Source organism: Clinocottus analis, unplaced genomic scaffold (assembly GCF_023055335.1).
Source record: "Clinocottus analis isolate CAN_PGR_092001 unplaced genomic scaffold, fCliAna1.0.p SCAF_5, whole genome shotgun sequence".
In the NCBI taxonomy this organism is placed as follows: Eukaryota; Metazoa; Chordata; class Actinopteri; order Perciformes; family Cottidae; genus Clinocottus; species Clinocottus analis.
Genome location: NW_027176207.1, coordinates 15,457,751 through 15,526,406, shown reverse-complemented (window position 1 = coordinate 15,526,406; position 68,656 = coordinate 15,457,751). Strand labels below are relative to the sequence as shown.

General features: G+C 40.9%; 1 protein-coding gene across 7 annotated transcripts; it reads left to right on the top strand.

Annotated features, from left to right (window-relative positions):
* Positions 1-15,528: 15,528 nt before the first annotated feature.
* gabra1 (gamma-aminobutyric acid type A receptor subunit alpha1) lies at positions 15,529-43,813 on the top strand. 7 transcript variants are annotated; one of them, XM_068601308.1, is made up of 11 exons: positions 15,573-15,657; positions 16,333-16,545; positions 18,019-18,127; positions 22,265-22,377; positions 23,443-23,510; positions 25,101-25,321; positions 26,786-26,868; positions 28,110-28,253; positions 29,194-29,346; positions 38,884-39,086; positions 39,697-43,813. In XM_068601308.1, the coding sequence occupies exons 3-11, from the start codon at positions 18,045-18,047 to the stop codon at positions 40,015-40,017; spliced, it is 1,389 nt and encodes a 462-aa protein (XP_068457409.1). In that variant the 5' UTR covers positions 15,573-15,657; positions 16,333-16,545; positions 18,019-18,044; the 3' UTR covers positions 40,018-43,813. The 7 variants fall into 7 exon arrangements, with proteins under 7 accessions (XP_068457416.1, XP_068457409.1, XP_068457411.1 ...); XM_068601309.1 differs by lacking the exon at positions 15,573-15,657 and adding an exon at positions 15,847-16,050; XM_068601315.1 differs by lacking the exon at positions 16,333-16,545 and having other exon boundaries at positions 15,529-15,657.
* Positions 43,814-68,656: the final 24,843 nt, after the last annotated feature.

Sequence of the window (68,656 nt, the reverse complement as noted above, 5' to 3'; positions counted from 1 at the left end):
GCGTCGCATGTAGAAGGGCTTTGAAATGGTGATTGGTGACAATTATGTAATAGTAAAAGACAAATAAGAACAAGTCGTGGAGCGACGGCAGATTACAACCAATCACCTTCTCATCAGAGCTAATGCTATGCTGCAGTCTGCCCTGTAACAGGTGGTGGAGGAGTGATGATGGACTCAGTGATGGCTCTGTAGAAGTGCACCACCATTGTCTTTGGCAGGTTGAACTTCGTCAGCTGCCTCATGAAGTTCATCTACCGCCCAGACGTTTTCGTGATGGAGCTGAGGTTCAGCTCCTGGATGATGATGGAGACTGGTGACTATTTGACTGCAGCTATTGGTGTCCAGGGAGAAGAGCAGCGTGGCGAGAACGCAGCCTTGGGGGGAACTGATGATCCGACAGTCAGAGACTTGTGTAATCTGTGATCCACGTGCAGCCTGTTAACGTCCCTCTGCAGAATACAGTCATTATTGTGGTGGCGGATGGGCTCGAGGAGGAAATGGTTGTACGGCATGGGCCCCGCTTAGCTGGGGGGGTGGGAGGGGGACCTGATGCTCTGGAGCTGGTGGATGCGGTCGTGAAGGATGGGACCAGGACGGTCCCATCGACTTTCAAAACGACAGGAAAACTGTTCAGGTCGTTTTCCAGGCGTCAGTCATTCATGGAGTGTGTAGGGGGAGGCTTTAGGTTTGTAGTTTCCCCAGGATCAATGTCACGTCGTTACACAACCCACTGTCGGTATAAAAACAGATTCATTCACCTTTCGACCTGCCGGAGAGCTCCGTGTCACGATTCACTCTGAACAGCTGGAAGCCTGCCAGGCGGAGCGGAGAGCGGTATGGGCTTGGGACTTAGTTTGTGCCAGGGAAACTTTTATTATTTGGTTCTGTTAAGTGTAGTTTCACATCCAGAGCAACTTATCCTCCAGGAAATGTTTGTTGACCTCAACCTCCAATTTGCTGTATCAGCAGCTAATGTGTCCACTTTTTCATTGAGTAAGACACTGCCCATTTTTAAAAAGTTCTGGATGATGAGAGCAGAATGTAAATCAATATGGGTAGCCACCTTTCCAATGATGTCATTTCAGAATATATACACCAAAATTACTGTTGGAAGTAGAAAAGATGAATTGCCTAGTTTAATGTTGTACCCGGTCGTTAGGATCCTCTGTTGTAAAACATTTCCCTGCTTGAAAGAATTGGAAACCAAATATTTCAGAGCAAATTATGATCACCATAAAGAGGTGCCTCAATACTGAGCATGAACTGGGAAGTTTAACTACAATCCCCATGTCCTGGAATTTACCACCCACGTTGACACAAGTGGCATCACCGTAAAGTGGATAGGTCATCTTAGCAGAGTGAATGGCTCCAGGTGTCCTACACAAATCTATTTCCTCTTCAGAGATTGATGTCTTGGCCCTGGAGGTCAGAAAAAGCATTAATATGACAATTCTAAATCATAGCTTGAGAAATGCCACAGGTGCTGGAAGCACATAGGACACAACTGGAGGATTACAGTGTTGCCTTCAGGCCCGCTGTGATATATGGTGAGTCAATCACCCTCTCCAAAGGCAATACACATTTTATTTTTGAAATGCCTTAATTTTCCTCAAATGTACAATATTCTTACCGAAAAAAAAACACAACCATTTTTATTTCAACAAGTATAACGCATCCCATAACTATTTTAGATTAGTCCCTCATTAAAAATTGGAAAATGTTTACAAAACAGAAAAAACTATATATATATATATATATATATATATATATATATATATATATATATATATATATATATATATATATTTATATATATATATATATATATATATATATATATATATATATATATATATATTTGAATATTTAACATCAATGCATTTCAACAGTGTTGCATTTAGTCAAACCATTAAAATAAACCAACCAATTATTCAAATTAATAGAGACAGAGCCCAACACGCTGAACCATGCCTGCGCCACAATATGCAACCAAGGGATGAAACACCAACAACATGCCTGTAGCTAGCTAAATATAATTTGAGCACTTCATCCCATATGGTCTGCTTCTCTCCTGCTGTTGTATGCAAATGTCTCAAATTCTTAACCCCCCCAAAAAGAAATAAAAGGCTCGCAGCAAGGATTCAAAAATGAAAGAACGTGAGATGGATGGAGGCGTACCGCACTATAAAGCCAAAAGTGTGTGCAAGTATTTTACGAAATGGGAGAGGATTAACCGTACTTAATGAAGAGTAGCATTGGTCAAAGTCATATCTTGGTAAAATATGCCGCACAGATTTTAATATATCACACGGAGGGAAGCGCTGTGAGCTGGGATGACAAATCTGCAAACATCCTGCCAATGACTGCATTTATAACCTAAAACCTTTCTCAGGCAGATCAAGTGAGCAAAGCTGAAAAAGTCAAAGCTCTGAGGTTCTGATGTTGACAGGTATGAACTATTCTCATACTGCATTCAAAGAAACAGCTACACCACAGTAATCATGCCAGGTAATGTTTCTATCTGTCACTAGAGGCAGCTTGAATGAGATGAAAAATACAACTCAAGGTTAATGTAATTTATTCACAACAATATACACAGAGTTTAATGTTCAATCTTTCTAACACGTTTCAATTCATCAGATCTGAATTTAAAGAATCGTTCTCATATATTCTCAAACAAGCCACCAGGTACAACGTCCTGCAGTTCCGAATCAGTGTAAGGTTTTAAGTAATGCCTTGAAACTGTTTGAGACTGTAAGACTGAGTGTCAGAGACATGAGCATCATGACGAGCAATGCTATCGACAATTGGCATCTCAAGCTTTTTCATATCCAGCCTGCCAGAAATGCCATTCATACAGTTTAATTTCCCTATATTTTGGGTATCTACCTTCTGGAATGGATGTTACCCTTGTATTGTGTGGTTATCTCTGCACACTTCAAAGATTTATGATGCGTGTTGGTATGCATGCATACAAATTGTATTTACTTCTAATATTTTAGGTGTGTACTATTTCATAAAGAAGTGCTCTCACACAACTGCACATACACACGCACATAAGTCCTTCTTTTGCTGAGTGTCATGTACTGCTGCAAAACACCCAAACCATTGAATGAAGCACACAATTCATTGAGTCTCATTCCTTCTAATCTCCTTGCTCAACCTCAACCTGAAAAGATGTGTCTCCCTGAACCACCAAATCACTTTAAATGCGTCATTTCATTTTCAACCAGACAGACACACTCATCCACAGAAGGTCAGTGACAAGTCTTAAATAAACACAATATTTCTGTTTTTGCTCTTTGAGACTTTCTAACCCCCCCGAAAAACAATATTTTTACGAAGCTGTGTTACTTAGCACATGGCTAAGTAACACAGCTGGTTCCGTGCCCCACAGCGTCTGACACCAATGCACATATAGCATGCAGTCGTGTTACTCACTTGTCACAAGAGTCATTAGTCAGTGAAGGTAACTGCAATCAAGCTCTTTTCCTAAACTAAACTAAGTGGTTTTGTTTCTGAAATCTAAACTTAAAGGTTGAATAAAAGGCTGATATAAAAGACACTGCATGGGAGTCTATAGACGCTCGCTATCACTGACGCACAAAACTGACACTAGAAGGTTTTATAGAGTATCATAGTTTTACGCTTAGGAACATAACATTGATCATGTTGCATTATTTGATGCATTGATGTGAGAATGTTTTGACGTCGCATTAAGATATTACCATAATTGGTGGCGGACTTATTCGACTGTGCAAACACAGCCTCCCTCTTTCATTCCTTCAACCACATGTTAAAAATGTGGTCCACGGGAAACTTGTCATAGACAAATTTAATGACACAAATACCCTACAGAAATATTAACATAGCCAGTTATCCAGAATGCATACGAAGAATGTCTTAGCGATTTGAATGGGCACATTTTTCAGCGAAGCCCATTAAAGCATCCTGTCATATATTTTAAATCGCTCTTCATTTTGAACAGGAAGAGCCAGGATTGTTTTCTTGTGCATTGAGAACCTGTCGAATAATCATTTTTCAGACATATGACTCCCCAACTGCCATACCCTAAACGTCGTTTCAGCCGGTGCGTTTTATCTAAAATGGGATTGATGAGAGAATGTGAGCCTACATTCTAGTGCATGTGCTACTAATACATTCACTGCAGCCATCGAAACCACAATCACACATTATTACCTCTGTGGGCTCCAGTGGTCACCTCTCCCTCACCATTGTGGGGTAGTGCCCGTCATCAATCATGGTCAACTAGCCATAGAGGCTGAATGGAGGATTGGTGGGGGTTAAAAAAAGAAATTGGGCTCAGCTAATGTAGTCTAAACACACAGTCTGTAAGCACTGTTTATATAGCTTCTGATTTTCTAGTTTATTTGTGATGTCCCTTGGGCTTTTTTTTTTAAATACATGCCTGTCTTTTATTCTCTTTTTTCTTTCTCTTGCCTGTTGACATATAAACACACAGCCGCACAGCCAGTGCTGTCAATCTAAGTTCCCATCACACCAACATCAATCTTCATTAAGCATTTGACCTTGGATGTGGCCGGCAAAGAATGGACAATATCATCTAGCACAAAGCTAGAGAGCCATTGTACGCTACCAGCTTTTTTTGTTCATTGGTTGTTCACTGTGCAGCACTGCTTTTTTATTATTATTTCTATTTTAGAGTCTAATTGTATTGTTGATGCCTCTCTGTAACTGGCAAAAGCACTTGTGAGAAGACTGGGTGTATTCTATGATTCTGTATGCCAACGACTTGGTCTGCACTCGCTGTCTAATAAATTCAAATTAGGGAGCAAAATCTCTTATTTATGTTCCAGGAATGGGTCTAACATCTCCAAACCTTATTAGAACTTTTACTTTACAGACCACATCTTTCACTGGTTACTGATCGGTCCACCGTTAGAGGTACTGCAGTGTACCTCATCAGTAGTACATCCTGTAAGCTGTTTATCCCAGAGACTCTTCGGTTTCCTGCTCATCAAAACAGTTGCAACTCTGGAGGTCATGGACGCAGGCAAATATTTCTGATACGAGGTCATGGTGCTAATGCTAATATTCAAGCATTTTGTCCATAGGGGCTTAGAGGGTCAGCCAAAATCAAAAGTCTAAGTCTGCTTTTCAAGCCCCTGTTTGTTATTGATTCGTTGATGGGGTCTGGTAGTGCTCTGAGATGTTTTATTAAGACTACTGCTTTTTCATTTGATTTGTTAGTGATTGGACACAACATTTTGTTAATGGTTTGGTGCATAATGGAGTCCATGGTAAGTGGGTTAAACATCCATTGAGACTTTTCTAATCACAAGAGGCTCCAGTCCGGTCTCCTCATTGACTTCATGATTCCAATTAGGACCCAGATTACTATTAAGAATCTGGGCCCTGAGGTCATTTTCTTGATTTTACATAATTTCTTAAATTCACCTTAGGCACTTGCATATAATATACATACCAATGTAGTTTTAATTGCATAACAATCACAACTCTCTCTATAATGAGGCACCATTGTAATAAGGCAACAGTGTAAAGAGTAAATATGACTCTAAAGCTGAAAAATGTAAGCTCGATTTTGGAAATAACTTTACTTATATGGTCAAATGGTGTTGGTGCTTGACATTGGTTTACCAAGATCAAAGGTTCACAAAAGCAGTGAAATATCTGCATAAAATGGTAGACACATGTAAATAAATGTCTAAAACTACATGTTTTATTATCCTTTTTTGAGTTTGTGTCATCTTTATTTCCATTCTAAACTTAGGTCCGAACCTAGAGGTCAACTCGACTGGGTCAACCAGATACACCTGCTCAACCAGAGTGCGTTCGGTCACACAGAGTTCATCTGTGAATACCGTAGCTGGAATTATATACTTATAAATTCTGTTGAGACCGCTCATAAGCTGCTATAATATGACATGCAATGTTATCACTCCTAACAGGTATATATAGGAGACATATATATAGCTGATTCATACACGTTAGCTGAACAGATGTTGCGAAAAAAGTTCTGTGCATGCGTTTCTGGTACGACAAAGTTTACAAGTAAACAGCTTCTGCATGTCACTGCCCAAATATGAGAGGGCTGCCCTACAGACAAACCAAGCAGCATATTTTTTCACTCTCCATTTCACCTAGTTTTAGCAACGAAACCAGGCAGATTGCCTTTAGCCGCTAGATGAGCGAAGCGACTGATTTAACGGGAAACAAATGGGTGTTAATTAAAATGGATTTGTACAACCCAAATACATGTTATAATCCTGTTATTTGTGACATATTATAACTTGTTTTTTTTTCTCTATTCACTTTACACTGTTTGCCCAATCTTAACCAACATGTAAGTAGGGCTGCTAAAGGCCAGCAGCTGTATTTGAAAACAGAGAAGCAGTGACACCAGCAGACACTTGTTTTGCTTTATTGTAAATATGACTTCCTCTTCATCTGTTTCTCTCTCAAACATATGCTGAGTGGCAGGGGCTTATGCTGAATGGTTACTAAAAGAGAGAAAAAAGACAAGCAGCCATCAGGTTCGTTCATGTATGTTCCTGCTAGACTCAGATCAAGGAGAGATACATGTCGGTATGTATCTATTTGATTTGTTCATACCAGCAACAATACACAAGTAATGAGGTCTGAAGTGTGTAGTATGGAAAAATAGAAGCCATATAATAGGACGTATGATTTTTTGTCTTGTGGTTATGTTGTTTAACTTGATCTTCCCCTCGTTAACCAGTTTATTAACCGTTCAACACACGACAATGATAACACAGACAAGTGTTCCTATTACAGTTGTATCATTATATTATTTGCTTTTCGGTTTTATGCCTTTGTAGACAGTTTTTGTATTTTTATTAAGTTGTCAGTTTTTAATAAAATACAGCATAAACAATGGATTTGATTTCACACAAAGTGAAAGCTAAATACATTTAAATGTATCAGCGATGTTAAACACATAAGATAATCTGTATAAGCTGTTTTTTCCCCTCTTCTTCGACAGAGACCTAATGGCAAGGGCAACTTCAAAGCACACTGCAGTGCACAACAGCAAAGGAACTGTCACTTTTCACACATTTTAACTTCAGAGTCAGTGAAGGTGGGAATATGTGAGCGTTCCAAAGCAATTCAGCACAGTAGAATGATCTTCAGAAGGACGAAGATTTATTGCAGAAATGTATGTTTTTGCATTGTCCGCCGTCTCCATTCCATATAAAAGTGTGTACCGCAGACTATTGTTCTGCAAAGCATTTGACACAGTGAGATATTCTGTGAACAGCTCTTAAGGCATTAATCACAATCATAATGGTCAGAAATAAATATCTTCAGTCTTCAGCTGCATGGTGAAAATTGAAGAGCAACTTTTTTTCTGTGTGGCTGCAACCCAGAATAGCACCTCCATAGAAATTCACAGTTTTGCTCAGTGACTGAATGATAGGCTCTAATGAGGTAGGAGATGTGTGAAAAGATATATTTTTTCCTCCATTCCCTCCATTTATTTCAGTTTTTTATTGTCACTTTCTTTCTTTCACATTTACACACACACAAACACACACACACACACACACACACACATACACACACAAATACATGCATGCACATTCTGACACCATCCGTTTCTCTCTCAATCACACAGGCACACACACACACACACACACACACACACACACACACACACACACACACACACACACACACACACATACACGCACACGCACGCACAAACTCCTACACCTCCAGAAATAGAGGCAGCAACAGTCTCACTGAATATCTCAGCCCACATGTTGATAATGTCACCTTTTCAGTGTTTCATTACCTTGTGCTAACAATCAGAGAACATCTTTAAATATATATATATATATATATGTATATATATATATATATACATATATATATATATATATATATATATATATATATATATATATATATATATATATATATATCTTTCTCTCTCTTTCTCTGGATCAGTAGGATGTTTGAGAGGAACTGTCATTCCATGTAATTGCCATCGTTACAAATTTATGGTGCTACACTGCAATTTCTCCATCACATCTGGAGAGGAATACGAGTTTATGATGCATTAATGTGCATATCCGTGAACTTGTAAACTGCACTCTGAGGAAATATCGGACGAATGGAGGACACTACGGAGGCGAGGTCCGCCGCAGAAGAGGTTGAGTCATGATTACAGATGTGGAGGGCTCCTCAACTATAACATTCAGTTGTCCTTTAAGGCACTACTGACCATTGACATGATCGCCAACAAGTTCTTATAAGATCACAACCCAATAGGGTTGCTGCAGAAGCGCTAACCTTGCTGTGACATTTGCACAGTTTGATTTCATGAACACGGATGTCTTCAGTCCACTTACGTTACAGAGAGACATAAAAGGGTAGATGCAATATAGGTTTACCCTTGACTGCATTCCTGTTCACAATTTCTCATAGACCTTGGGAAGACAAGTGGTCACTGAAGGCTCAGCTAATATTAGACAGAAGTGTACAGAAATGAACACTTCAAAGGTTGCTGCTGAAATAGTATTACTTTTCAAGATCTGCAGGTTCTGACTGGTTGTATACCAGAGCTGGGACTTTTCTTAAGGTGTGCTGCTAAGAAATATGCAGGGTAATAACCTGTCATAATTTAATACACATGTCCTGGTAAATTGAATGAATATGTAGATGGCCGTGTAATAAATTACTGCATTATAATAATGTTCATAGTTATGCAGTGTGGAAGTTGTGGAATTAAAATAACATATTAGCATGATTGAAATGAAACATCTGTGTTAACTACTGCTTCATTTTGTGATATAGGGATTTGAGAAAAAGTATTATAAAGTATGCTATATATAAACATAAATGAGGAGAAGACGGATCCATTACCGTGAAAAATGTGTCTTTCCTCACAAGCTCAAAAACCATTAGATACAAGAAGGAATATAAATAACATATACTAAACATAATGGCTCTAAAATAATACTAAAAAAAAGCTCTTTCTCATTCTCAATAAGCATATATGTGTATCAGCTCCTGACTAACTAGACTTACTTTGACATGAAAATGCTTGAATATAGTGATCTGTCTTTGGAGAAAATGTGGTTTCAATCTAAAGAACAATATATTAATACTTTGCATGGTTTGAGAGTAATATATTCATAACTTATTACTGGCGAAAGAAGATAAAATGTGTTTACGCAACTTTAAAAGATACAAACTTTATTTATTCAATATCCAAATAAAGCTGTCATACAACTGTTCTTTCTAATAATTGATTTGGATGTATCTTAATAATTATAGTTATATTTGGCAGAGTAACTTTTTCTTTAATTTTGAGAAAAACATTAATCTCATGCTCTCTGATGTTTGAGTGGCAGTAGCGTACAGTTTCAAGAGGTAGAATCAGTGCCCAGGAAAAGTATTTGAAGGAAATCAACTAAGCAGCGGAACAGATGGTCAGTGAGATTTTAATGCCCAGGCCAAACTAAACTGTTGCACGTCGCTTGGATAAATCTCAGGGTTATAATCAGTGTTATGTAAACTGACGAGTGAGAGTGCTGCTGCTGCTGTGCAGTCTGCCTCCGCGCAGTGGCCCTACTCGCTTGCATCCACAGCGCGCTGTGTGTGTGTGTGTGTGTGTGTGTGTGTGTGTGTTTAGAGTGTATTCAGGCAGTAGACACCAGTGTTTTCGAGTGGAAGGGAAGAGAAGACCCAGTATAGACATCGAGAAGAGAGAGAGAGGGAGAGAGAGAGAGAGAGAGAGAGAGAGAGAGAGAGAGAGAGAGAGAGAGAGAGAGAGAGAGAGAGAGAGAGAAGGAGGAGAAAAGAACAGCACTTTGGAATTCAAATACATTTTCCACATTATAGGCATTTTAATTATGCTGACAGTGTGAGTTCATCGTAGTACGACCACCAGAGCTGAATGCTGAAGCATATGCCGGGTGTCCAGAGAGGCACTTCCTCTAATGGCCACTAGAGGCTGGATCCAAGAAGCTGTATTGAAGTGACTAAGAAAAGCCCAACTTATCCACGAGAGCTTCACAACAGGACAATTCATAGATTCCTTCAACATGAAGGAATCTGAAGCCAACATCACTTTACGTACTCAAACGTATCGATGCATCAGGTTCTGGTGATAATAAAACAAACTGTATTCATAGTTGAACTTGTTATTCACTATAATAATTCAAATATTGTAATATTAAGTAATATCAAAACATTTTCTAACAGAACAAGACAACCAGAAAAACAAATTGACTTGTTGTCATTTTGTCACTTTGCTTCTCATTGTGTCTAATTCTGTCTCTTTGAAGGCATTGCGTGTATTTTGGTTGTCGTGTTGAGTCTCTGTGAGTTGTTTTTCCTCTCTTTGTAGTCATTTTGTTGTCTCACTTTGCGTCTCTGTGTGGACATTTTCTCCTTTTATCATTTACGACACACTCAGGACATTTTGCTTCTCTTTATATCGTTTTAAATCACTGTGTGGTCTTTTTTTTTTACTACTTGATGGTCATTTTGAGTCACGTTGTGATCGATTTGGATCTCTTTATCATGATTTAAATGACTTTTTAACAATAAATGATAACAGTCACTTCATATAGATGTTCAATCAATAATCCACTCATGATACTAATAAGCCAACTTCGTCTCTTGCCTCTGGGAGGAATAGATGCTACCAAGTTGGTACGGAGCTGAATATTGGTGCCGATTTAGACTGCTCTGTTTGAAAAATGTGTAATATATACATGTATTAATAGTAGAAGATTTGATCATGGGAGCTAATTAATTAAATCATGGCTTGAGTCCATTGAGTTGATCTGTTACTGTGAATGTCAATGACGTCACAGGACGCTGCCGAAGAGTTTCTAAACAGCGAGTGGGCAACTGCTGAATTGTATAACATGAAGAGGCAGTGAAACATTTAACCTTACTGAAACAGTACTGACTGTGTCACTGAATAAATTGAATTTTTAAAATAATCCATGCGCTTTGATGTCTGCTATTACTGTTGAAAAAGAGTTACTACTAAAGAGTTATACTGAGAAGTACAAGCTTATGATAAGTCAAAGAGTATTTACACCCGTATGTACAGGACAGGCCTGTACATACGGGTGTGTAAATCCACACCCACACAGTTCATTATGAATATATGAGTGTAAAATATCAACTGGTTACTTACTGTAGTTGCCAGCAGAGATTTACACACTATCTCTAGCTTTACTTTTGGATTTACTTCTTATTTTAGTCCCATATTGTGTTGAGCATGTCTATGTGTGTCTGTGTGTGGCTCTTGCATGCATGTCTGCTATTTTTTTGTATGTGCCTTTGCAAACACAACCTTTTGTAAAAATACTTAGTTCCATGCAGATTATATTCTTGAGTTTAATTTACATCTCTGTTGTGTAATTGAGATGTATATCACAGACTGCAGGGACGTTATTTGGACAGTTATATTTACATTTTACTTGTATTCCTTCTCCATCACTGAGGGGATTAAAAACTATTATTGATTATATTTAACTGTCATGTCCAGCTGTGAGTGTAACAGGAACCGGTGGATGCAGTGAAAGCATCAGTACAAGTGTAGAAAGAGCTTCTGTGTGTTTCCTGTCTAACTTTGTTAGCGTTGATTTAAGATCCATCCAAGATAAATTGCATGCTGCTTATTAGCAACCGCCCACAGTGACTGGAAAACACTAAAATCCAGAGTTACATTTTCTAAATGATGTGCAGGTACAGTACGGATGCAAATTGATTGGACAATTAGACAAAAAAAAACATATTTCCCAAATGCGGTTTGGCCAAAGGGTAAAGTTTAATCTGTTATGGAAGATATTCTACAAAATGTAATGATGTTCTCTGACCAAAGAGGGACAAAGTCACATAACAGAGGCGAGAAAGGATTATTGAAAATACAGTACTACACTCTGAATGAAATCTGTACAAGTCAGAAGGTAGAAAAAACAGAAGTTGCTTTTAATATGAGGTTTTAAAGAGAACAACCCAGCTGCCCACCACCACACTTTTAAACACTGCAACCTACTCACGTCTCGAAAATGATTGACAGGTCTTTTAATACACATGTAAACAGAACCCAGTTATGCTTTCCAGTGCAGTTAAATGTGTGTTTAAACCAGTAATGACTGTTTTCTCCAGCTTGCTGGTAGGTTGCAGTACAATACAACATATGGTAAATAATCAAACCATTTATAAGTAATTGGTAAACAAAATGTATAAAATATGCTAAGCTGAACAATAATGTTCTTTAATTCCATCAACGTGTTTTAAAAACTATTTGTTCAGTCTAACATGATACCAATCTTTTCTTGTCAGTAGCAATCACTTCACCTTGGCATAAACGGCTGTTAAATACTTTTTAATGTTAAAAAACTGGGCATTTTACAAAAATCAACTCTGTACATATAATATATGATTTTACTTCTAGCAGCTGAGCACACTTTGTCATCTGTGAACAAAAAAAGATTTTAGTTAGATCACTTAAACAGTCTGTATGTGTGTTTGTACAGTAAGCATACAAGAGTAGGTGTGCATTTAAATCTGTGTGTGTGCGTGTGTGTGTGTGCGTGTGTGTGTGTGTGCGTTTGTGTGCGTGCGATTGTGTCTCACACACTGGACCCAAAACAGGAAGTCAGAGGAAAGGCCAGTTTAGCTGATTGCAGAGAGCAGCTCACAGAGGGGACGCCCACTTTTGTCTTTTATAGCAGCCAGATTTATTCCTCAGGACGACTGATTGAGGCAAGTCACTCTTAATGCTCTGCAGAAAGAGAACTACAAGCTTCAACCAAAGTGGCTGTGTGTGTGTGTGTGTGTGTGTGTGTGTGTGTGTGTGTGTGTTCACCAGTCAAACTTTTAGAGCAGGTACCCAGCAATTTGGCGGAATCAACTTCTGACAGTACATTCTGGTGCCTGTACCTTCCTCCATCCCTATTCACTGTGAGTTCTTCTCCTCCTCTCCGTAACACACGCGTAACACCTAACTGGAAATGGATTCATCCGCACCTGTGGAAGGTCTCAATTAGCCTGCTGCATCTAAATTGGATGGCTGAGAGATAACAGATGAAACCAGGAGCTCAACAGGAGGGAAATGAGACACTGTTAAGCAGCGGGCTGCAAGTCCGGGTTCAAGAGCAAGAGCAGTAGCACAGTTTCCAACCCGCTGGCACTGTGAAATGCACAAGCCCAAGGGGCGAAAAAAAGGCGAGCACAAATCAAGCTTTACTGCAGTAATTGAACTGAAGTATGGCACTTGGGTTTATCTCTCTCTCTCTCTCTCTCCTGCAGCCTGAGTTGGAGGCCAGATGGGAGCCCTGCCTGCTGTGGCGTACGACCAGCGAGTGGTCTTGAGTGACTTCTTCACAAAGGAGCAGACCCGACCTGACCAAGGAATCTCCAATTCAGTCACATGCCCATTTAAGACATTCCTGGACGGTCAGTAGTGCTCTGGTCCAGTCCCAAAAAATAAATAGATGAATAAAACTGAAAAAAAAGCCCTCTCACACATCTCCTGTTTGTATTTTTCTGCACCTTACCGCCAGTAAACATTAAAAGAATGTGCAGGTGTTCTGGTTGTGAAAGAACCATTTAAAGGCAGGTGTTCGCTGAACAAAACAACCTCCACCCCCCCCCCAAAAAAAAACATCAGGGTCCAAAGTGTTCAAAGGGCCAAAAGTGAACAAAGCTGGTTCTTTATACTCTGGACAAAGGCTTCATAGGCTTACCTACCGGAGGAGTAAATGGTTGCACACGTGCATGTGTACACAATGACATCAAGGTGATAAGCTACAGTGTGAAGGACTTAACTTCTAAAGGTCAATTGGACAAATGCTAAAAAAAAACACATTAACAACACACACATGTGCACAGGTGCTGTATTAAGACACACTAGCGTGTTAACTTGCTGCCACGGATACCACACATTGCTCCTGCTATCAATTCACCACATGTCGTCACTTTAAGTTTGTGTGAGGCGAAACAAATGATCACCGCATGATGGATGCACAAACAGAGGAGGGAGGGGGGCGGTGTCCGTCAATATCCCTTCTTTTACCATTCAAAAGCACTGTTCCCAGCGAGCGATTATTTCTCCATAACCTGCACATCTCTCACCTAAATTACCGTCATCCATCTCTCTCCGTTTAGCCCTGCACACACGCTCGCGCACCTCACTCCGCTATCCGCTTCCCCATCACCCGCAGAGACGGAGCAGCGAGGAGGCGAGTCGCCTTTGCTTGTCCTTATTTGTTTGAGCGACGTCAGTGAACATTCGCCCTAATTGATCACTTGCAGTGTTTTGGAGGAGCTGCCTTCTGTTGCCCACGGAGAAATCCCTCCTCTTGCGTAGCGCGGAGGGTTTATTAAAACGTGAGGAGGCGGGAGGAGAGACGAGAGTCGTCTACTTTTTTTTTTTTTTTTTTTTTTTTTCTCTCTTCCCTCCTCTCCACACACAATCCGTCTCGGGCGTGCGCGTCAACGCAACGCGCACGCGGGCACGTGTTGGTTATGCGTGCCCGCACGTGCACGCGCACACACACACACGCACGCACACACACAGGCAACTCGAGTCACATGCAGCAGCGGTGGCGTCTGCTTTGAGAGAAGAGAAGCAGCTTGAAATGACACTCGCGTGCGTTACGATAGCGTTTACGTGTATACGGGAGGAGCTCGGTGGGGGTCCGTGGACGTTGTTTTTTTTAGTTGTTGTCTTTATTAAGATGTGAGCGTGCACCTGCAGCATCAGGTTACAGGGATGAATTATGAGTAGAGCACAAGATCATGGGGGAAGAAGTCCGTGTCAAATATTTTTGATTAATTTATTTTCATTGTTGCCATTATTTTAATTGTGTGTTCAGGCGGTTTGGAACTGGTATTCATGTAACGTTCATATCATAAAACGTCGAAAAATTATTTGATTGATTGATTGATTGATTGATTGACACATCTCTCATTGATTACATATACAGGCACAAGCCCATGATGTCCCTCATAACTAATCACGCGCATGCACTACTTTAACCACGCGTGAGAAGGCAACACACACACACACATACACACACACACACACACACACACGCACACACACACGCACACACACGCACACACACGCTCAAACACACAAACACGCACACTCTGAGGAGACGTTGCACTGCAGACCAGACTGACGTGACTACACTGACTGCCAGCTCACTCTGCCTGCTCTGATGAAAATAAACCCCCAGTCCAAACTAAAGGCGAAAAAAAAATGTGTGGCTCCTCTGACAAAAGCATTCCAAAATCAACAGCTGGGATTCATAGCAGGCTTATGCAACCATGAATTACACTGATGTGTTATAAACTGCCCATAAGAATGCCCTTGCTTCCCTCTTATGCCTCCTGCTGTAGTCCTTGGCAATGAAAATGTCTTCTGATTTGTAGTTTAACTTGAAATACGCAGATGACTACAAAAATATACGCTGGGTAGGCTATCATCAGCCCAATTTTTTTTTTCTTCCTCCCTTGCAGATGCACGCAGATCAGCGCTCCTCGCCGTTCAGAGCTCAGTCTGGAGTGGCGCGGCTGTAGCAGCAGAATATTTGGCTGTAAACAGAGACACAGTGCTGTTGTCTCGATGCGATACGCAGGCTTTTAGAGACGGTGAGTGATTCGAGGAGGATTTTTTATTGCAGAGAGCTCGTCGCATCAGTGCAAGCTGGTGAGGGAACGCGATTTTCTTACAATTTTGGAGGTGTCTTTCCCTCTTGCTTGTGTGCGCCCGTATCCGAGCCGTGCGATCCATTCGGTGTTTCATTCTCTCTCTCTCTCTCTCTCCCTCTCTCTCTTTTTTTTGTCGCTTCATCGTAAGTACTTACTGTCCGTTTTATGACTGCTACTCGTGTCCATAAGATGCCCTAGCTGTCTTGGTCGCGAGACGGTCGTTTGATGCATGTCAATTTTATCTCCTTGGAAATCATCACGCACAGTCGGAGTCAGGGAGCGAGACAGAGAACGCGCGATGGGGGGGAAAACCATGGGATCCTAGTTGAAAATGTAAGAGGATTTTTTATTTAGTAGCCACTGAAAAGAGATTAGGGCGACAGCAGTGGAAGTTAAATTGTGCTGCATGTAAAATGGGCGGGCTAGTCTTTATATTAGGTTGGTACAGCCTATTCCAAAATTAAATGGTCTGAGCTTGGACACTGTCTGTGCTCCATGCACTTTATATGCAGGCACGAGCGATGAACTACAACATGTATGTTGGATAAAGACCCCGGGCACATAGACCATATTTGTAAGTTTAGTAGATTTTTTTTTTGTTGTTGTTGCTGACAGACTAAGAGAGTTCAACTCGCTACAGCACCGCCAATGAACAGTGAGAGAGACCTGCGCATATCGTCAGCAGCCGCTTCTCCAGCCTCAAGCTAAAATTCGTCAGATCTGAGATCACAGAGGATTTTTCTCATTCAGTCCGGCAAGAAAAAGATATTCTCAAAAGTTTGAGGATATAGCCAGCGGACACCGAATATATACCCCGACTCATCTGCTGTAAGTGATTTTCTCCATGTTTTTCCCCCTCGCCTTTTCATCAGGGCAGAAGAAGGGAAGAAGGGAGCAACACTCGGATTTAGAAAGGAGATGGTTTGCGTTGCCGGACGCCGCTAGAATCGAAGACGAGTTTTATTGGGGGAGAAGGGGGGAGTTTGCCGTCGAAATCGGGACCGTTTAAGGGTTATTCTACGGAGCCAGTGCCGTTTGATGTGTTCTAATGGGAGACGCCTGGTTTCAGCACCACGGACAGCGCTCCGACTAAAACAGCATCAACGCACATTTGCTTAATTATTCCGCCACGCACGAATTGGATCGCCATGCATGTATTTAGACCAACCTTGCAGGGCTGCCAGTTGCATGCTAAATGTCTACCCGCGCTCAGATATATGTATGTATCGTAAGGGGAGAGGGTGACATTTCCCCTGAATAACTTAGAAAGTGGGTTTGTGCGGGATTTTCTCCTCCAGTCGTTAATCTGCATCATCCCCGCCTCGTCAAATCCTTGTCAACCAAAGGATTTATTTTTTATTTCATTTTTAGCAGAGCATTCTATACGTTTCCCCACGAATCCCATCCGTTCACAGCGCACCTTGGACCTGCACAAGCAAGTATAGCACGGACATTGTCTTCTATGTGGCTCGTGCTTCCCTGGCAGGATTTTGTGGTCGTGTTGTGAAATACTGGTTTAGCGCTTTCAGATAAGTAAGTAATTGCTCCTCTCGCGGACACATCGATTATGCCTTCGAAAATAGAACGTGAACCCGAGCTTTATGTTCCGCATGCACAGTAGCGCAGGCTAATTGCTTACATACTTTATGACCCGGCTGACATCATAGCTTAATGAATGGGGAGGAAGCCAAATTCTCTTCTTTTAGAGGGATTTGGTTTGATATTGCGGTATTGCGCGTTTCACATTGCAGAGGAGGCTGTGCACAGGTGCTACAAGCTCACACCGGGGTGTTATGTGGTCGATGATGTGTTGCCTCGTTATTTCATCGTAATTATTATGCGCTACAGATGCAGCCTATTGCATACGTGTGCATTGAACGTCAGTTCTGAAAGTCGTATTTCCGCTGGGTCCCTTTTCTGATCATGGACATGATAACCAGCGATTTCAAATGTGGTCTCTCCCGCACAGACTAGTTTGGGTGTAGAGTATGTCTCTGTCAATGTGACACATCATTTTAAATGATGATGTGAAATCTTTGAGGCGTGCGTGTGTCAAGTAGTATGTGATGGCCCAATGCGTGTGGCAGAGGCCATTTGGTTTGATTCATGTGCTGTCAGTGAATCTGTAAGGGATGTTCAGGAGCAGGACCAAAAACCGCATCTCTAGAGGAACAAGCCTCCACGCTATGTTGTTGTTTTTAGCTGATCTACATGCATATGATGACATGTTCAGGTTGATGGTGGATCATTGGTTTATACATCTTGGTAATGCTGTTCATTCTCTCTCTCTTTGACCTCCAGCAGTGAAAGGTCCTCATATTGCAACTATGTGTGGACGGAGCAGGACGGCCTTTGTGTTTCTGTGGGCCGGCTTGCTTGTGACCAATGGCGTCCTGGGAGCTGGGAAAAGGTAAGAACAAACTTTAAGGAGCATTTGCGTACGTGACTTTGTATTCTATTGGGTCCTTGGATCATTCAAGATTGGTGAAAGGCACAAATATCTTGCACACTCTTCATATGACTTGGATGTGAAGCCTTGCGCCGAGTTTGAGACAAACGCCTTGTGAATTCTAAATATTGCCCATACGATCAAGATGTTCCTGGAACACTACAATTCCACACAGTGACATTTGGCCGGCGAACTGTAAAGACCACGCTGCGCTAGACAAAATATTGAATGCACTTTTTGGAAGAGGGCAATTGCCTTTGAATGCTTCTTAGTGCTCGCCAAATGGTCAACTGGACAGTAGAAACGTCAGTAAATCAGTCAGCCAGTCAGCCAGCGAGAGCTGTACAGTAGTACCCCAGCTGAGATGTCTTACTGCCTATCGCTTGCATCATTGGGTTACACCCTTATGGATATTCACTATGGTTGTAACTGGGGCATCCCCACAGGACACATGCTTATAATTGCGTTGAGGCAATGAGAAGTGCAATACAAAGAGATAGAGAGAGAGAGAGAGAGAGAAAGAGAGAAGAGGAGTTGAAATAGCCAATATCCACATTAATATAGTATTACACAGTTGTCGTTTTTTTTTGTTTTTGTTTTCCTGCCCGCGTGGGAAAACATTTACATCCTCAGTTTTCACACCAGGGCTGTGTTCAGTAGATGACTTGTGTTGCATCGGGATATTTGGCACAGATCTTTGCACTCGTCATTTGACAGCGACTGCATGGTTAGTAGGGTCGATGTTCAGACACACTTCTCAAAGTCAACACTAAGGTGTCGGATGCCTCCTAAACGGAAGCAGACAAAGAGCGATAATTTGATCCACCGTCATGTGTCAGCACCTGCATGAATTGTCACCTGATTCAAATGCCGGCCAGCCACCCGTGTGTGGCATGCCTCAAATCGGCATAATCTGACGCCGCTCCTTGGATTAACGTGGACAGCTCTGACATTGGACCCTTACAGTGAATAAACACAAAGACAAAGATAAGTACAATTCACTTGCGGTTGCATGTGCATGAGGTCATATTAGTTCTCATTCCATTGTGGTTCTTTGCGATAATCCTGGAGAGACTCAAGAGATCAGGCTTTTCAGAATGGTTGAATAATTCAGAAGGACTGTCACAGAGAGTTGACTTGAATGGTGATGTCTTGAGATGGTCCAGCTCGCTTCTCTGCCAGTGACACCAGAAGCTGCACCACAAAAACACACATGCACACAGTATATCGTACGTTGTGTGTTTCCGCTTACATGCCCTGAGCACAGGCAGAACACAGATGGGATGTGTGCTATTTTAATGCAGGATGCACTTGATTTGATCTAACTGATTAATCACGACTGTAGCAGAAGTTTGAGATGCGCTGACTGGCAAGCGGAGGGTTTGATCTACTGGGTTTGATGTGCTATATGTTGAGCACCTCGGAGAAAATCTAAAAGTACTGATTACTTTACTCAAGAACTGTCAGTGGAAACTGCAAAGCAATTATCACCCAAAGATTTACTGTATAATCCAGTCCCCCTTTTGAAGTCAAATACAGAATCACACAGGAACACACACACACACAGGAACACACACACACACGTACACACCTTGGGGGATTTCAACAAGACACGGTAATCAGGAAGACCTAGCACTCTGCAACAGTATGTTGCCAACGCTAGAAATTGCCTTATAATTAGATATCCGAGTGACGAGAGGGAGAAGGGACCGAGAGAGAGAGACGTGCAGTAAAATGGAGAAAGGGAGACGGGGGGGAGAGAAAGAGAGACATTGGCAGAGCGAGTGTGAACGGCACTGTTGCTGTTCAGATGACCTGTAGATGGGGATGGTGTACAATGTTTTATGAGGAAGTGGCCCCTGGCTGATAAACATGTGTATTCTTCCACAGCACCTTTTTCTCAGCATTTTCTTTCCTTTACCTTGACATACAACCCCAACCCTCCCACCGCCGCCTCTGTTACCCACATACACCGCAAACAATTTCTACCATGAAGAAACACATCTGCCATATTATTCCATCTCGTCCCAACGTGTAAATAATATAGTTTTCTATGCGCTTGAGATGACAAATTCCACTTGTCGGTGTCTGGAATTAAGGTATAAAATACAGCAGATTATGTTTCAAAAATGTTGCAAGGTCAAAGAAGTATGCCCATTGAACGATTGCTTCATTTTGTACAAAAGAGTGGACATGTCACTAGTTCTGCCACTGATTGATTATTACTTGCAACATGGATGTTCACTTGTACATCCCCCTAATATTTATACTTGTCTTAATTAGTTAACTTAGAAGAGCAAAGGCTCCCGGCTTGTTTTCTCTGTCGGTGAAAACTATAACAAGAGCACTGTAACCTTTGTGGCAGACAAAATCTGTTCCGATGTCTTTCTTTTGATTTTGAAAATTGGTAATGCCAAAATAAATGGGGAAAACAAGAACATTAATTTGCAATCAAAGAGGAGGTTGTGTTTTATTTTTGCTTCAGCTGATGTCCCATGGAGGCAATTTATGCTTCCTGTATTTATACATAACTGTCTTTCCCGAGCTGAACAAAACAGATACATTATCATTTTGAATTTGAGTATTTCCAAGCTGTTACCTCCAAGACGGATGCAAAACAAAATTGCTCATCACAGTTTTCACAGTTTTAATACTGGCTTCGGTTTTCAGAGTGTTCTTTTTTTTTGGCAGATAGAAGGACGCTTTGCGAATTAAGGGAAATTGGTGGCAGAGAGATGCGCATTAACCCTTTTTACACAAATCCATGTGTGACGCGGATGCAGCATCCTTGTTTAGAAAGCAAAGTGTTCAGCGGCTCACGTTCAAACACGTGGGATTGAGGCAGATCCCGCAGCTTTGAACGTGAGCCGTCTCACCGAGCGCCACTCCCCAGTGTCACTTCGCAATTTCCTCACCTTTTCCCAACCTCCAATGTATCCACCCCCGCCCCCCCCCCCCCCGCCTCCCCGATCTCCATCATCTCCATTTTTCTCTCTTCTTTGTCTTTTCCTTCACGCGTTCCTTGCATGTTTCTCCAGACGGTACTCTCCCTCCAGCCATCCCTCCTACTTGTCCTTCCCTCCCATTGCAGGTCCCCGCTAAATAATCTTGATGACCTCTCACTCTCCTTGGAGCCGTTCAGCTTGCAGAGCTTGTTTCCAAACACTTGCTGTTTATTTAGCATGCAATGAAACCAAACGCTACTGGCATAAAGAGAGGGAGAGGATGATTGCTTTAAGGCACACGATGCATTGTGAGAGAGTTTAATCTAAATATTGTCGCACATTCAAACATATGCATGAATATGTACAAAAGCTTGCAATGAGCTGCGCACACACACACACACACACACACAAGAACACACATATCTTCCTGTCGCACCCTGCTTTTATACAGTGTAATTAGGAGCTGTATTCCTGATTATGAGTGCTATCAAATATTTATGCATGGAGATGCTGCAAACTCCGCTCTTACAATTACTGATTGTGACTGTTTTCGGCATTGCTCTAAGCATTTTGTTTTATGTTGTTCAAAGAGCACATTCAGCAAGGCCTTTGTGGTCTAAAAGAGCATATTAAGGTATAAATAATGGATTGTGATTCCTCTATTCTTTCCCTTTCTCTCTCAGGGTGAGATGTGTGGGCGTATGTTCGCACATACGCATGCGCTCCGGATGCCCAGTTTTACATTTCGATGAAATAACTTTAACACTCGCCACACTTTCCAAAGGGATAATACAGGATAATGTGGCTTTGTGCAACGTGTTCCTATCCAGTCTATCCCTTGACAATCACTTGTTCATTATTATCGTATCAACACAATTTCAAACCTCATGGTCACACACTGAATTGTAAATTGCCTTTGACACTGAAAGGCGTCAGTGTCATGCAGTATTTTGGAGTTCTTGGTTAATTCATTGTTTTATGATTAATATGATTCACGATGCATTCTGTGTTCCCCATGTACTTCAACAGACTACGATCCTCATGTTTTGTTTTTGATATATTATTCAGTTTGTTCTTTCTCTTTTGGCAGTTTTGAGTGTGTTTTTTGGATTCTAGCTGTGACGACATTGAATCTTCTTCTTTGCTTTGCCAGCGCTGGGCAGAACGGCATGACAGATGAACAGAAAGATAACACTACAGTGTTCACCAAGATCTTAGACAGTCTTCTGGATGGCTATGACAATCGCCTCAGGCCAGGACTAGGAGGTCAGTTAACCCAAGTCTTTCAATGTCTTTTATCCCTCATGGTAACTGTTTGAATCTTTTTCCTTTTTTTGTCAATATGTAAATACCCGTTTGAAGGACTCCTAAAAATAGCTTACTTTTCCACAGAGTAATATCCATACGACAACATCGTATGGAGATGGGTTTGCTTACAGTGTCAGATTTTGTGAATGATAATTAACTGCAGATTCATTATTCACCTGCTGCTTTTGTGAAACAGTGAATTGGAATATATCGAGCACGTCTCATATAACATAGTGACTGACATTTTATTGTGTGAGCAGCCCCTTCACTGTATTGTCAACTGTCCATTGTTTGAGAGAGAGAAAACAAAATGGCAGGGAGACTGAGAGACAAATCCAGAAATGGAAAATGGGAGGAATGGAAAGAAACGGAGAGTAAAAGAGAAAATGGAGAGAGATAATGTGAGAATTGGTGTGTGAAGGACACTGAGAACTCCACACTGTGATGCAGCAGACATCAAACAGGCGAATAAAACCGGCTAAAAGCGACCCTCGGTTGCTAGAAGTTCAGCGACTGAGGGGAAGAAATTATAGATTACGATGGGTATCATTCATAAATCAAGATGTAGTAGTTGAGTTTCAGAATCAAAAGATACAAACCCTCACACACACACACACATAGACACACACATAGACACATACCTATTGCTTCTACCACCTCTTCCAATTGTGTCCCTAAAGGACCCATTTTGTCTACCACTATTATGGGACCAGAGTGGTGTATTTTCAGTAACACAGCAATGCGCAAATGTATTAAGAAATTGAACCATCGTCCGGGTTATGGAGCTGACTCTGATACCAATACCAGCAGAAATGGTTATCGACATCCAAAATGAGCATTTTTATGTTGTTGTTCTTATTTTCAATTTATGCGTGTGTGTGTGTGTGTCCAAGTGTTCAAAATGATGTTGAATAGATTGAATGGATAAGAGACCATAGCCAGGTGGTCTTGTATTAACAGGTAGTTAGGAGCTAATGAATGCCACATATAGTCACTCACTCTGGCAATTTCCTGCTTCAACAGAGCGCGTAACCGAAGTCAAGACTGACATTTTCGTGACTAGTATTGGACCCGTTTCGGACCATGAGATGGTAAGGCTCCTTTCGCCTCTGTAAATGTCACTAGTTTCTGCCTGTTCTTGTCCCTGCATGCTCACCCCTGCCCTATAACCTCTCTGGGCACAATGGTCTCCAAACTGTCAAGTCATTATTAATTTGATGATTCATTCCATTAACTCCTGATGTGTTAATAAAACTGTGACACGTGAAATGTATTTTCTGGTGCATGGATCGTAATCCCACTCTACATAAATGCCACCCATGCTCGTAAATATGACTGCACGTGCCTTTTATGTGGAGGTCCAAATAGGCTGTTTGCTTCAACCCCAAAATATTTTGCAATGTTAAAAAAAAAAAACAGCCCTGCTTGTGATAGATTCTTCACATGTATATACCCATATACCCACGCTGATGTCTTTACTAAACAATCTGGAGCAAAGAAACGGTCGGCTATTGAGGTCGAGCTGTTTTCACACCCATTTGCAGATAATCAATAAGCACTACCGTATGATGACTTTGACTAAAATGCAATATTTAACTATAAGTGATTACCTTTCAATGTGCCAAAAAAAAAAGAAGAAAAACCGTGGGCTTCTCAAACTTGGGCATCTTTACTCAGCACTGGAAACCAATTAATCTCATCCAAACGTCTCACTGCCTCTCCTTTGGATAAAAACGACTCCTGTTATCTGCACGTGAAGTGCTCTACTCCATTGGACGTAATCGCAGTTAATTGCAGAGGCTGACATGCGGGCCGGGACTATTTCGCTGCTGAGGCCAGAAGGAAGAGCTCAAGAATATTTTCTCCATCTCCAGCCTTTCCCTATCCCCCCTCTATTACCTTGAAGCTGTTTCAGCTCACACTAATTATCTTACGTGGGCCAAGTGGAAATGGGGAAAGAAGAGAACAAAAAAACATGCTGCGCTGTAATTTTTACAGGCTCCCTTTACTTTGCCGGCCAGTCATGTGGAACCATTAAAGTCTGCTCTCAGCTATAGCCATTAGCTGCCTTCAAAATGAAATATCCTGTTAATTTTGTGTCCCGTGCTTCCCTTTTGTGTCCAGTGTGATTTTGATTACTGAACAAAGAAGTTTCCCCAAAGATAAATGCAAACACTGATTATTTTTGGCTCTCACCTAACAATGCAATACAAAAATGATGCTTCATTTGCATATTGCGTACCCATAATCATGTAACATATTCAACAAAATGTAATGAAAAGAATACCTCACATATTAATGAGTGATATAAAGAACAATTACTCAACTTTACGCAACAGAGCATACTTTAAAAAAAAGATACCAGCCAGAAAACCATGCTCCTCCATCCACTAGATCTTCACCATATTTGCAAAAGCATTTAACATGAAGAGACAGTTAGCAGCAGGGAAACTAGGCCAAGACTAACATAAGAAAGTCAAAGTGACAAGAGGGAGAGAAAAGGGAAAAATTGAAAACACGAAAAAGGAAGAAATGGAAAAATAAGGCCGGATTACTCAGCATCTTCTCCAAGCTAGCTTTAGAAGATGCGATGGAAGGAAAACAGCAATGGGGTTGGGGGATTTTCTGTTTGCCTCATTCTTGACTTTTCCTTTTCTCTACCTGCCACTGCCCACCTGTAGGAGTACACCATTGACGTATTCTTCAGACAGAGCTGGAAGGATGAAAGGTTAAAGTTTAAAGGACCCATGGCCGTACTGCGTCTCAACAACCTGATGGCCAGCAAGATCTGGACCCCCGACACCTTCTTCCACAATGGCAAGAAGTCGGTGGCTCACAACATGACCATGCCTAACAAACTACTGCGAATCACAGAGGAAGGCACACTGCTGTACACCATGAGGTAGGCTGACTATATTCTATATTCAACTCCGACCTAGCTTAACGCTGCAGCTTAGAGTTGAATGTTTCTGAGCTGACTTTTAATCCTCGTTTAATCAAACTGAAGTGAATATAGATGTATTTGGGGGACCATTGTCAGCTGTGTTAATGCACATTTGGTGGACCAGTAAGTATTTGCAACACCATATTGGGGTATGTGGAAACTACTCATGATACATTTCAGTGCCCGTGTTCATGGAAAAGAAGGAATATGTCCTCCAGTGCACCAGCATGGTTTATTGATGGGTGTTTTTATTTTTATTTTTGGAAAGCGATGGAGATCAAAGAGCACAGAGGATTGATTAAGCTTGCAAGCATACACAATATCAAGATCCATGCTGTTGTTTGTTTTGCCATGTTTCCAATCATAAAATATGTTGTCATAAGGAATAAAACCGACCATTACCAGTTTTATAGAACCTTTCTGAGATTACTTTGTCTATTTGCATCTTCAGATTTTTAGATTTATTTATGGCTGCTGATGGAATTTTCAGATTTAATCCTCTCTGTAAAATCTTTTTTTTTTACAAATATGTCAAGAATGAACCTGCGTTTAGCCAATCTTCAGATCTCAGTTCTGAAAACGTATGCTACTTAACACATACAAGATATATAAGATTATTCATTATCACTATATATTGATTAATTCATTGTTCTTTAGCAATGCCATGTCTACCTTCTATGCACCACAAACAATTTCATTTTGAATTTGTCATTTTTTCATCGTGGTGTTCACCCGAAAAAAATACGGTAGTTGTACCCTGTCATGATTTATCACTTTGGGGATGCTGCTTGACAGTTGCGAGCAGGAAGATAAGGTGTATGACCAGCTGAGCTGAGTGTAGAACCAGTCGTGGCACCTCGGTAGCCTTCAGCACACTGTGGGTAAATAAATGCTTTACAGACAGTACGATCCCTGATGCACACCGCAGAGTGATGCTAATGTAAGATGTCTAAGGCAAGGATTGTAAAACATTTGTTTTAGCATGTTTACTAGCAGGGGGAGGGGGTGGAGGCGGAGCCCATATTGTTGTCACAGATGAGCGAGATGAGGGATGGATGGGAGATTAGTGTGTCACGGGTGGCCTGACGTGCTGTTTTTCACCAAGCTGTCAGGAAATGGAAACCTACAGCTCAGGGAATTGGATCCTTTCTGTTGCTTTGGGGGACAGTAGCCGCAGTTTGACAGCGTTTGGTGCTGAGAAACTGGTAAAAAAAAAAAAAGTGCACCAACTGTCCCTTGTGCATCATTGTACTAAATTGTGATTCATGTGCCTTAATTCATACGATCCTCATCTTGACCACTGTTACTATGATGTATTTCTTCCTAGCTCTGCTAGATGCTGTGTTTTGTATTATTTCCTTGCCTTCCTCTACTTGTTTTTTTGTCACAATTCACGATCAATGTCTGTTTGAATCTCTCTAGGCTTACAGTAAGAGCAGAATGCCCCATGCACCTGGAGGACTTCCCTATGGATGCCCATGCTTGTCCACTGAAATTTGGCAGCTGTAAGTGGCCTCTGCACTCACACACAGCCGTACATACATGGACATACATGCACATCACACAGACTCACGCTTGCCTCTGTGACATGCTGTCACTACCTCATCCAAGTGGAAGCGCGACCCCAGCACCAGTCCCTGATAAGGGATGACAGTGTGGTAACAGCTGTTCACCCGGAGGAACTGTCCGTCAAGGCCCCTCTGGTCCCCCCATTCAACCCCGCCAGGCCCTGCAAGACCCCGCAAGACCCTGGCGGGCATGCAGTGCATGGACCTGTGTTTATCCCAGGCAGCGCTCTTTGTAACATTTCCAGAGCATCACACCAGCTGCTCACCGCTGACAGCTAACCCTTCCCGGCATCATCCTTGAGAAGACATAACAGGAGATAGAAAGATGGAGGTTGGAGACAAGAATATGGAATGAGAGGAAAAATAAATGAGAAAAAAAAAAACAGAGGAAGGAGGGGGCGAGGGGAGAGAAAGCGAGCAGAAATATACCAAAAGTGGAAAAGAGGGAACGTTACACTATCTCTGTGACATTCTTCAGGCAGCTGCACAACGTGAGTGAGAGGACCGAGTCCCCCCCCCACCCCACGCAACCCCACCCCCCTTTAAATTGAACTCACTCCCTAAATATTTCAGTGATGAGCTCTCTTCCTTATGCTGCAGTCTGCAGTCGAGCCATCCTTTCCTCTGCAGTGGTCGAGCCACACTGCAGCTTTGACAGGTTGTGTGGCCGGAGGGAAGAACAGACTGACTTGGCTGTTTTAAGGTCACGATGTCCTGTTGGGATGTTGTTTATTTGTTTTCTTACATTTCCAGGGATGACATGACACAATGTGACATGACAACGCATCGCATGTTGAAATGCAAAATTGTTGGAAAGGAGACCAAATATGAGACGGAATGATCTTTAAAAGGATCGGATAAAACAGTGGAAATAAGGTTAGCAGACACTCTAACAAGGTGAAAGAAAATAATATGCTTAAATAGAAAATGAGACAAGACAGGCATAAATGAGACGAGAGTAGAGGAGATGAGATGAAAGCAGACAAGCGGAGATCATGAGAAAATAAATCAAGAGGAATTGAGTGGAATATTTCATTCCAGATTTGCCTTTTTCTCAACTGGTATTCAACCCAGCAACTCACTAAATAGCTAAAAATATAACCCGCGAGGCATCACGTGACAACAGACAACCGGCAGCCAAATAATTTATAACTTTTCACTCTGTTCGTCCTTGTCAGATGCCTACACTCAAGCAGAGGTGGTTTATGTGTGGACCAGAGGGGCTGACCAATCTGTGGTGGTGGCAGAGGATGGGTCCAGATTAAACCAGTACGATCTGATGGGGCAGAGTGTGAATTCTGGTGTGGTGCAGTCCAGCACAGGTGGGTTTCAGTAAGGGTACACTGTGCTCTGAGTGACACAGTTTACCTTGAAATATATACATGTTTTTCAAGGAAATCTTTGCATTTTGAATTAAGTCGTTGACGTGTATGATGTTCACATTGAATTACCCAGTCTACGCTACTGAGAAAGACCGAGGCTCAGTCCATGCACAGTCACTTTGTCCTTTTCACGGTTCATTCGGTCTTGTTCATCGTTCATCACTGATGAAAACGAACTGGTCTGAAACGACACATTTTGACACAGCTGCTACGGTTCATCTGTATCTTCAACGACATCCGTTTGTAGTTTTACACATGACAGGCCATGCTCTAGATTTATAATTTCCCTACTTGCGATGACATATTTTCTCCACCTCTTTGCTTTATTGACACAGGCGCAAATTAGTGACAGCCTAAAATGGGTGACCTGTTTGCAGTGAAACTAGCTGCAGGCAGAAAGTAAAGCTCAAGACCGCCCTCGGCCCCAATCATTTGCCTTGTTTGCAACAAGATCCCAAGTGACTGCAACTATCAAGCTTGATTAAATAATGTCGATCTTTAAATGCATTTATCTTTTATGTTGTTGTATTTGTTCTAGTGTGTATTGCACTGGAAAAGCCTCACAATCAGCACATTGATATAACCACATAAAACCCTGTTGTTGCTGTATTGGTCGTTTTCTCTCTGCAACTGGGTCTAACTGCACTGATGAAATAGGTTATGTGTGTGTATTGAGTTTGTTGACAAATGACACCTATAACTATGCCAATAATTCTCAACCGCAATAAAATATGAGGGAGAAGACAAAACAAACCATTTAGAAGAAAAATAAAACACTAACTCTACGGAGACAGGTACAATAGATAAATGTCCTCGATATATATTTTTAAGTGTAAAGTTTATTTGCGCATTCTTTCTGACTTTTGTCTGCTTCTCACAGGAGAGTATGTTGTGATGACAACCCACTTCCACCTGAAGAGGAAAATTGGTTACTTTGTGATCCAGACATATCTACCTTGCATCATGACAGTCATCCTCTCCCAAGTGTCTTTCTGGCTCAACAGAGAGTCCGTCCCTGCCAGGACTGTCTTTGGTGAGTTGTCTGCTCCCTTCTCTTCTAAACATATGCTGGTAGAGAAATGAGCCTGTCAACAGAAGATTTATGAATATGTTCTGATGTGATGGTGTGACGGTATCTTCACTGACCAATCACAGCGCATGTCAATGGCCACGCGGGCCCACGACATCCATAATGCTCGCAGGTGTTTACACTAGCTAGCTGGCTGTTAGCGTGTTGTTGAATGCACTACTCTAATAATAATAATAACATTGTATTTATATAGCGCTTTTCAAAGTACTCCATGTCGCTTTACATGGTTAAAATCAACATAAAACAAGGACATCATATAACATCAACGCATTAATTACACGTTAAAAGCGTAGAGCTAGCATAGAGAAACAAAAGGTGAAATCTGAGTATAGCTCGTCCAATCAGATTTCACCTTTTGTTTCTCTGTGCCAGAGTAGTGCGTGAAACAACATGGAGGGAGGCTGCTTCCCGGAAAAAAAATAATGTTTGGGGTCCTTGATCGATTGTCTCATATGTGTGTTGATGGAGTTTGATGAGATGTGATTGACAGTCAGAGTGAAGCAAAGAGAACGATTGCTTTACCTGACGCTGGAAAAACATTCTCCAATAAGGACAACAGTTTTTTATTTAAACAAGTGGTTAACATTTCGGGGAAATGTGTGCACTTGTTTCCTTTGAGGAGAGTTAGATAAGAGCTGGAAGGAGAAGGCAAATGAAAGTTCAACAAATGCCAACACTTCTTAAGCTCTCTAATTCCCACGTTGTAGCTTGTTTGTTTAATATGTACGCAAACAGAAATGAAAATGGGACAACATGCTGCAACAATTTCATGAACAGTGGCCACAGCATCTTCCCGGTGTCTCCGCCGGTTGCCTGGCAACCCGGCAACCTCGCAGGGATGACAGAGCGGCATCAATCTTCTCATCTAATTCTCAGCAAGAAAGCTAATAAGCGTAGTTGCCAAAATGTCAAACTATTCCCTTCACGGATATTAAACGGTGAAAAGAAAAAAAAGTCCAAGCATCATTGTGCGGTACTCTGTTCTCTTCTCTCCTCTTCCTCTTCTTCTTCTCTTCTGTCTCTGCACCAACGGGGTGAACACGAGCTGTAATCAGCTGTGGCTGGCTGCAGTAGAAATTCAAGCACAAGGCTCAGTGTGAATTTAGATTTACGTGCTCTGAATGTTTGCCTACAAGTGCGTGCGTGCGTGTGTGTGTTTGTGAGTGTTTGTGCCTGCCTGAGTGTGATGTAAGTGTTCGTCAGTGTGTGTGTGTGTGTGTGTGTGTGTGTGTGTGTGTGTGTGTGTGTGTGTGTGTGTATCTAACTGTCTGTCACACTGAGGTCTTACATAATACCGCCCAAAAGGAAAGCTCTTGCTAGTCTGCAGCATGCTCTGTAGCAGCAAAGCACAGCAGCAGGCAGAATGTCCTTGAGTTACCTCACCCTACACTCATTCTTCTTGTTTTTCTCCTTACCCTCTCTCTCCTCCTCCTCCTCCTCCTCGTCTTCCTCCTCCTCCTTCTCATGGATGTCAGTGTCTCCCCTTGCCTATACTACTTAAAGAGCTTTCACAGAAACATTACACAGACCCCGGATTTTGCAACTCTGCAGTCTCGAGCACATTTTTTCCCACTCTTCCCGCATTGTTTTGGTGTCTGTTTGTGTGAGTTGTTAGTGTCTTCGTGTGTCACAGCTAGCTACCTGCGGTGCTCGTCACGTGTCGAGGGGAAATGAGGATGGCCTAGATTAAATTCGAACAACTATCTAGGGCATGTGTGTGTCCCTCATGCTATCATTGCTGGTTCTGCTTCATGAGATTACATGCATGCGGTGCGCTCACACACACACACACACGCACACACACCCACACGTACACACGCGCACGCACACAATCACAGTTGAATAAGCACGCACACGCGCTTTCATGAAGACGCAGAGCAGCACAGCATCAAGGTATGCTAGGTAGGTCATTCGTGTGATTAATATGCATCACCTGAGACAGCAGATGAATGAGGCTGTTCTTCAAAGAGGTTACCATGTCAATATCGCTGTAAATGCATCATTAAAACGACATAGCAGACAATCAGGATCTTTCATTGCCATCTTAATCCGCTGGCTATCATCTAAGTCAGAGATTTATGTGGTATGTCAAAACCATTGTACGTGTGTTTAGGGCTATTAGGATGAAATAGGGCTCTCAGCTGTCTTCACACTGAAGCTCTGATCTTCAGTGAATCATATACAAAATGCAACCTCCATCACAATATTCAATGTAAACCCAGGGATAATATGTTCATGTCTGAAAGAGGTTAAGGTCTCACTGCTTGATGTGTACGGGGGATGCGTCGAAGCCCCTCTGGCTCCATTTGTCTTCTTACGCCTTGATATGGTCGCGTGCAGTGATTATTTTGAGAGCCGGGCTTGTGAATGGTGCTTTAAACATTCAATGCGTGTGATGGGAAGTAGACAGGTGTCAGGTTTTTGAACCAGACAGCTCAGGGCTTGACAGGAACAGAATGCTAATGAAACACATGTAATACTCCATGCGCTGGAGTTCAAAGTCCCGTTCAGAAACGCACCACGTTTTGTAGATTCCAATTTTACAGTATGTTACTTTCCCCAAAAGAGTCATGTCAGTAATGTCAGTAAGTCTAAATTGACTGCCATCCGGTTAATGTAAAGGCTATTAGAGACCAAGGTTGAATACACAGAGAGATATTAAATGTGCGTGATGTTCCACCTTATTAGCCGTTCTGTGTCAAATGTATCACTTAAGTATGAACGCGTATGCACAAAGAACACTTTCTCACTCCCCACTCATCTTGTGTCAGTGGCCCGACACTTCAAAGTTTCACACAGGCCACCGACAATAGTTTATTGGGTGATGAATGAATTACTTCAACATATGTTAATATAAATGGCAACCCAAACTTAATCTGGACTTTCTTTAGTGATATCAAACATGCTTCTTCCTTCATATTATGTCGTGACTTTGAAATTATAGCTTTGTCCATAATAGTGCTGTCATGTCTGAACAAAGTGGAACATTGATGTACCTATGAATAATTGACAATAGCTATTATTTTAATAGACACATAAATTAAGCTACAGCAATGTATTCCATGTCTGAAAAAGGACAGTAAACTATTTTTTAAACTAGAAAATATGGTGTTTTAAGATATTATATTTAAAACGTGAGGATTAAATATGTATATTAGGCATTCCTCCAGCAGACACACTTTACACATTGACTTTAATGTTTTTTCTTATTGGAACAGAATCATGTGTCAAATGGTGTGCGCTGGTGCAATGGACACTAAACATAAAAAAGACAACACAACTACTGAAATTGTGATGTGCGTACTCTAATTACTAAAGATATGACTATATTTCCAACACAGATGTTGGAATCTGACACAGAAACCCCATAAACAGGACTGAACTGAAGTCTCTGTTTGAATTACATTATGAATATGAAGCGCAGCTCTGCACGAAATCTTGTTTTATTTTCTAAAGCTTCCCCTGTAGATGAATTGGCAATTTAAAAACACAGCAGTGGGTAGAGTTATCTTATTTATCATTGTGCCGATTAGGAAGCTGATTAGTTCATAGCCAGTTTGCTTTAGTGGAAAACTGTTGGCAATATATATATTTTCAGGCCAATTGAAAACCAAAATTAAACAGCCACTGATGGTGCTGATATGTCTCTCTCTTCCTCTCTCTCCCTCTCGCTCTATCACACTCCCTCTCGCCGCTCGGTCTCTAAGTTGTCAGAGACAGCAGTGCTCAGAAGATTATCTTCCTTGCTTCTCGCCTCTTTAAACGATTGGCTGAGTATTTATTGGTTCTCTCATGATGCTGTTTAATGTATCTGCTCATTAAGGAATAACACCTTGTGTGCGTGCGGGGGTCTGTGTGTGTATTTGAATTTGTTTTGTGTGTACTTGTGTACACAAGTAAGAGTGTGTACGTGTCAACTCCTGTTTTTTTTTTGCTATATGTGCACATGCTGGTTGTGTGCCAGTCGCTGCTCATGAATTCATGATTATAGCTGACAACATTGAAGGCAGTGCAGTTCCTGTGTGTGTGTGTGTGTGTGTGTGTGTGTGTGTGTGTGCGTGTGCATGTGCATGTGTGCGTGTGTGTGGTAGAGTTCTCACAGCTGTTGTGCTGGCACAGTCATTTAACTCACCCGCCAATCAACGTGTCAATATATTTCTTCATTTATGTAAATCAGAGATGACGTAGTAATGCTGAATGGAATGTGTGTGTGTGTGTGTGTGTGTGTGTGTGTGTGTGTGTGTGTGTGTGTGTGTGTGTGTGTGTGTGTGTGTGAGTCAGGTCCCCCGAGGCTTCGGTTATTGATAAGGCATGAATAAGTAAGTAGCCGCGGCACAGTGAAGATGTTGATAGACATCCGATAAAGACAGCTCCACGCTCGGGGCTGGTTGAGGGAATATAAAGGGTTGTTTTGACAACTCCCTGCACAAAAAGCATGACCATTAACAACTGTCTTTACAAACTATACAACAGTGGTATCCTCATTATTGTATTACTATAAGATCCTTCTTATATGTGTGAAAAATACCACTTACCTGCGATGGCCTGCATTTGTTTTAATTTGAATTTTTACCAAAATCCCAACATTTAAATTGGTTTCCGTGTGATATTCCGTGCCAATGAATACAGCCCAGTAACACAACACTGACTACGACATTTGTAGCCTCCAAACGTTAGAGATATGGCTGATGCAGGAAGGGAACGAGGTTCACTAAAGGTGTCCTTAGAGTCTTTTTAAAGCTTTCTTAAAGGCGTAAGCACAAAACAAGTATTGAGTGTACTGTCCTTGCTCAGCTGTAGCTGCGCATTCCAGTGAACGGTCTGTAAAACATTTCATTCACATCAACTTTAATGCAAGCCCTCTCTAGCAACCGACTTGTATTCATGCTCTTAGTCACACATAAAGGGCTTCCTATTCTTTGAGTCAGCAGGGACAATGTACTTTTGACCTCGCCCCCACATTTTGATCGTCACGTGTGATTGGTTGCCTACTCAGTCAAAATGTTTTCTGAGGCAACTTTCCGCCCAGAACGAGGGAGCATCTGAGAGAGAGAGAGAGAGAGAGAGAGAGAGAGAGAGAGAGAGAGAGATTTTCCTCAGGGCTCACTCTCCCCCACAGAGATTCAGAGATGTGTGGCCTGGCTGCGAGCCAACGGCTCAGCAGTGCATTGAACTCACTGGCTTCAGATTGGTCAGATTGGCTGAAGCCTGTCATTTAAAAGTCGTCAAACTGTAAACTGTAGGAGAAAAACCAACAACATCTATATTGATTATAAACAATGACTTTGCACCTCATGCAGACACATCGCTTGACGCTAAGGGACAAACAAAGTTGAACTAAAAAAGCGTTTTCATTTATTTTGAGCTAGGCCCATGGAGCCATTTCTTTTTTTTAATCTGGAGCCTTTTTAGGCACTAAATGTCTCTCAGACTGATTACCCTGATAGACAAGAAATCAAATTTCTATAAGCTTTACCTTGCTGCGTCAGGAAGCTATTAACCACGTGGACACTATCTGCCCGACATTTTCCAAAAATGCACATTTGCACGGTCAGTGCAAGTCATTTCAAACTTGTCTTTGTCTGAAGCAGCAGTGACAGACTTCCCACCTTGAAATAGTCTTTCTCGCCTTGTCATTCATCACCTTAAATCCCTAATTTAGTTCCCCCAAATTTGCTTTCTCACTCCATCTTTCTCGATGCCTTGACGTTTCCTTCCCGATAACCCTGTGTGTGTTTGAAAGAGAGTCTGCGAACAGAGACAACCAACATGCTAGAAGATATGTATCATGTAAATCAAGTGTCAGTGCTTGTGCACGCTGCGCTAAATTGAGTGGAAGGGTCTCTCAAAAATGAAGTTACACCACTATTAATCCAGTTAGAACTTTACAGATCAGTGGCTTTGTTCATTAGCATCATTCAAAGCCTCAAGTCTATTAGTTACAACATGTCAAACGGAGTCATTTAAAACCAGCTCTGGAGTCGCGTCCTAATGAATCAACTAACCAGCTCTCTAAATTGTTCCTAAGCAGGCCCACTGCTAAACACACACACACACACACACAGGAGGATTGTTCTTCATGGAGGTGGGAAACAAATACCTGTCCACCTTGTTGGTACAAACACACACACACACACGGAAACTTTTACATACATACACGCATGTGACACGCCATTGTGTGCAGGAAACAAAGCAAACCAATACTCAATAATCAGTCGATTCCAAATCAGCGAACGTGATTCTCTTTTTCTTTAGTCTTTTGCGGCATGAGGACATCGATAGTGTCGGAAGACCTGTTTCCATGACAACGAAGCTTGTCAAACACAGTAAAGAAAATATGATTCCAATCATCAGAGCGCCTTTGTGAGGACTTGCGTAATACCCAGTGGTGCTGTCTTCATCCTCCCCCACACTATTAACCGATTTACTGGCAAACAAAATACCTGGCAGATTGGCACCACTCTGTTGTCGCCAATCTTTCCATCCACCCTGCCCTCACCGGGCTCCATCCCTTCCTACCACTGGACCGCGCATATCTTGAATCTCCTTGTAGGCCTCATTCCTCCTCCCACACATGTATTTGGGTTATCTCGTTGTTTTGCTGCACATTTATTTCCTTGTTCCCCTTCCTTCACACCATCTTATCTCCGTACTGAGGCAATGATTGTGAGGTGTCATGCTTTTGTGCTCCAGTACCTGCTGAGGCCATAAGCACACATGATTGCTGGCAAAATCACTTTGCACTGGCTGTTCTCCAATGGAGAATGTTCTGGCACCCACCTCATGAGCAGCGACACCTTGGTGCTAGAGTTACACTCCACTGGAAATCTCAAGACACTGTTCTGTTTCCTAAAATGATTTAAACTGTGACACCAAGCTGGAGCTTCCAATCCAATTACAGCTTTATGTGATGCACAGTATGTGTGGATTCTACATCTCGCATTTGCAGGCAACTCATTTGCAGAAGTAATTTAGGTAAACCAGCAGCATTTAGTTCCCAAGTTTTTATAGCTTAAGCCTTAGACTTTTGATAAAATGGTTCATACTTCACATGGTTCTTTTACATGCACTCTTTTTTTTTAGTAAAACCCACATCTGTCCTTTCCTTATGCCAATCGAATGCAAACTATGATGCTACTTTTTTAGCGTGTTTTTTTTTCTTCTTTTATTACCTGAGAGAAAACCAATGTGTTTTGACATTCCCTCAAAATGTTATTTATCTAATATTCATTAGCTGTATTTAAACAGCAATATGTGTTTAAATGGAAGGTTTGAAAACCTGGTATGAATGTGTCTTAAGCATCATTTCATATCTCCTGCTGCCATGCATTCCCATAAAAGTATATAAACAAACCATACAATGCCCTGCTAAGTAGTGGGTGCAGTATATAACATTGTCATCATGTATTAATACACTTACTGTAGCATAGAAACGTCGTTCCTCACATCTGAGTTGTGCTTATGGAAATGCAAATATACCATCTGTGACGAAGAGGCAGATGCTGTTCTTTATACCTCCTGAATGTCATTTTTCATCAAATTAAACACAATATATATTTGGGATATGTAATAAACAACATGCAATGAGAAGCTGAGAAATACAAATTGACAACTTTACCTATCCAGTCTCCATTAGCGGTGCCCTATTCAGTTGTGGCTAATGGCCAGCCATTTGTTTGGCTCTGGCTAATGAGAACACAACACTCAGCCTTTATGCTTCATGTCTCAGCACCAACTCAGTAATGCCAAAATCATGTTAAAAGAGAGTAGGAGGATGAGGAGTCTGTGACTCATCACTTAGCACTTACATCATTGCCGAGGAGAAAGAAGAATTTATAATTCCGTTTTTTTTGTTTTTTTTTCATACATGTATGTCATCATGAAGCTTCTGAACTTAATACGATTTTTTTTTTTTCGGAACTGTCTTTGTAGATTTGTAAATAATAATTTGACAGACAATGGCATAATAATTACAAAGGCAGCTTGAAAAAAAAATCATATTAAGTTAAGAACCAATTAAAAGTATTAAGCAGCTTTATTAGAAATCTTTTATGTGTATTTAATTCATTTTGCTTTATTCCATATGAACTACAGTGGAGGCTGGAGATTTGATGCATGACTTGATGGTACATTTGTCACCATTAGTCTATACTGTGAACGTCTTAAATATCATAACAATATATTGCAACATGAGAAAAGTCCACTGGCAAAGTGGTGAGAGAAAGATGCAAGCACTGACTTAAATAAGCTTAGCCGTGTAGTTGCAGAGGCATCCAAGCAACTATTTGCACAGCTTTAACAAACAATTTCCCCCAAAAAAAGACCATTCATATAACATTCTCCTGTTTTCAAATGTGAACTAAAACGTACATAGGATGTATCATTTAAACATGAAAGTGTGTATGTGGCGGTATCATGTACAGTACATGTGTGTTCTTTACAGAAACACCTCTCTCCACATGTGTGGGAGGATCCTCTCTGCATATTTTATCATTCCTGTACACAACAGCTGTTCCTCACCTCCCTTCATGGTAGCCCGGGCTGAATTGGTGGATTGTTTGCTGCTTGGGCTGATGTTATTTGGTGTGTAAACATCTGCAGTAGTCTGTTCCGTGATGAGCACCGCATCGTTAGCTGTGCTCTGACCCAGTTCCTCTCCCTCTCTGCACTGTGTCTCATCTCAGCTCTCGATAGCTGATGTCGTAGCTGAGAGATTTGGTTTTCCGGGCTTGACGTGCGCTCCTTAATATGAGGCACGTTGGCTATAAACATGCGTCAACTCTATTCATTTATGCTTTTTTTTTCATCGCTTCATGACTGCTTTAGCGTCGTTGTGCGGGTCAAATTTAGAGAGAAAGCCTATTTAGCCTGGTATTAGTCAGCAGCAGTATCTCTGAGGCCAACTGCGTCTTCCAGCTGCATCTGTGGAAATCTCGGCCTCTCGGAGTCTATTAAAAGCACGAGCTGTAATACTGTATCAGCTGCTCACATAGATTAATGTGAATGAACTGCTTGCTCATTTGATTTGAGAAAACACACACACACACAGACACACACACACACACACATATATATATATATATATATATATATATATATATATATATATATATATATATATATATATATATATATATATGCTCTGCAAAGTCCCTATGTGATGAATCTGTTGATTGCTCCATTTTAGCAAATATAGACCATCAATACTGTAGAGCACAACGCTGGCTTAGATTAACCATGACTTCACAATTGTGCTAAAACACGTGTGCTCTGGAAATGCCTGATTTATTGAATTAACAAAGGGGTGTGGTTTCTAGTTGCTCATTGTACGGTGTAGAATTCTGCCCAATTGACATACTTTATAAAACAGAAACATGTTTTTCTTTTCATACCTTTATGGTTCACAAATGAGTCATCGTAGCAAGTGGTTGTGAGATTTGATCATATTTCACATGTCTGCGTTGTCGTGTCTGCCTGCAGGAGTGACCACTGTCCTGACCATGACCACACTCAGTATCAGTGCCAGGAATTCTCTCCCGAAAGTGGCCTACGCCACAGCTATGGACTGGTTCATCGCAGTGTGCTATGCCTTCGTCTTCTCGGCCCTCATTGAGTTTGCCACGGTCAACTACTTCACCAAGAGGGGCTACGCCTGGGATGGAAAGAGTGTGGTGCCAGAGAAGGTATTTTTTCATATTGCATATGTTCCTAAGGGACCTACAAACAAATGAATAGATACGAGACCGATGTGTTGAGAGACAACGGTTAGTTAGTAGTCTCCAAACCAAAACAAAAATCCTCTGAGCAAAATGAGAGGATCGAGGGAATATCTAGGGAAGGAAAGACCCAGGACGGTTAGCACTTAACTGTTGAGGGCCAGGCAGGGGACATGTAGATGCTGTCCTCAGCTCATCTTCATTTGTAAATTGAGTAACATGACATGAACATTAATAGTTTAATGTTCATCTTGTGCCTGCTGCTCCGCTTGTCTCAATGCTGCAGTTAGCAGCACCATACTCTGTAATCTCTTTGTATGTATAATATATACATATGTATATATATATATTGTAAGATGAATTGCTTCTGCTTGGAAATATGTTGATGTGACGAATGTATATTTCTGAACTTAATATCCATATGTCAACTGAATGATCATCAAGCTGCTGAATGGCATATTGCTGAATGTCACATTGACATCAACAATGGCGCAAAACCTATCAAGTACATCTTTAAAGAACCTGAACTTTATTCATTTTTACTTTTCCCAATGCTTTCCCCAACCAACGCAATCAGCAAAAGAAGAAGAAGGAGTCCCTCCTCAAGAAGAACAACACTACAGCCTACCCAGCTGCCACTGCTACAGCCTTCGCCCCCAATATTGCCAGAGACCCTGGATTGGCCACTATTGCCAAAAGCGCCCCGCCACCCCCAACTGAGCCTAAGGAGGAGCCAAAGCCCAAGCCTCCAGAGGCCAAGAAGACCTTTAACAGTGTGAGCAAGATAGACAGGATTGCCAGAATAGCCTTCCCGTTGCTCTTTGGAACCTTTAACTTGGTCTACTGGGCAACCTACTTGAATAAGAAGCCCAAATTGCAGGGGATGGGTCCACACTAATCCATGTTTCATTCCTTTAAAATATACCTGTCTATTTTTATTTTCATTTCCTTTCTTATTCCTTCTAAAAACAGGTGTTTTATTTCATTTTCAGACAAACATGGTGTCCATGCTGGTTTGAACTCCCAGTTGTTGCATTGCTTCTATGTTTACCTAAAGTTTGAAGATTTTGAAAAAACGAAATAGAGAAAAAAAAAAAAAGAAAGATAGCTATACAGACTTTTGAAAGGATGTTGTTCAGGTCTCGGGTGATGCTACTAAGAAAATGCTACTATAAATATATAGCCCAGAGAACGCAATTCTACAACTCCACATAGCCCAAACCTGTTAATGGGCTTTTATTTCTATGTTTGTTCTTTTCATTTTAATGTCTGTTTCTGTTTTATTTAAACATGGAATCACAGACACGGTAAAAGGCACTTGTGTATATGCATGGGCAGGGCATCTTCTTATTTGTTTATTTATTCAAAATACAGATCCACACTGACGACACATAGCTTAGTTTATTTGATATCAGCAGCAACAATGCTACGCTCATTCTTTGTCAAATTTTAAATTCTTTGTAGATGTTTTACGAGATTAATTATGTCATTCTTGAAAATACTTTAGGGTTTCTGCAATAGCAATAACACATGTCTCACACCATTTATTTAGGGATTAAAAAAATGGAAGAAATTCAATCCTATCTGTGCTCATTTATAATAGTATTATTTTTATTTCCACAGCATTGTAAATAGTATCAAGAGTTAGAGATGTCAATATTATGTTTAAGCTTTGCAAAGTGTAACTAAAGGGTATGTTTATTGAAAACATGGAGACGATAATTCTTTTATTGTATTTGTTTTTTGTTTCGGTTCATGATAATTTCTACAAAAAGAATATATACTGGTCTAATTCACGCTTAAGTGACTGTTCGCGTTCCTTTCAAAGCTGCTTTCACACTGAAGTAAAATATTATTCAACTGTGTGTTTGTGTACACACTGACGGCAACAACAGCAACAACATCAACAGTGTAATCTGAGATTGGTTAGTTATGAGTAAGAATGTAAACATCATCTCGAATCCTGGAGTGCATTTGACATTTAGAATTAAATCACACATTATTTACTTGTTTTGTTTATTCTATTTATGGTGGGGCCAAAACGCCATTTATAGCAAAGTAAAGTAGGCATCGCTTAACAACAGGTGGGGCACACTGAGAAGGAGGAGAAGTGCCTTTTTTGGGGGGAATTTTCAGAGTTGAAGCTGTGATGGCTGCTACTTTGTTGATTGAGGGCACATCTGTATTTTCCATCCCACTGTGTCCCCTGACCCTGTTGAGTCACCATCTCCTTTCAGTTAAAAATTGAGACGTAACACTCAGAAAGTACCAGCTACACTGCCTTCAGTATCACATGCCCGTTTGGACTCATTTGTTGCTGCTTGTTGGTGAGCAACAGCGAGAGACAGGGACAGAGACAGAAAGAGACAAAGAGAGGAAGGAGACGGTGAGTTGAAGTGGCACTGTAATCTTGTTTTAGCCGGCGCTGTGTTTCACACAGAGGACTTGTCTTGTAGTTCCACGATAGCGACGGAGATGAATATATTTTTGTAGCATGATGTCAATCCCTCTTCCGAGAAAAAAAAAAACAAAACAACAGAAACTAACGTAAATGTGAAGAAAAAAAAAATGCTTTTGTTTTGTCTTGAACATTGCTTGCTCTTTTTTTTTTCTTTTAACTTATTCAAAAAACACACACACACATTTTAAGGACATGCTTCTTCTCTGATGTGGCACGTTGAGGGTTTTCTGAAAAGTCGATATTGAAATTATGTTAATGTAGCAATATTAAATTAGCAAGGGCTTTTCTTAGGACCTGAACCTGACACTCAGTCTGGGGCTGGTATCCATTGTAGCTTTACACTGAACCCTCGCTACTCGTAGATTCAGCGATAAACATGGACATCTAGGAATTATTTCGATTTGGTCAAACGTAACAGGCATTGCATTGTGTGTCCAGCTTGGGTTTCCGAAGCCTCGGGCTCCCACTCTAACCTTATGTCACGAAATCTCCACCTTACATGTTAGGGCGTGCCGGTGCATTGCATTGCATCATGGGTTCTGGGTGTGCTTTTTTTTTGGAAATATGTTTTACAGGGCACTAAACATCTTAAATTACATGTAAGAACCCTGCAGAATTCTCTGTGTTAGTGCACTGGGGTGAAGAAATCATGCTCTCGCCAGAGGAAGACAAAAAAAGAGACCGCTGGTTGTTGCTATTGTTATTATTTGCATTATCATTATGACCAATGCTGAACCTATCCCCTAATGGCAGATGTCTTTGCAGGCATATGCAAGTCTACTGTTAACAGCCACTTAACCTACACGCAGAGGCTCAAGGAAATGGAGAGTTCAGGATGAAGAGTTGTATAAAGATATTTGAATTCTAAACTAGTGTATGTATGTTTATTATCATGAAGAAAAAATATATATATACATATGTAATATACATAATGCATACAGTATTTGATTCTATTAATGAAGTTATTAGCTAAGATGATGATGAATATTGTTTGTATTATCAACCTATTGTTATGCATTTTGCACATTTAGAAGAACAATATCATTACATTTATGTAGTCAGCTTTGTGCTATGCAAGGACAGCTTTGAACCACATCATTGACCTTCTCTCCCTGACCATTGTGTTTCAGATTTACAAGCTATTATAAAAAAAATGAATAAAAAATAAGCTTAGCGTTTATATCAGCTGTGCACCCACTAGTTTTTTTTTTTCCTCTTTCAACCATGGCTATACAGGGTGACATCAAAGAAAACAGTGGATTATCTCTTTTGTTTGCGCTTTGGATTTGTCGGTGGTTGAAGGGAAAATGGCCGTCATTGTTGATTGCACTTTTTCTCCAGAGACATGCAATAAAGTGATTGAACTGAAAAAAAAAAAAAAACAGGAGCAAAACTGTAACAAGATCAACTTGTTAATAATATTCTGTTCATTTCTTGAGCTTGTTTGTCATTACAAAAATGGTGGTTTTGTTTATCGTTTGCTTTCCAAAGCTCAATGATACGACAGGGTGCGCAAGAGAGTTTGACTTTAACAGAGTAAGTGAATTTTGTATTGGAAAAGTTTGGAAAATCTTTTTCTAAGCCCCTTTCTTGTACTCCAAGCAGGATCAAACAAATGCGATAGACCGTTAGACATATTTTTGAGCCAGGTCTGGTTTTGCTACATTTAACGCTCCAGAGAGAGAATGTGAAATATGAGGCACAGTGCAATCATGAGCTTCCAACTTTTACCGTCACATTCATATGCAGAGCATACATGTAAATAACACATTTGTAGGCACATCTGTCATTTCTTTCATTATGTTTGATGCAAGGTCCATTGCAGTTCTCAGCAGCACTTGCTTTTCAACATTGAGTCTTTGGTTATTCCTAGATACCTACTGGAGTTTTTCTTGTATTTTTATCAAGCAAAATATGTTCTGATTTTCACTGAAATGTAAAAAAAAAAATAAAACTAATTTTCTAAAGCACAAAAGTTGATTAGGGAAAGAGAAACTAGAGTGAGACTGTCTACCTATGGACATCGACAAACACACGTTTAAAACGCACACAATCACACATAGCCACATACACACACAGGAATGTGTTGATAGTCCAATGCTATTGGGTTCTAATGGATGTAGAAATGGTGAACCTTCTGTAAATGTTTTCTTTTGTTTCTTTTGGTTATGATATGGCCCTGTAGAATCTGATTCTCTGCATTAGTCTTTAAATAAAAAGAAAACAACTGAAATTTGTGGCTATACCTCTGTCATTGTGCTATGGATGACCAGACAAAGACACATAGGTCTCTGCCAGGAAGCATAACATATTACGCTTTGTGCACAGTTTACATCACAGGAAGTAAAACTATGACATGGGTTGTGTGTAAATTTCACCCTTTCTGTTGTCAGTTTACACACACTGTACTTAATATGTGATGTTTGTACATTTCAATAAGAGAGTCTCTTGGAAACAGTCCACTGGATAGATGAAAGAATATCGAAACAAATAAAGGAAAAATAAACAGGCTTTGTTAAGCAACGGATATTACATTTAGACAATTAAAATGAATGATTCCTGTGTCATAAAACTCTATAAAATATATTTTTAGATGTATTAGGACTCTAATTATCAGCAGCATACTTGTATTCCCCCAAAAAATGATGTCAAGAGTAACTGATGAGAATGATGAACTGGCCTATTCCAAATTGACACTTAATTTGTTGCACATGTTTTGTTTGGCTCTTGTAAAGTCAGTTTGTCAGTCTGTGCACCACTTTGTTCAAGACACAAGAGAACTAACTGGATTGCTATGAAACTTTGGACAGACAAGTTTAGTGCCTAGAATTAAATCCCTGAGACCTAACCTGACTTTAACTGTAGAAACACACTAATAGAACCTCACAGAGCATGCTCGTGTGGCTGTTGTTTTGTTATATAAGTAGTATAATATATACCCAAATATTCCTAAAACCTCAAATGAAGCTCAAGCGGAAGGAAGTTCAGCAAGGAAGACACTCTCTACACTCCCGTTCATTCATAATCTCAGTCTCTAATTCTCCCAGAGATTACTCCATCAGATGATTGGGGGTGTGTACGTTAAATGAACCAATCAGATTCCGAGCAGTCTCTGTAAGCCAATCACATCGTTGTTGTCAAACTTTTTAAAACAGGTTCTCCTCTCTGCTGCTGTCGGTTGTCAGTTCAGTTCAAACAGATATGACCCTCCTCCACCCCGGGCTCCTCCAGTCAGCATTCAGTCCTGATCATCGTTCATCATCGGGTTACAGCAACTCCCTTCTTCACCACCACCAGTGTTTGGACTCCAGGGGGGATTCTGCTGTCGCAGATGTCAGCATCACTACGCCTTGCTTATCGGCAAAGACGTTGCACTATTCGAACGAGTCTCTCCTGATTGAACCTTCCTTACCATCCGACCTCATACTGATTGTAGCGTTTTTACTGTAAATCAATCACACTTAAATCAGACACTTTCTCCTGACTAAATATATGTAAGTAGATCTCCTTTAAACTGGTTTATTGGTTAAAAGATTAAAGTTCCAGATATTCATTTACAGTCTAATAGTATTGCCAGGGCTCTCCACGGCCTTTTCCTTTGATATATAATAATTCATTTTGATGTTCATTTGGTCTTTTTGTGGTTCAAACAAGGCTACATGCATGCGTTGGTACATTACCACATCCCTGTTTGCAATTATTGTCAACCACAAATATAATATATTTGAAAGCCTTTTAGCCAATGTAAAACATTTCTAAAAGCAAAGGTAGAGTGATTTTAGACAATATTTTAATTATTAATTTTAAATTATTTTTATCATAATTTTTTATTGTATTATAATTATTTATTTTTCTTTGTATTTTTTTTTCTTATATTCTTATTATTGTTATTTTTAATATATATATATATATATATATATATATATATATATATATATATATATATATATATATATATATATATGTATGTATATATATACACACATATATATATATTCATTCTTCCAAATATCTCTTGAATGACAAGTTTTTTTGTATTTAGTTTTGCTCATTGCATTTCTAATCACTCTTCTTCTCTTGCTGCCTCTGCTCTCAAGCTTCCTCCTCATCTCCATCTTCTCCCACCCTCCCATGCAGATTTCAGGTGCAAGGGAACGTGTGCTTCTTCCTTAAAAGCATGTGAGCTGCCAAGCCCTGAGACGGTTATGTAATAAAGCTGCTTCTCGCTGGCATAAGAGCAGCGAGAAGAGGCTTTTTCTCTTTCTCTCTGCCTGGTTCTCCTCCTCATCCTTTCTCTCTGTGACTGTCACTTTTTCCCTCATAGAGGAGACATGTCCCACTCAGTCTTGGGCACAGGATGCATTGTACTTCAATTGTTTCTGCTTTGAATGCAAATACTGTGGTTTTTCTCTAAAACCACGTTTTTAGGCACACATTCAAATTGAACAAAAGCATTGTGTGGATGGTTATTGTCAAAAGTACAAACGCTCCTTTTCCCTTTTAAGAAAAGACAGTATTTCTAGTTGTCTCCTCACACTTAGAGGTGCATTGAGCAGTCTGTCCATGGATCGGGTTTTTTGCAGTAATAAATGGAAAGTCAACCTTCATGCAGCACTGTCAAAATGTAGCAATAGCTGTACAAAAAAAGAAACATGTTTACCAGTGATCACCCTTCTTTACACAGCATAATCCAATTCAGAACCACTGTGCTTTGAGTCTCAGTGGCTATCGGTAGCTATTGTGAATGTGGTGAATCCAATCTGAATAAAGCTGATCACGTCTGCTACAAAGGTTTGTCTACAGCAAGCTACACATTGTTGTTGTTCAGAACCAGCTTTCAGTGAGTATTTGCTACTGAAGGATAGGTTCTGTGGTCGGGCATTTCTTACACATTGCCCAACAAGTATTTTTGTCGTCCTTAACTCAATGCTGTTAATGAAGAGATGGAAACTCGTGCTGCATTTAGCCCATCACAGCACTTAGCACTTTTTTTTTTTACTTTGTCTGTCAGCCATTTGACTGTGCAGGTGTCATGCATGGGTTTTATCAAACCCTGGTGGCTGACGGTGGAATTTGGGATGATGCGAGCCATGAAAGTCAACCAGAACAATGATGTTGGGTGTCACACAATCAAAACAATGAGCTGAATGACGCAGAAGGGAAGTTATCACATCTGTGTTGTCTGTACAGGACGTTCCACCCCAAACTGAACTTCAGAACTGTGCTTTGTTCATTTCAACCTCATTGGACGACGGCACAGTTTCCCTCAGGGATTCTGGTGCACTGCATGAGATTTACACAAATTACCAAGACACAAAGCAGCCCCTTATAACAACAGCATCAACCTCAAATGTGCTTAGATGCAACTACGACTACATGGAAGAAGTCCCTCTTGGGGAGTGTTACCATTTGGAGCCATAATGTTGCAGAGAACATAGCGAATGAGTTGCTAAACCCGGCCAGGCAAGGAATGCAGACTTAAGCCCACGAGCTGTTCTTTTGCAATAAGGATAATGTTAGTCATATAAGACAACATTTGCAGAGCCGCCATAGTGACAGGTTCGTCTAAATGAGCTAGACATTAGGTCTTGTTAGACGGCTGCTGAATATGGGCATCAGCTAATGATGATGGAATCAGCCGAAGGCGAGACTCGTCAGTCCAGAGGAAAGACTCGGTGATGGTAGGGTTGAGAATGGGACATATCCTCCAGGCCATTATGATATCATCAGCATATTGTCTTTCTTTCCTCCCGCAGCCCTCATTAGAATGCAATTGCTTCTTTTGTCTTCTCCCTTTCTATCATTCACATTTAAATGTCCTTTCGAGGATGAGAGCAATGCGTATTTGTCTCCACAATGTTGTATTTCTGTTTGTTTGTGTTTCCTCTTTCTCCTCGTCTCGCTCATTGTTTTGAAGTTGACGCCCAAGGTCAGCCTGACTACTGAACCATTGATCTCCAATTCAACCATCCCATCCATCCTGACAGCAGTTGATGTTTGTGTTGCTCTACTCTCCAGAAGAAGTGAACTTGTGCCAAGACTGAAATGAGGAACGACAAACAGAGAGCACAAGCAAGTAAAGGTGAACTGAGAGGATAGGGGGAAAAAACGGTAGGTGGAAAGAAAGGGGTTTCGTCGGGTGTGAGTGGAGGGTGAGGGGAGTGTGTGCAAGGGCATGTAAGAAGAGTGAGGGGGAAATGTCAGACAAGGTGGCGAGAATGAAGAAAAGTGGGGGGCAGAAAACAGACAGTATGGAAGGGAAATGATAAAATCAAGGGTAATTACAGAGCAAATTGAAGGAGAGGAAGGAAATATATGGAAGCACATATAAAAGTGGCATGGGAGGAGGAAAAGACGGAGAAAAAAATTACAAGGACTTGAGAGAAGGGCATAGAAAAGCCCAGAAACAATCAAGCGCTGGAGAACAGAGGGCAGAGATGAAGTGGAGTGTAGAACCACTTTTATAGTATCAAGTATGATGCCGCGTGAAAGTAAAAAAAACCCTCAAAGAAGATAGTTTGAGGATGCATTGTAATTATTGTTGAAAGTTGACTGTATTCGAAATACATATGATTTACTTTATCAAGACAATAGTCGCAATTGCTTTCCTTTTTCATGTGATGCACATCCAGTTTAGTCTGAATTGTTGCCTTATACAGTGGCAGTTACGTAACACAATGAAACGTTGCTGTTTCACCATCACTGGATTACATTCGTGTGCTCTCTCCAAGCATCCTGAATCGAGAGTCGTCTTAAGCTTGTTGCAATCCTTGGTTATATTTAATACCAGACAACAGAGAAGTAATTTATTTGGCTTCCATCATCAAATGCATCCTGTTCCATTAAATGGTGTGAAGTGGAGTCTTTAATACGGTATTAACTATTTTCTGACTGCTTATACAGAAACACCACTTCAACTCCACCAGTTAATAAAGTCTTGTGGACCGCCCTGCTATTTTTGGACCACTGCTTAAACACAATTAGTTTTGCTCTTATGAAATAATGGAACTTTAATAATAGCATTGGATGACTGCAAAGTCTTTCAATCGTTCCTTTTTTTTTCATAGCCTCCCTTTTATTTGCAATGCGCGTTCTCCTTTGCGTACAGCGTTGAGGCGATGCTTGTAGATTCAGTGACCATTTCTGCAGCATACAATTCACCCTTTGTAGTAATACAACTGGATTTATGCGGAACAAATTTCACCCGTTTGCATTTTGAATCATTTTTTTTTTCTCCAAACAACGGCCCTGGCTTCAGTTTTGCTGCAGTAAGCTGGTCTGCTGTGCAGTCAGTAAACACTGCCTAAATCTTGAAGGTCAGAGAACGAATACTCTTGCATCCAACGTGGACAATGTGTTTGCATGGCTCAGTGCGAGGCTGTTTGGAACTTTTTTTTTTGTACAGGGTGTTATCAGAGTGTGTGTGCAGACAGCTGTCTTGTATTGAAGTAATCTCCGGTAGGCGTGTTCAGTATTGAATCAAGCACACACACTTTTTTCCCACAGGTACGACAAACATAGTTATAACGTCACTTTGGCCAGTGTGAATTTCTTTCTCTGTCTGTTTTCTGTGCTCATATATGCTTCACGCACATATTTTTTGTAAATGTGTGTGTGCCAGGCCCAGATGTGTGTTTCTCTCTTGCAAATCACAGGGTGTAAACCCACTTTCACCGCGGTCAGCACAAGCAATACCTGTTGTTGTTTGTCTTGATCTTGTGTCCTGTTCGACCTGGACATTGTTTCCCTCTTTGTGGATTCTCTTGTCATATTCTTTAAAACTTCCTTCTTTCGTTTCCTTTCTCTCCCTCTGTTTCGAACCCTTCCATGTTGCTTCTCTCTCCGTGGCCTTTCGGATGCTCTTTGTCAAAACCAATAGTTGCTATGCATATCTCTCACTAACAAGCTCTGCAGTAAAAAACAAAAACATATGAAGCTTACTTCTGCCAAGCCACACTTTGCATCCAATCATCTTGTTGCCATGACATACTCCTTTAAAACTATCTATTTTTTAAAGAGAAATTGTCATTCAAAGAGCACCCATTGTATTGAATTCAAACGCAGTATAATAATATAATGTAATATACTATCATATGTTTGTGTTACAGTTCATTTCACTATGGACTTTCAGAAAGAGGTTTGCTCTGTTTTTCACTGGGTATTACGCAGGAAAACTGAAAGTATCCTGAAAGTATCGCAGTGCTTGATCTAACCTTAATAAATGCATTGGCTTGTACAGGTACAAAATATGATTTCCTCTTGAGGCCAGTGCTTTTCCTGTCTCAAGAGCATGAATCAATAAAGAACTTAAAGGATAACACGGTGTTTGACTGAGGAAGCACAGGGTGAAACATTGATTGGATCTATAGTTAAAATACATCATGCTTTTGCAGTGCAACTATGAAGGAAACCATCTGGAGAAAACCAAGATTTGAGGAAGACATACTTCTCCACTTCCATTTCTGTTGTCATATGTTCACATAATGCCACACAATGTCAAAACCTGACCATCCTGGACCTTCACATATCCTCTTATCTGTAGACGTATGGTGTGGCTCTCAAGCTGCTGGTCTGTGCGTGACAGGCAGCACATACTGCAGAGGCTTGAGCCATAAATCAAGCCCTGATAGACTGTGTGCTCTGAATTGACACATATCTCACATCACCTCCCTGGGGATACATTGGAGGCGAAGGCATCCATCAACATGTTAGCAGGTTAAATGCAAATGACGGGGAAGGCAAATGGATCCTGATCAGACCAGAAGCAAATCAAAGCATATGGTGTTTGGTTTTTTTTCCAGAGTGCTTCTAAATAGGCCAAGTAGCAGTTGTTACAAAGTGTAGTCAAAATATATTGTGTGCAGGGCGACAACACAATAGGGCTTACTATAAAATAGAGCTGTAGACTTGAGACTGGAGTCAGACTTTACTGCTGTGAGAGTTGAGTTCCTTGACGCTGGACTGCCTGAAGACTCAATTTGACATGATAATTTGATGAAAACACTAAATTGCAAGTATGATGTAATCTGTAAAGAATCGTTGTAAACTCAATGCATATGGATCAATATTTAGATTTGATCGAAGAGCACCATGCTAAAAACGGCCTTTGAATAGACAAGGTAAAGGCTTACTGTGGGCTACTGGATAAGCTTTCGACAAATTCATCAAAACAAGCTGAATAGATTAATTTCAGACTTCTTGGTTTTAGTGATTTGAAAATGCCACCAGGTGGCCTTCAGCAGTTCCAGTCGTGTGCGCCCAATAAAATATGACTAAGATGGCTGCTGACTCCTCCTACTTCCCGGCGGCCCAAGCTTTAGCCCTAGCTTAACCGTATATCCAAATGTAAGTCAAATGTGTCTTGGTGCAATACTTTGTATATCAGTGTAAAGTGAATTTTGAATGCTTTACTTTAACGTTAACAGCTATAATCGCTAAAATGCTACTGTATGTGTTTAGCTAAGGGGCAATAGAATTTGTTTTTAATTGCAGACTGACGAGAAAATGATCATGGATCTTTTGAACACAACAGACTCTTATCACCTGATATATATTTGTATGTTTTTATCATACTTCATAATATCTCTCATAATAAGAAAAAGGGCCGGGCTGGTATTGTTTACACAATAGGAACTAAGTGTTTTGAGTATATGTCTACTTTACAAGGTGTTTACATGTCAGTGGACAGATGTAGTCGAAAGACTCACAATGGTTTACTTAACAGTTATGCAAAATTAAGTCTGAGTTCATAGATGGGTGAACTCCTAGCAAGGTTTAGGAAGCAAGGTCTAGGAAGTATTGAAGGGCCCATTAACCCCCCACTTTACTCCTCTGATCCAATTTGGCGTACAGTGGCTGCATGGATCCCATCACAAGGTGGTCTTAGCCTTAATCAGCTCTCCTGAGCGATTGCTCTAATCAGGGTACCTCAGAGATTCAGAGATTTTGAGATACAATGGGCCATGGAGGGAAGATAGAACAAATGTTGTTGTGAAATAGTATGTGCATGCTGTCTAATCTGCACATGGACCCATGTGCCTCACACACACACACACACACACACACACACACACACACACACACACACACACACACACACACACACACGCATGTCTCCAATTATCTTGCGGACAAATAAATTCAATATATATTTGTGTGGTTGATTCCATAAAAACATATTTTAAAATCCTAAACAAACACAATTTGTAACCTCTCCAGTCTCTCACAAGAACACACACACACACACACACACACACACATGCACGCACACACACAGCTCTTGCTGATGTAATTTGTTAATGCTGACATTTGTTCCATCCTGCAATACATTTTCCCTCTTCATCCACCCCTTAATGTGTCATGTGGCAGTCTGACCCCGCCCACTATGTAAACAGATAGATAGATAGATAGATAGATAGATAGATAGATAGATAGATAGATAGATAGATAGATAGATAGATAGATAGATAGATAGATAGATAGATAGATCAATCCCTGGAGAAAATTAAAAAGAGATTGAAACATTGCTCAAGAAGAGAAAGAAAGCTATCGAGAGTAAGAGACTGAATGAATGTGATAGAGAGCGATAGAGGGAAAGCCTTGATTATTCATCTGCTCATCTCACTGCAGTAGATCCAGCAGGGGGAGGTGTTGCAATATTTGGTTGGTTGCTGGGTCTGTTGCAAAAACACAAATAAATACACAATCAGATTTAAATAAATAAGACTAATACAGCCGAAAAATCAGAAACGTGTTTGCGTGCACCTGAGAAGTGTTGCCTGAAGAGAAAACTGTACAGTGTCCTTCACGGAGTCCTTTGCTATGCAATATACAGTTGATGTCTCTCGCCTCGTCTTTTATCCTGCATATCCCTGCATGTCTCTTTGGCTCTCTCTCTCTCTCTCTCTCTCTCTCTCTCTCTCTCTCTCTCTCTCTCTCTCTCTCTCTCTCTCTCTCTCTTTTCTCTCTCTCTCTCTCTCTCTCTCTCTCTCTCTCTCTCTCTCTCTCTCTCTCTCTCTCTCTCTCTCTTCCCCCCTCGCTTTCTGCTTAAGTCCAACTCATCTGTGAAACAGTTGTTCAAAAGCATGAAAGCTGATGGGCCCCTGACATTTGTCAGATCACACAGGCCAGTGGATACTGGACATACGATTGGCAGGTTGTGAAGAAGATGGCTCTCGTGGGATCAGGGCCAGAGTCACCCTGAAGGGAGCCTGGGGGCAAACATGAGTTCTTGGTCCTGGATTCCGGGTGTTTCTGCATCTTGCCTGTCTTAGTTCAAACAAATTAGAATAACATTAAAGAAAAAGCTATGTAGCGTTGGAACATTTGTTTAACATTATGTTGACATGTATGTTTGGCACTGGTTAGCCTGGGTTGCTCCACTTACGCGTCTATTTTTAAGACTTGATGTTGTTGCTTCTATCGCGGTTTACCACAGACACACACACACACAGAAACATGTTGACAAGAGACTGATATTCAATCACCAGCAGGTAATGTTTTAATGAATAGCAAATGTGAGTCTCTTTTTCTGTGCTAGGAAGTCAAAATCACAACAAAACATGCATGAGATTATATTTTACGGGAGGCAATTTTCAGATGTCTCATTTTCTTCTACATTAAAAACACACTACCCACAGCATGATGATGCCTTTGGTGCCAGCTAGTATTCATTCAGAGACTGGCCACGTGGATGATCGTGATTTCCGAGCACTTAATGAATGACTTTATTTCAAATCTGACCACTTTTCAAACTTATAGCATTCCTACAATTGAATTTTTCCAGAATTTAGTTTTGAGAGGAACTGCTCCCTCTGACTGGAATTCGATGAGGTAAACCAAGCAAACTGTGTTTCATAAACATGCTGGGCAACCAAATGTCTAAACAGATGGGTGTGTGTCAACATAATCTGAATTGTATTAATTCAAAGTGCCAATTAACTGCTATTGCAGGTGACAGATTTGGTTTCAGGCCACTGAACCATCTTTTTTTTCCCACTTTCTTGCTTTCATACTCTATTTGGGATTCTTCAACTTTTAAGTTCATTTCATCACGCAAGTTAATTAAGAGCATTATTTGCCGGAAATATGTGGCAATATGCAAAACAGGCTCCTGATGGTAACTTGAGAGAAGAGGAAACCGAAGCAAATCCTCATTTTCATACAAAGCTTTCAAAACAAAAGGCCGGATTTGAGAATGGCCAACACAAACGCCAGTTTGTGCTCGGGTTTGCATGACAACACGTGTGACAAGGGTTGTTCTTCCACAAACCCTGGTTCTACTCTTGTCAACGAAGACAATACTGACACACGCTTGGGGCTGGCTCTGGTTCGCCCTGGCCCAGCCTCTAGGTTTGCTGCTATAGGCCTCGGCTGCTGGGGGACATCTTATGATACACTAAGCTCCTCGCTCTTCTTATCCTCTTCTCTCTCTCCAACTCTACTTCTTCCCCGGAGCCTCTCGCCTCAGGTTTCTAAGGATCGTGGCTGTGTCTGGAGACGGCCCTGCTTCCTGCCATGCCCGTCCTCACTACTTCTTTCTGTTGACATGGATCGTGGTCCATGCCTACAATTTATAATATGAATAGTTTCTGGCATATTTATGTAATGTGCTGTAACTCTGTTATGTTGTTCATGCTGTACACATGTTATCTGTTGTTATTCTCCTCTGTTGCTCTCCTGAAGGTTTTTCTTTTTCCTGATCCAATCTGAGGTCCCGATTGTAAAGCGAAGCAAAAAACTCAACCCAAAACAAACAACCTTCTTTTTCAACAAAAAACATTACAACCGGATATTCATACACCTTGACCTTACTTTAATATACTCCCAGGGAGACACTTAAGGTGATATAAAATAATTTGCAAATCCAACCTTGGCGAGATAGCATTCTAGGTGAAGTATACAGTAGATGACTCAATGACATAGTATGTCTATTGCCCATTGCCAAACTTCAAAAGAATCCCAATTTCATTGAGAAAGAGCAAAATTGTATATTGTTAAATTGGCTCTAAAACTCTCCTGAAATGTACAGTGTGGTTTCCCTCTTTGAACCTCGACACATTTTCTCACAGTTAATTAGCCGAAGCCACAGAAGCATTTTGCTCCACACTGGGAATACGAATGACATTTTGGTGAGCGGAGCATTCTCTGCACTTGCCGCTTGTGAATGTTTCTGCCAACCTTGCTTTGTGATAGTTGTGCGGAAAGTAAAGAGAATATGTGACGAGAATCAAAAATCCCTAAAACTTCAGTGAACGCATTAGAAGTTATAATCACCGCATCGCTGCCTTTGCAGCTTTGGCAGAAGTGTGTCAGTTGAAAAAAACAAAACTGTATCTCCTTAACCCCTAACTAACCCTTGAGGCATTGCTCTCTGCCAAAATGTGCATTTTTTTTCATCCCAGCTGTATCATATCCCTGCCTGTTGTGCCACTGTGGACTTGGTGCTTGATGTGACTGCGTGCCTGTTACAAAACAGAAAGTCTTTGTTCGAGTCCTCAATCGGTTTTCCTCAGCTGTTACAAGGCAAAAATTGGTTTCTAATATAAAAAGTCAAACAAATATTGAACGCATAGAAAACTCAACCTGGAAAAGATCTACTGTAATGTATTCTGGAGGTACAGTATGCACTGAATCTCAAGGGTCCAGCGTGGGTTAGCGTGTGATGGACAGAGCATCAGATATACGACGGCCTCGGCATGGCGTGACCACCGTTATGTCAGATACCCTTTCTCACACTTCCAGGCTGTCTTGCGGCCATCGAAGCGGGTTTCATCCCGAGTGGCAGCATGAGCCCAGGAGAGGCAGGGGTGAAGCGAGGGACAGAGACAGAGGAAAAGATACAGGGTGAAGAAGGATGGAATGAATGGTAGAGATGGGCTGAGAGGGTGGGTGGGGGGGGGAAATAATCCAATAGTGGTTTTGAATGCTCTCCAGAAAGGGCATTAGGAAGATACTTAGCTAAATCCATTATGCTTCACAGGATGCGGCTGCCCTTCTGCTCCAAATCAAATCATGTGTCCAGGTAATTGTTCTCACATGTAAAAAAAAAAACAACAAAAAATCCTGCCTCCATCCCCTGAATGCTCATTTACCTTGCCCCATCTTCTGAGATGTGGGATGGATGAAGTGGGAGTTGATGATGATTTAAGGTTGGTGATGCAATAAGCATGAGCACGGCGTAACCAAATTGTGTTAATGAGACAAAATGAAGTATAATGAAGTAAATACAACATCAACATCGACAAGGATGGTGATTATTGTGATGGTGGTGATGAGATTGCCTCTCTTTATAAAGGCAGCTTCTACTGATTGTGCCTGCATTTCTTCATCATTTTCACTGTTATACACTGTTGTTATGCATGAAGGCTGCACAGTAAAATGACATATAGCTCTGCTGAGTAGCACGACTGGCAACTGTGAAGGGTAAGTACTTTTCTCAAAGTCAGCATGATATTTAGTTTTGGGGATCCATTGAAAATGAAACCAGAGACAGGTTTAGAAAACCCAAATTATTTAAAATGTCAACAACGTATAGGATGTACTTTTTAGGGCAAGTTCACAGAACAACTGTAAAAAAGCATTTCCAATGACCTTCTATGTTGGCAGCTACATAAATAAAGTGAGTTGAATTGCTTCAGTCAGAGATGGCCCCCGGCTAACTCAAAGTTTCCCCTGATGCAACACATAGCAGAACATCAGAAAGGTATAGTAGACCACTTTTCATGAGGTAATAAAGCATATCAGTCATTTGCATACTGTGCGAGGACTTCCATAAAAATTAGCTCTCCATCCCCTGGGTGTCAAACACCGACGCTTAAGCAAGGACACTCTGCGTCTTCATGCCTATAGGTCACTGAATCACATGACGTCTTATTTTCTTCTACATTAATATCACTTCTTTTTTTTTTTCAAACTGCTCCCTCTGACTGAAATTACACTAGTTAAAGCAAAGAAATTGTGTTTCATAAACATGCTGGGCAACCAAATGTCTAAACAGATGTGTGTGTCAACATAATCAGATTTTTATTAATTCAAAGTGCAAAATAACCATTGAAGGTGACAGATTTGTATGGTTTAAGGCCAGTGAACCATCTTTTTTTCTGCTTTGAGTTTTTTAAACTCTTTAGTTAATTTCAACATACAAGTTAATTAAGACTGTAATCTATTATTATCTATTATATATTACGGGTGACCAGGGATCGAACCGGCTACCTTGTGGTTGCCAAACTGCCACTCATCCCCATGAGCTCATCCAAAACAATGTTCCTGACCCAATTTAATTTGTTTGAACCTAACCGCCTCAATTTCACAACGTTAAACACGTGTTACAACACTAACCGTGTCTGTTTCACAACGTTAACCACATGCAAATCCTCAGCGTCGAGCTACTATGCAAAAATCGGCCCTTGGCATCAGCATAGTGACACATCTGGCTTCTGCCGGAGCAGCAAATTATGATGGGTGCGATCCCATTGCTTTTTTTTTTTTTAATGCATATAATTTTCTGGTTTATTTTGAAGGATTAACTTCTCCTGTCATTTAATTTCCTGCCCTGGTGTGTTTCTTTGCTGTTTTGATTATCCACACCTGCCCTCAATTACTCACCTTTTGCCTTTAGTCGACGCTATTTATTTACTCCTTGTTATTTTCCCGTTTCCCCTGTCAGACTGTGTTTATTCATCTGTGTGAAACTAACACAATTCTGGAAAGCTGTGTACTTAGATAGCTTGCCAGAATCTTAGTTAGTTTCTATGGTTTTTGACTTTGCCTTGTCGACTGGTTGTTGGGGTTTTGCTTAAACTTTCGCTGTGGACTTGTTTAATCACTTTAAACTGACCACCTGTGCAATTGTTTTTCTTTCTTTAAAACTTTTCCTTCTTCACCTCTACGTTGTGTCCTGTGTCTCTGCGCTTTGCTGTGTACAGACCAGAATCGTTACTTGAGCAATCTTAACAGTAAAGTACTGTTCAAATCTGATTACTCCAAATAAATCAATGTATAGTGCACATACCTTTTATAATAATGTATGTTTTTGTTCTTTTTAATGGTTTCTTAATCCACTTACTAGCCCTTTTAACTGTATCTTAACGGATGCTGTTTGTTCAGTGGTCACCACATGACATATGCAATGTTGGTCACATGATAGCAGCGAGTGAAAATGTAGCCTATCTTCCATTGAACATGATTCCAACTCAATGAAACATTTGTTAATATGTCAACTGCATGATCTAGAAACTCATTAGTCATCAGCAGCCACTCGAGGTGAGTATGGATGTCCTCTCTGTTGGGTTTTCTACTAGTGTTCCTAACTGAGGTCCATTTGCAATCCACATACTTTGGTGCAGTGTGGGCAGTTGTAAATTGTGTCGGTTGAGACGTTAACTCTCTGTCTTTGTCGTGCCGTCACTTTGTCCTTGCGGCATGGCAAAGTCCCATTTCATGACACACAACTCCCTTGTGTAAGTTTTCTTCCAGGAACTCTTCCCTAGTGCAATATGCTCACAAGCACCACCACACACAGACTGGTAGCCTATAAAGACGAAGACTCCGGGCTATTAGTCTGTGGTGGCCGAGTGCAAATCTTCAGAAAAGATCAGGGTGCAGTCCCTATCTCACCCAATAACACATGGGTGTCCACTTTGCTCGGGAGGCCCACGAGGAGAGTCATGATGGAGTGGCCGTAACCCTGATCAAGATGAAACGGGGGCAATTCAACAAGGTCATCAGTACAAATCCTGACAGTAAAGGCATCGCGAGGGACGTCAACGTCAGAATCTTCCCATGCGACAATGTTCCTGTGACAAGATCTACAAGGGAAGCAAGAGGAAGTCATCTTACACTGACGTCGGGTGGTTGGTTGTCTTACTACCAACTGAAGAACAGAACACATTACAGAACACAGTACATATGAGCACAGAGATCAGAGGGCGTGAGCGAAGATCTGAAGCAACTGTGCAAAGACACATCTACACGTACGGAGAGCCAGCCGTTTTTTCGCCTCTTTTGCTATATAAAGCTTTGCTCAGATGGAGTTTGCTTAAGTGAAGTGGGATGACTCGGAATGACTTGATAAACTGAACTCAAGAATAAAAGGTGAGATGAAAAAGGAAAAGTTATTTTGTCACTGGAGTGGAATCCAGTTTGTCATCTGGGTAGATGGGTCCATCCCTTTCAAGTGGGGAAACTACACGAGGTCAGAAGACGGAAACTTGACACTTACAATGTGCTCGATGTGACGAGGAAAACCTTCTGATATTGATATTGTCCTAGAAACGTTACTTTTGCCTACCAGGGTCTTGCTGTTCTTCCTTCAGCTGGGAGTACAGTATCTGCTTGGGGAGATGTGTGGATGGCATGTGGCGGGGCAGCTGCTCACATTGGTTTCCTAACGCTGATGTTTGTGCGTCTGTCCTCGCAGCTGATCCCCAGAATCTGTTGTCAAGAACTGTTCCAGGGCTCTCAGGTGTCTGTTGAAGATGGACTATGATTTGTCTCAATACAGCAGAGTGGGGAGGACAATGGGCCCGTAGTAAACTCATGTAGTATATAACACACTTGCGCACGAATCAAAAATTGCAACACACTGCCTGCTGGCATCATTAGTCCTCATTCGTTCTGCTGCAAGTAAGAAAAATGACTGCTGCCGCAAATGAATTACTCAAATCTTAAATGTGTGAAGCCCAAATTGACCTTTACACGCCGCCTATCAAAGAGGTGTATTGCATAATTGAAAATCTTTGAAATATAAATGGACACTGACTCTCATCAACTTTCAATGTAGAAAATCAACAGGAGTGGACTTTGTGCTTTGAGATCAGTCCACTTCTTTGGCTTGATTGTTTTTTTGTGCTCGAATAGCACACACACACACACACACACACACACACACACACACACACACACACACACACACACACACACACACACACACACACACACACAATCCATTTTAGTAGACTTTTGTTTCAAATATTCAAATTGTGTATAACTGCAATGTAATTTAAAGGAATCTCTCTCATCTTACATACTATCTGAATCTTTCCTTATCTTCTAATATTATCTTCTAACAACATTTTTTAAACTCATAAGAGATTTCCAGGATGCACAGTTTTACAGTATACCAAGCTGCCACTGTCAGCTGTGACAACATAAAACAGGTTATATACAATCTAAGCTTGAATACTGTGAGTTCTTCTGCAGCCTTCAAACTGAATGCAATATGCAAGTCAAATTATAAACTATACTGTATGTCTCTATGAACTCCGCAAACATGAAAACACTCTTTGGAAGTCACACAAAACAGAATGAGGTGACACCTCCTGGAGCTGTTCCATTCATTATTTACAGTTTAATAGTGTAATTAATATAAGCACATAGAAAGCTCTATATTATACAGTCTTATTGATGCTTTTATTCATTATTATTGTATAATGCTGCATACATTTCTTTAAGAAAAAGGAAGTAATATCAATCAAGGAATTCTTTTGAAACAGAGTTTACTGGGTTGTCTGCATATAAAGTGCTGGTACAATAGTTGTTATTCTTGGTTGTTAAAACTAACTTTTCAATTATGAGTGAGAGTGAAAAACTGCCAAATTAACAGCTTTAAGGTTTGCAAATGCAGGAGCTCATCACATAAAGCTTGTAAAAATAAAGCATGAATAGGGGTTTTACTGTGAACTCAAGCAACTCCCAACACGCAGTCCTAGACACTACAGTTTCACCAAATGCAACGCTTTCAGCCCAAGGCACTTTACGTTCTATCTAAATTAGACACAAACCATGTTGCAGCTCCCCAGGTAAGAGCTAATGGCCTTGGGTTAGGCATCAGGCATGAAGACACTCCCACTGATCCAGAATACATTTGGCAGCTTTATAAACACAAAACTCTTTGTAAACTCTGTGTTGTAGCAGAGGAGTCACACTATGAAATCAGTAGCAACTGATGTGATATCATATCGTCAGGAGGCACAACAACAAGAGCCGTCTTTTGTTTGTTTGCACTTCCTATTAACTTTTCTCTAAAGTAATTGTGTGTGTCTCTTATTTTCAGTGCACTTCACCTCCGAAAACTCTCCTGCTGATATTCATGCAGAAGGAGCCAGAGGATCTCAGCTTATAGAGACATACAACACATGTTAGCCTTGTTGTCCAAGTACACAGCAAGGCGGGTACTGTGGAGGCACAGTACCCGAAGCAGGTTGGAGAGACACTGGAGCTGATTATGTAGTATGAAGACTGCAGATGTCTAACAAACCCGCTGTACGGTAAGATAAACTGGTATCATGGACTGTAAATGTTATGGTTAGGAGTCAATGTTTAAGGCCAGCAGCGTGCTGGGGTGTCCACTGCAGACAGTGGAGGTGGTGGGAGACAAGAGGATGATGTCTAAGCTCTCATCCCTGATGAACAACACCTCCCGCCCCATGCAGGACACCCTGGCAGCTCTGCACAGCTCCTTCAGCCACCGGCTGATTCCTCCCCGGTGTGTGAAGGACAGGTACTGCAAGTCCGTCCTTCCTGCTGCCGTCAGGCTGCGCAACCAACTGAGCTTGCAGTAGACCACAAAAACACTCCCATCACTTTGGTCCCTTTATTCACTTTAACTGTTGCAATATAAATACATTTTAAATATGTGTTATTCTGTCTGTATTTATAACACTGCTATTTTGGACTAGTTTACTGCTTGTATGACTGTTTTCTCATAGTGATATTACTTTAACATTATTTGTATTTTTTCATTTTATTTTACGGTGTCTCTTTACCCGTCTGCTGCTGTAATCCTGCAACTTCCCCACTGCAGGACTAATAAAGGATCATCGTATTTTATTTAGACAAGCCCCTCCTCGTGTGTTTTGGCTTCAAGTGATTGCTAGCAACAATTACACACTGAACCAAAGTTAAATGATGGACAGAGAATACTTGCATTGGGACGCAGAAGAAGTTACTATATATGTTGGATAATGTGTCTTTTCTTTCTTCTTACCATGAACCGGAGTTGCCATTGAATTCTATTATAACTGTTGTGAATCAACTCTGACGACAGATGCCATCCAGTGTAAAGAAGTGGGCAACACATCTTTCATTGAAAACTTTCAAGCCTCCAGGGCAAGAGTGTTTCCGGCGGTGCGTATACAGATTGTGGACAATTTTGTTCTGTAATTTTTCCTGCAGAATATGTTGAAACAATGCCCCTCTTTTGTATTTGTCATGTGACTCTATGAATGTCAACCCTAGTTGTTGTGGACCCTTATAGTCAGAGACAGAATTGGAGGCCTGCTCCACCAGGGCTGAGTAAATTAACAACTGTTGTGAGTAAGCAATATGCCTGCGATGCACAATGGGACAGAGTGCTATGGCCTTGGGTTGAACAAGATGTTATGTAAGCATTCTGACGGAGACAGAGAAAAGAGGAATGAGCGTTGGATACAGCCTTCTCCTACGCAATAAATTTGAATCAAGGGCATTAAAAACTATCGAGGTGTGTGTGGAGATGTACTGCACTGATTAGGTGAAGTGGGCCCCATTTAAAAAAACAAAAAAACTATTATTGTGAAGTAGAGTCATTTATTTTTTCTCTAGTCCTTTTCGAGTGTTATTAGGATGTGTTGCTCTACCCTGAGAAAACGATGTTTCCAGTAAAAGCCACAGTTACACTTCCATCTTTGTCTCACACAACAGCTCATAATGTATGATGAAAAGCATCTCATAGTGGCATGCTCTCCATGTTGAATGTATAGTGTGGCAGGCAGAGTAAATGCACTTGAATGGCTCCTTTTTTAGTGCCGTGATTTTGGATGCCATTTGAAAAAGACAAGAGTTTAAAGCTGAGGATCAATGTGATGGTGAAGTGTTTCAGAGGGACCGTCCATTCAGTGACAACGGGTGCCCGCGGCCTGCCCTCTTTCTGACACATGCATCAAGCTACATTAGAGCTTTTTTTATTAGCTGTGATCAAAGTAAAAAGAGGCCAACAAGATGAGGTGAATTTTCAAGTTTTTAGGGAAACTCAAGTGAATGGTGGATGGCAGACTATGAGTGTTCTCCTGATGACAAAGAGGGGGCTGGCTACAATAGAAGGCAGTAGGAAATGGAGAGTTCATCATGAAGGTGAACATACCAGCAAAACTTGAAGGCCAAAGACAGAAAATGTTTGTATTTTACTGAAAAGTTCTTCCAGCAATGCATTGAAAGCATTGCTGGAATTTCGGTGTTAGCATTCTGCCAGAGGAACCGTTAATCTTGATGGCAACTGTTGTATAATTGTAGAGAGATGTACTTATGCTAGAATAATGTATAATACTGTAAGTACATCCCAAAGCAGATCCATATTTTGGCATGTGTGGAAGCATGCAGCTTTGTGACGGTTCAGGTTTTTTTTTTCCTCACAAAGAGGCTTTTGAAAAAAGGAGACAAATTCCTGAGGGAAATAGTCAAAAAAACTAAAAACTAAAAAACTTATTGCACTATCCCTGTGCTTTAACTTACTTGGCAGTGCATGCTCTGTCTGTAACTTGCACCACTCTCCTAATTTGGCATTTTCTCCCTCATATGTAATCTGTAGTATCTGCATCAGTGACTTTGGGCTCAATTGTGGTTTGTGCTTGATAAAGCCGTGACCCTGAAGAGAACACAAAAGCCTCAGAAATAATACCAGAGCTGAAAGCAGAAACTCCCTGTGATCTACCTTTGGGAGTGGAGATTATACCTGCTTAACGTCAAGCAGACCAAATACCATAGAAAGAGGCCATGAAATCAGCCAGCTAAATTCCCCCCCCTCATCACAGTGGAGAGGTTAGATGCTGGCAGGCACCTGCAACCCTCAGTGCAGGAGCATGTGTGCACACCTCATGGAAAATCATACAATTGAGCTTGATTGTTACAGGCTTAGAGCAAATCCTTCTGGTTAGTTCAATCCATATACAATGGATGGTTTACTGAATCAAAACAATTTAGATTGAGCCAGATAGGTTGGCTTTTTGAACTTTCTTTCAACTCTGTGAAACTAAATGGTACCAGTGGAGCTGGATGAATCTTTTGGAGAAAGTGCTTCGCTGACCCTGCAGTAGGTGGTGGAGAGGGTGGACTGGGTTGTCCAATATGGACAGTTGTTTATTCAGTGTCCTCCTCTCCACCACCCATTCCAGATACTCCGGCTCGCAGCTTCCTCATGAAACAGAGTTGTACACAGCGTTGATGTTAGACATAGTGCGATACTCATAATCAATCATTTGTACCAGCAAACTGAGAAACATGCCACCACCCATGCTACTGACGTGCATCAACTAACATCAACTGGGCGGAACGTCTCAATGCTGATTGGCTTACGGCACGCACATCTTACGCCCGAATGAGGCGAACTATTGGCGCCGCGTAATCACACCATTCGTGTCGCGTTATTCACCGCGGTGCTGGATCAGAAAAAAACTCCGACCAAGTGATGAGACTGAGACTTTCTGACCCGGCATTGTGTCCCATTGATGACGTCACCGCCGTGACCCAAGCCGGCCAGTTGATGATAGCCTCAGTAACACAAGTGGTGGCATGTTTTTCAGTTTGCTGGTACAAATGATTGATCGTGAGTATCTCACGATCACCTGGATTTGTCTCCTTACAACTCTTGTGGCCTGTAGCAGTGCCTATATCTGGATCAGTGATGAGTTTGCTAGCAAGCGGGCTAATGAGCTAGCCATAACTAGCATAATCTATAATTTGGAGGTTTGTTAGCTTTGAAGCACTGCAAATGCTTAGTAAAGCAAAGATAGTCTTCACTTTAGATGAGGTCACAGAACGTATACTTCACTAACAAGTATTAACTACCCGAATAAGTTATGAATTGCAGCATTTAAAAAAAAATTCTAACACTTTAAAAAATAATCTTATTAATCATCTGTAAGTCCTTCATACTTAATTTACAAATGGGGAATCCATCATTTATAAAGTATGAAAAACCAAGCTTATTTATCAAGAATGAAACATTTATAACTGTGTTTATGAATTGCATACAAATGATGAATTCAGTGTTCATTCATGCGTTACTAATGCTAAATAGCGTGTACTTATCATAAAGTGCTACCTTTTTAATCTGTCAAAACGGCTTCTAAACTCTCAGCATATAGATTGGCCTTCATTAGTTTCATTAATCGGGTAGATTGCACCTCATTGGCAGGTTCCTGTGGAAAATATATTTTTTGCAAGCTACTACAATCTATAATTCACTGCTTTTTAATTCATCATTGGCCTACTCAAAGAGTTCCAAAACACAGTCCAGATAGTTTACCAGGTTAAACGCAAACCGCGTGAGGGTAAAAGCTTGTTCAGTCATGATGCCATTCAGACTGAGAGGTGATTGATTTGATGGTTTGGGCTCCCTTCAGGTTGACAGATCTGAGAGCCCACAAGTCTGAAACAGTTCACACCCTCTGCAGCTGCCTTTCCACAGTGAGTGGGCTGTTGGCATCACATATCAAACATATTGTAGCGGTATTATCCCCCATGGTGATGACGTGGTTGTTATTCAACTACAAAACCTCCAGGCTCTGAATTGAAGCATGAGAATTTGAAAACAACTTTAAATTTGAATGGTAAAAATGAAATTGGGAGAAGGGGGCCAGTAGTAGCATAGCAAGCAATGCTTGCGACCACAGAGTTGTGTATTACAACCATACACGGCGTGTGTCCTAGCTCAAGACACTCGGTTATTCCAATAATCACTTTGTGTTTGTAGTTGACATGAAGAATAAAGTAAGCTGGAAGGTAAAAAAAAAACAAACTGCAGCAAATCAAGAGATGCAGAGCTGTTACTCTTAATGGGGGCCCTCATTAAATCAGCAGAGAGCCACAAATGACTCAGCATGACATGTTGTTGGATGAAGAAGCAATTTCTAAATGGGGTCGAATGAGATTTTAAAGAGCGTTGCGCTATACAACGGGCAGGGTATTGGACTGAAGATGATCAAGGTGGAATTCAGTGGTAGCATTTCAGATGTGGTTTAAAATTTTTAGGAACGTCAGACCACAGAGAGTGCTTTCTCATGTTCATGTCCGAAAGCTCTCAGTGAGGAGGGATGTGTTTGCACATTTTCTATGTTTAATAAACAGACCAACTGACCTTAGCTTCAATACTTTCGATTGTATTTCCTGTCGCCGTTGCAGCCGAATCTTTCAAAAGTTTCAAAAGTTCTTTTTCTGATTCTGTTTTTATTTATTTTTTATGTGGATGTTACATCACAGTCGTCTGAATGCCAGACCAATATTATCATATCCAATAGTGCTTACAGTGGATCGTTCTGCTCTCACAGCTTGATGCTAACCGAGTGGGGCTGTGACAGCATATGTGTGGGTTGTAGAACTGGAATGATAGTGGAACTGGGCATCTGTGTGTTCAATGGTGCCATTATTGAAGACTATACCTCCCCCAGCTCTTATCTAAAGATGACACAACATATCATCATAGCCAGATTCACACATGCGACTGTCTGCAGGAAGAATAGGAGCCATGAGAGATGCACTCATTATTGATTTTTTTTCTAAGCAGACATGTCATAAAACTATGCCTTTCACATGCCAGTACTGTCACTGCACACAATGAACCCAATCATTTTGATTACCGAGAGGAAAGCTTGGGTGCTTTATAACAGGCTGATATATATATATATATATATATATATATATATATATATATATATATATATATATATATATATATATATATATATATATATAATGCTACATTGGAATTTATTGTATGTACTTCACAATGACACTAAAGCCAGTTTAACTTACTACAAATATTTGGATGAGGTTGTAATGTATATGTCTGTATAACCCTAATTGCACAGTCAGGGGCCTGATAAAGGAAATATGGGTAAATGCCAGTAAAGGTACCTACATATATGTACTTTCCTAAAGTTATAAACACACACCGATGAAAGGGTTTCTGGAGGTAGGTCGATGCGTGAGAGCCCAGGTGCACCCGTGACATGGGGATGCTCCAATTTGGTTCAAATTTCTGCTGTGACTATTGGACCAAGTGGATCTAAACTGACATCTCTCATTCTCTCTCCCTGTTTCTCTCTCTCTGTTAGTGTGTGTGTGTGTGTGTGTGTGTGTGTGTGTGTGTGTGTGTGTGTGTGTGTGTGTGTGTGTGTGTGTGAGAGAGAGAGTAAGGGTAAATTAGTTTGAAAAAGAGGAACTGAGGTAGATTCTGCAGGGGATATTCACTGGCTGCCTTGTATCATCAGAATAAATGTTGGGTATAAGCTATATGGATTAAAATTAAACATCTACATGCTGTAATAACAATACAAACGCTTTTACCTCCACACAGATCCTTGTTTTCTAATTATAACTCAACTGTGATGGTCTACCACGAACATCCACATGGATTAATTAACCGTAACAACTTACTAGCCCCACGGTATATTAGCATTCGTCTAATTCACCTCTTCCATTTCAGCTCGATCAGGACCTCCTACTGCTAACCAGTATCTCAGAAGTGAACATTTGGGTCATGACCTCCATGGTGAGAGTCTCTGACAGCTATGGTGACATGGCTGCAGGGCAGGGACTGATAACTGGCCCTTGGGACTGAATGATATGACGCGTGTGTGTGTGTGTGTGTGTGTGCGTGTGTGTGTGTGTGTGTGTGTGTGTGTGTGTGTGTGTGTGTGTGTGTGTGTGTGTGTGTGTGTTGATACCGGTTTTATTTTTAGTTTATGATGAGCAAGGGCTAAAATTCCATTTTGATTTCCAAAATGTTGAATGTCTATACAGGGATGTCAAATTGAAAATAAATTGCATGCGAGGGCAACGGAGGTTACTCTTCTCAGCTCATACTAGAAGTATTTAACTGCACCGAAATCATAAAACAGACAAACAAACATCATATAATATGAGTGTTTCAAGTATTATTTTTATATTTACTAAACATAAAAAGTATCACAACATGACCCATATCACTCTTGATTTCCATATTTGTCTTGTGAAACCTGCAGCAAGAGATCTATTGAGGTACACTTTGGCCAGGTAATGCACACTGCAAACTGGTTATACGAATATGTTGAATAGAAAAATCCTTCCTCTCTTCATTATCCTGTTTGTGGGAGCGGCTGCTGGTTCACTGTCTTTTGAGGAGTGCTGCATGTCGGATGAAGTGTCTGTCAATTTTCTAAAGATGATTAACCTACGCTGAGCCTCACTTGCCACAAATAAACACAGGATGGTTATTTAAAATCAGACACAGCTCATCTTCCATACACGTCACACTGAGGCAACGACAATCAACTTTGATTGCCACAGTCGAATTTTAATAACTAATGTTCAAAACGGATCCCAGATAATGACCGGTTGTGAGCGAATGAGTTCATCGGGCCTCAAACATATGAAAAAAACGATTTTCTATAGCTGTCACCTCGTGAGACCAAAACAAGTGATAATGCATCATGTATAACGCCCGTATGCCCACGGAATGAATGTTGAGAGGGGAATTTGGGCAAATACACCATGACAAGACAAGGACTCTGCTTGCACCTGCTTGTTTCTACTGCGCGTGCTGCTTTCCTCGGGGCTCATTTTTCCCCAGTTTGCAATCACGCTGGAAGGTTTTCATATAAAATGAGTTTAGTTCAAAGTATTGTTTGTTTGTTTGACAACAACGCTTAGCAAGAAATCTCTCTCTCTCTCTCTACTTATACTTGTAGCTGTCTGTCTGTCTGTATCTCTCTGTGTGTGTGTGTGTGTGTGTGTGTGTGTGAGACCTATGAGGCCAAATAGTTTTTTTAATCTTTCAGTGAAAATAACAATAAAGGAGAAACATAGCTCTGAGGAAAGCAAACTTGAGAAACGTGGTCGATGTGTCCTTGGTTCAGTCGAAACAGGAGACAGAACAATGCTGCTGAGGACGTGCTACGCTTCGCTCTTGTCATTTGCGTCACACACACACACACACACACACACACACACACACACACACACACACACACACACACACACACACACACACAGGCCTAACAAGCACCAAATGTAATCTTTGCATTGTTATGCCATTTATTTATCCTGATTTAATTTGTCTCTT

Coding starts and splice junctions, on each gene's coding strand:
- gabra1 (XM_068601315.1), top strand. CDS start 18,045: ATGTGTGGACGGAGCAGGACGGCCTTTGTGTTTCTGTGGGCCGGCTTG. Junction 25,322..26,785: donor ACACTGCTGTACACCATGAG/GTAGGCTGACTA, acceptor GAATCTCTCTAG/GCTTACAGTAAGAGCAGAAT. Junction 26,869..28,109: donor TCCACTGAAATTTGGCAGCT/GTAAGTGGCCTC, acceptor CGTCCTTGTCAG/ATGCCTACACTCAAGCAGAG.